At 39.3% G+C, this 56,211-nt stretch overlaps 2 protein-coding genes and 1 long non-coding RNA gene across 3 annotated transcripts; 1 reads left to right on the forward strand and 2 right to left on the reverse strand.

Moving 5' to 3' along the window:
• Positions 1–1,161: 1,161 nt before the first annotated feature.
• On the reverse strand, positions 1,162–16,231 carry LOC120312474 (dispanin subfamily A member 2b-like). Its single transcript, XM_039353240.1, has 2 exons — positions 16,037–16,231; positions 1,162–1,837 (listed from the first exon to the last, which is right to left on the reverse strand). Exons 1-2 carry the CDS (start codon positions 16,202–16,204, stop codon positions 1,628–1,630), a joined length of 378 nt encoding a protein of 125 aa, XP_039209174.1. The 5' UTR covers positions 16,205–16,231; the 3' UTR covers positions 1,162–1,627.
• Positions 16,232–16,404: 173 nt separating this feature from the next.
• Positions 16,405–21,889, forward strand: LOC120312476. The gene is made up of 5 exons (XR_005557906.1): positions 16,405–16,716; positions 19,476–19,538; positions 19,930–20,063; positions 20,700–20,822; positions 21,536–21,889. It is a non-coding gene; the product is annotated as an uncharacterized LOC120312476 (long non-coding RNA).
• Positions 21,890–22,461: 572 nt separating this feature from the next.
• LOC120312473 (interferon-induced transmembrane protein 1-like) lies at positions 22,462–26,336 on the reverse strand. The gene is made up of 2 exons (XM_039353239.1): positions 26,025–26,336; positions 22,462–23,150 (listed from the first exon to the last, which is right to left on the reverse strand). The coding sequence occupies exons 1-2, from the start codon at positions 26,262–26,264 to the stop codon at positions 22,992–22,994; spliced, it is 399 nt and encodes a 132-aa protein (XP_039209173.1). The 5' UTR covers positions 26,265–26,336; the 3' UTR covers positions 22,462–22,991.
• Positions 26,337–56,211: the final 29,875 nt, after the last annotated feature.

Below are 56,211 nucleotides of genomic sequence, written 5' to 3' on the forward strand. Positions count from 1 at the left end.
GTGGGCCTGGACCTGCACTAGGCTTCCCATGGCCTTCCTACCCAAAACATCTTGTGTTCTCCTTAATGACTTACACTTAATAATCACACTGAGGAGAATGGGGATGGTGTCTGGCACATGGAACCAGAAGATTTCTTTAGAAGATAGGCTTAAGATTCAGAAGGATATTGAAAGACTTGCAGACTGTTCAACATAAAAAAAAATGCAATTCAGTGGTGAGAAACACAAGATTTTACACTTAGGCAAGAAAAACCAAATACACACATATATAATACAGTAGGTGGTACTTGGCTCAACAGCAATAACTATAAGAGGGATCTAGGAGTCCTAGTAGACAATCACTCAAGTATGAGCCAGCACTGGGCCACAACTGCCAAAAAAAGCCAATGCAGTCCTAGGTTGCATCAAGAGGATAATATCAAGGTCATGTGAAATTCAGTTATTGGTTTATACTGCCCTGGTAAGACCACATTTGAAATATTGAGTCCATGTTTTGGTCACCACAATAAAAAAGAGATTTTGAGACTCTAGAAAAAGTGCTGAAGAATAAAGATAATTAGGGGACTGGAGGATAAACATACAATGAATAGTTGTAACAAAGAGAAGGACAAGGGATGACTTGATAGTCTTCCAATATTTGAGGGGCTGCCACAGAGAGGAAAGTGGTCGAACTATTCTCCAAAGCACGTGAGAGGCGAACAAGAATAGCTGGCAATTTATCAAAGAGAGAACCCAACCTAGAACTAAGGAGAATTTTCCTGACAGTGAGAACAATTAATCAGTGGAATTAATCTGTTGCTATTAGAACAATTCCATGAATAGGCTAAAGCATTTTCTTTATTGCTGATCACCTAATTTACAAGAATATCACCTTGGAAAGGATGGTTCCATAGATACCCAGGTTCTGAATTGTGAAAGATTTTAAAGGTGCCAACTAGCACATTCAATTACACCTGGCAGCCAGCTATTAATTGGTGCAGCTCTGTACAGATATGGAATAAATATCCTTGTAATATCTAGTTTCCTTCTAACAGAGGAATGAAACAAAAACAACAATGAACATTTAGGGAATGAATATTTTTATTAGCTGCCTTTTGCCAACAAAAACTCTACCTACATAGAATATAAAGATGTGTTTTTATTTGTTTTGAACTCACCTCAACTTCATATTGAAATACAGAAAACTCTGATATTGAAAACATACTGAAATACATAAAATGTTCCATGAGAAATTAAAATACAGTAACCCTTTTTATTTGTTAACTTCCCAGAGTCACTTAGGTTAAAACAGGCAATATAATAAATTGATAAATAAATAAATAAATAAATAAATAAATAAATAAATAACAAAAATGGATGACTCCTAGGAGCAACAAAGATTAGGAAGGCAGAAATCTAGACCTTGGGTTAAAGAAAACATCAACTCAGTTAAATAATCTACTTTTCAATAAATAACTTCAATAAGTTGTGGTATGGAAATAGGATATAGATATAGTGACAAAAATAATCTCTATATACCCAAAAATGTAATCAAGCTGTTAATTGATATGCTTAAGGTGTGCAGCAGAAAGCTAAAGCAATGCTAAAGTAGAATACATAGTTGAAAATAGTATCTTGAATGTATGGTTTAGTTCCCTCTGAATTCTTCTATTTCATCTGGAAGCCTCATTATTTCGAAGACTATGTTAACGATGAACAGTGCACTACTGATTAATATAATGATGATAATAATATAGATTATGATGGTTATTATCACTGCAGCAATATTCAGGTACTTGGCTGTTCTGCCATGATTAGCTGCACCTTCAGGGTCTCCAAGAACTTTACGATCTCTTGACTGAAGTGAAAAGGGAGAGAAACTGGTTTTAAAAAAATAAGAATTAGCAATGGAAACATCTTTGCAAATGTTTTAATCATTTAAATCTTAGGTAATCACATCAATATCAATAGTTTTCTCTTCAATGCTATCAAGAATGATCTAGGATTATTGTATCCCTCTCTACCTAGAAATTAGAGCAGTGTTTTCCAACTTGGCCATTTCCAGGTACAGTATATGAACTTCAACTGCTGGAATGCTTATAAATTGCCTGCTGGAAATCTGGGATATGAAGTCAACACACTTGGAAATTGCCTTAATTAAGAAATGTTGATTTAGAGAGTAGTAATCATTCTTTTCCTGAAAAATGGAATAAGGCATGTAACTTTTAATGAATTACTGATCTTTTTTGTTTTTCATATATTGGGAAGAAAGTAAGAGCACCAAAAAGCACCACTATAGGAAATACAACTATCCTTTTCGTGAAAGACTCTAGAGCAGGTATGAGCAATCTCTTTTGCAGCAACTAAGCCCCTGCTCAAAGCTAATAAAACAAATAAACAAACAAATATCTGTTTTCAGTCCTGTCAACTTTACATCAACATTATGTCTTTAATAGCCCTTATTATATATCAGATATAGTATTAATGCTCTTCTAGATTAGTACAACTTCAGTAAGCATAGTGAATGTTCAAGAAATTGTGAGTTTATTCTAACATCTGGATGTCCACAAATTTCTACTCTGTATATTGTTAAGACAAAATAGAAAATAGGCACAAAAATATTATAATTCTAAATAATTAGCTTAATTTATCACTAACATGCATACAAATTTAGTAAACAGACAAATCAAATATTCTACTATACAAAATTGAAAATTCTAGGTTCTCCTACCAATTCAGGCTCAGAAAAGAATTCAAGCCAAAATTGGATGGATTATGTGCCATAAGCTGACTCTTAACAACCACATAGACTTTCTCCATGATGATATGTCCCTAACCTGATCTTTCAGATCTTCCAGCAGTACACTCATTGTCACTGTAATTGAATTCATCCATCTTAGATTATGGGATTATATTATGATTATAATTTGCATGTGAGAAAGTTAGTTGTAAATGAGTTCAGTGACAGAGATTAATCTGGGCAAAACTAACAACTTGGTTAAACTTTATTCTAATTTGAATTTACCTCACTGAAAAAGTAGACATTTTCAAATCAAGCAATGATTTCCCTTTCCCCATGCATAATGAAGCTTTGCTCATTTGTACAAATTGTATTGTACGTTCATAAATCGATATGGTTGTAAGACACCCACGTGACCAGGCTTGTTTTTATTTTTATTTTTTGCAGCAGACAGTAAGCAAATCACTGTGATCGACTTCATGGTTATAATGAAAACCCTGTTCTTCCAAATGGGTGGATTTGTTGGAAAGCTGCCAAAAATGCTAAAAATCGGCAAAAAAGCCTGAAATTGGAAAGCAAAACCCACCAGAAATTGAAAAAAAAAATAGCAAATTCAATTGGTCATAAAGGTGAGCAGATTGCCAGGTGCCTGAAACATGATCATGTGATCACGGAGATTTTACAATGGCTGGAAGTGCGTTATGGCCTGTAAAACATCCATTCTGATTTGACTGTAATTTCAAATGATCATTAAACGATTGGTCATAAGTCGAGGATTACCCGTATATCTGTTCTATGAGCTACAGATATATGCAGGGGGAGTCTATAGATTGGGTTCAATAACACTGATTAGGCCCAGAAAATCTAGAACAACTCAGTCAGTTGAATGGGTTTTGAAATCTGGTTTCTCAGATCCCTGATCAATATTCTGTTCTCATCATCCATTCACTTTCATCAGAGATCAGGCAAGCAGACATCATCCCCCATACTTGCCACATCCACTGAGAAAAGTTATTTTCTCTATGTATCAAGGAAGCACAGAAAGCAGTATTCTGCTCTATTTGATACAGACACACCAAAGAAAGCCTGTCAGACACCTCTTCTTTTCCTAAGGGATACAGTATAGAATTGCTGAACCAGAAATGCAGAACCACATTTGTTGACAGTTGTGATAGCAGCAAGTACATTTCATGTTGCTAGAGGCCCCTTAGTATATATTTTATTATTTTATTTATATCCCACCATTTATTATTTTTACAAATAACTCAAGGCAGCAAACATATCTTATCATTTTCCTGCTCCTATTTTCTCACAACCACCCTGTGAGGTGAGTTGGGCTGAGAGAGAGTGACTGGCCCAAGGTCACCCAGCTGGCTTTCATGGCTAAGCAGGACTTGAACTCTTGGGACTTCTGGTTTTGGTAGCCGACGGGACAGGTGGAAGAAGCCAGGGCTCCAGCTACTCAGCCCGATTTCGCTTCATTTCCAAAATGGATCGGAAAGTTGACCTGGAGGGGCAACAAAGGAGGGACACTCCAGGAGCTTGGATCAGGCGGCGGCTGACCGGAACGGACTAAAGAAATCCTCTGAAAGGACGGAGGAAAGGCTGCTGGGTAAGCCGGCAGCCCCAGTCATCTCCAGCCAGAAGGAAAGCGAGGAGCCTCAATGCTCCGCCAAACAGCTGACTGTCAACAGCGTGCTGAAACTGGGTGAACCAGTGTTTTCTTTCCTTTTCCTTGTGGATTACAAGTCATTGACCCCCTGATGGGGAAGAGCTAAAAAACAAAGACCCCAGAAAGATTGCAATCTAAAAGAGGCGAGCAACTACAAAAGGGGAGAATTTTTAAAATAATGTTTAAAAATTGAATTCAGATTAATTCAAAGAAGGACTGACTATCTAATTTACAGAGTGCAAACTTTCTAGATATAATCTTAAGGATAAATAACCTATAAAGAATTTTAAAAGAAGAACCTCGTAAAAAAAAATTTAAATTCAGGCATTGATAAATGAGTGTATGAGGACATCTAGTGGCAAAAGAAGAAATTATAGCATGATTAAACATTAAAAAAATATCTAGAACTGTTTGACCTTGAACAACACCTGGCATAAAAAAGTGCCTTGGTGTGAGTCTACAATGGAAAAGATTTTTCAAGATTTTTTGTTGACTCTGGATATAACTAAACAGGAGTTATTTGGAGACAGTGAATGCTTCACAGTGAATGCTTTACATCTGCGACTTGACCAGAGGAGGTGGATTTGGCCTAAAATGGCTAGCTCCTTTTTACACTTTGGATTTTATATCAAGACTATTGGTTGAAAAATGAGTACATCAAACATTTCTAAACTTATGAAGAAGCCTTCCTCTGCACCCTCTGTTGGAACACCCAGCCCAACAACCCAGGGATCTATTGAAACAATGTTGCAACGTGAGAAAATAAGCACTGCCCAAAATAAAATACAGGCCACACTAAAATTGATGCAAGAGTCAATGCAAAGAAACCATGAACAGACACAAAGCAATTTTGAGAAATTAAGTGAAGAATTTTGGTTATAAAAGCATAATTTGAAGTTCATCATCAAATGATTGTTAAAAATGAACAAAGAATTCAGAAAATGGAAGATAAGTCAAATGATATGGATAAAAACATGGAAATATTATTCAAAAGAATGAAAAATTAGAAGGGGCGGTCGCGATTCTAGAAATGGACAAGGTGGAACATTACTTGAGATTTCAAAACATCCCTGAGGACAGAGAAGAAAATATAGCAGTTGTGATCATTGAGCTTCTGGAAGAAGCCTTGAAAGCAGATAGAGCAGAGATGCAAATGGAGATAGATGAAATATTTTGAATGAATTCAAGCTATGCAAGGAAAAATAGATTACCTAGGGAAGTACATGTGAGATTCATAAAGAAAACAACAAGAGATGAAGTACTAAGAAAAGTGAGAGATGAACCATTACAATACAATAATAAAGAAATTGTGGTGTTAAAGCAGATACCTAAGAGAGTGAGAGATACTCAAAAACATTATCACAAAGCTGATTGCAAAAGGTATAAATTTTAGATTGCTAATCCCAGAAGGCATTCTAATTAACTGGAATAATACAAGGTATTGGCTGGAAAGCAGAAGACTTCAAAGTATGACACTGAGCGGTTTTAGATGAAGTACAACAACGATAAGAGGAGACCATGGAACAGAGAAAAATGGAAGAGACAATTCAAGATGAAACTACACAAACAGGAGAACAGAAAGAGAAATCTGAACAAGAGAGCGAAGGAACTGCCAGAGAGTAGAGGACTATGAGAGCGACTAGACCTAAATATAACTAATGAAAATGGAGAAAGAAAATGGAATTTTTTCAGTGAATGTAAATGGACTAAACTCACCATCAAAAAGAAATAGTTTTTAGGAAACTACAGAAATTAAATATAGACATAATTTGCTTGCAAGAGACACACATAAAAAACAATACCATAAACTGTTGGAACACCCAAAAATTGGGAAACTTTACTATGCATCAGCACATCAGAAAAAAAGAGGCATTGCTGTATATATTAAAGAGACAATAGATTCTAAAATGATCTATTCAGATGAAGAAGGAAGAATTGTGATGGTAGACATATATTTACACTAAAAACAAACACTGTTAGTAGTAATTTATGCACCAAACAATAACCAGAAGAATTCTATCAGAGCCTCCATAGAAAAATAACAGAAATGGAATATCAAAATATTTGTTTAGTAGGAGACTTTAATGCGATAGTAGATGGGGCAATTGACTATAAAAGCAGTAAAATAGGGAAAACTGGAAGAGGAAGATTACCTAAGACATTCTTTAATATGACAGATGAAATTGGAATACCAGATATTTGGAGAGAAATCAATCCAGAAAAATTACAATATACCTTTTATTCAAATAGTCAAAAATCCTGGTCAAGAATTGATATGATTTGGATGACATCTGAATTGAGGCTGAATATACAGGAAATTGAGATTGAAATAGGCACATGGGCAGACAATAACCCTTTGAAATTGACATGGAGAGGAATTAAAAAAAAGATCAAGATGAACTTTAAATCAATCTATACTAAAAGAAAGAGAATTTGTAGAACTAGCGAAAAAGGTAATGGAATTCTTTAGAGAAAACAAAAAAGACAACACAACATTACAAAATGTATGGGATACAGCATATTTTAGAGGTATAGCTATAACATATATGGCAAAGAAAAATAAACAGAGAAGACAGCAATATGTACTATTAAAAGAAAATTTTGGAAAGTTAGAATCAGAATTTCAAAAAAATCCGCAGAAAAAGATTTTGGAAAAGAGAAATTGAACTAATAAAACACAAACTAAACTTGTTGGAGTCAGAAAAACTGGCACAGCGAAGAGCGAAACAATTTTTTTTCAAAAATGCAAATAAACCAGGAAGGTGGTTAGCTTACAAACTTTAAAAAACAGAAAAAGAAAATGATACATAACTTAGTAGATGAAAAAGATTGTCTACAATTTAAAAATGAAGAAATAAAAAATTAAAGAATATTACAAGAAACTGTATAACAAAGAAGAAACTCCAAGAGAGAGAATGATTCAATATCTAGAAGAAAACAATTTTCCAAAAATTCCAGAGACATTTAAGATTATGTTAGAGTGATAATGGACGTATTAGAATATTATGAATTACATCCAGGGAAACAATTGGCACTAATATTTCTAGATGCTCAAAAAGCATTTGATAATGTTTCCTGGCAATTTATGACTCAGCAACTACAAATAATGGACTTTGAACAGAACTTTATAAATATGATAAAAACAATATATAATAAACAGCGAAAGTGATCATGAATGGAGATTACACTGAGAACTTTGAGATAATAATAATAATAATAACAACAACAACAACAACAACTTTATTACGGTCATAGACCAACAATAGACATCACTTTTTACAATATATTAAAAAAATAAAAATAAAATAAAATAAAAATAGTACTAACATTAATAGTAAATAATAACATCCCTGTTAAGAAAATACATGTTCTCAAAATGTTAGGATCACTCCCTAGTTTACGTGAGTGGATAGCCGATTAGTGTGTGAGTAAATATAATGTTCCAACCATTATTAGAGATCTCTCCAAAAAATTGGCACGTTGATGGCTATAAATCTGTAACCAATTTTTTTCTTGTGGACATTGCCACAACACAGTATTTTGCCACTGCATGCGTGATAGAAGAGTTTGAGTCCTGGAGGAGAAAGGCTACATAAAAAAGGGAGAATATATGCTGTCCTATAAACTCAGTATAACTCACAGTACAATAAAATATGTGAGATGTCTTCGACTTCTCCTTTACCACATATACATACCCGTTCTGCTATTGGTGTTCTCTTATACCTGCCCTGGAGGAGTGCTGAGGGAAGAATGTTAAATCTGGTTCTGAAGAAAGCTATTCTTTGTTTTGGGAAGGTCAGATCATTCAGATATCTTCCCAATTCCCACACACCGTTTGATTCTATCCCTACTGTGACAAGGCAACCTATTTAGTTCTTCTTGGAACTCCATGTCCTTTATTCTATTGGATACTACTTGCTTTGCTTGGTCAAAGCCTAGGGACATTAAGAATACTGAGGAGAGCCCATAAGACCCCAGTTTATGATCTATTGCCTGCTTCCAGGGGGAAAGGAAGTTGTCAGTCAGCACTAACGGGGACAGTCCCTCTGGAAAGAAATGCATTTTAAGCCAGTGAATGATCATCTTCTTCCAGGCTCTTACCTGGATTTGGGACATGCCTGTCTCAATTCTTAATTGGGCATTTGGGGTTCCTTTGGGTGCAGTTAAGATGGCTCGCAGGAATTTGGTTTGTATGGTTTCAAGCAAGTTTTTCTTTGCAAGGATTCCTGTTTGTGCCCCATATAGAATTTGCGCCAATGTTTTGGCCTCGAAAAGTTTTAAGGCAGCAGGTACTAATTGACCTCCACCTGTGTAAAAGTAATGTTTGATTGCATTTATGGACCTATTGGCTGCTTGCAATGTATGATCCAGGTGTGCCTTCCATGTCCCTTGCGAGTGGAAAACCACCCCAAGGTATCTAAATGTTCTAACCTGTTCCAAACTATGTCCTTCTGTTTTCCAGGAGTATTGGCTGGGTCTTTTAGCAAAAACTAAAATTTTTGATTTATCGAAGTTAAGGACCAACTTGTTCTGTCTGCAATAGCCAAGTATTGCCCTAATTGCTCTCTTCAGTCTTACAGGAGTTTGCGAAATAATGACTGCATCGTCGGCATACAGAAGAATCGGGATTTTGTGATGTGCTAGATTGGGCAGACGCAGATCAGGGTTCTGTAAGAGATTGATCAGGGGGTTGATATAGAAGTTAAAAAAGGAGGGAGACAGGATGCAACCCTGCCGTACCCCTTTTTGTACCCTTACTGAGCCGGTTAAAGTCCCTTGAGGATTACACCTCACTTTCAAGGTGGAATTGGCATACAATTTTTGTATGAGGAAAAGGAGGCGTTTATCAATAGAAGCGCCTTCTAATTTCTCCCATAGGGTGTTCCTAGATATTGAGTTGAAGGCCTGCTTAAAATCAAGGAAGGCCACAGAGAGGATTTTTTTTTTAAATGTGTATTTTTGTACTAGATGGTGAAGTACCAAGATATGATCCACTGTTGATCTTCCTTCTCTAAAACCGGCTTGTTCATCTTTAATTATCCCCCCCGAAAATAGCCAATCCTGAAGTTTATAGTTTAGGTGTTTGGCATACGATTTACTAATAACACTCAGAAGACTAATGGGTCTATAATTTCCAGGGTCATTTCTACTACCTTTTTTATAGATTGGTATGATAATTGCTAAACCCCAATCTCTTGGCATATGGCCCGTTCTATCTATAAATGTAAACAGAGATGTTAAAAGTGGAGCCCACCAACTGGGATTATTTTTTATTATTTCTGGCAGGATATTGTCAGCACCGGGTGCCTTATTAGCCTTGAAGGCTCCAATCAATTGGGATATCTCGCCTGGTGTAACAGGGGGCCAATAAGAGGTTTGGTCCAAATTAATTTGGCTCTCATTAATTACATGGTCAGGGTCTGCATATAGCTCCCTAAAATATTCTTCCCAGGCTTGAATTGGTACCTGATTAGTTGGAGGTAGGGGGGATTTCCCCAATCCTCTGGTGATGTGCCAAAAAAGGGATGTATTTTTTGTCCTGACTGATGCAATTAGTCTATGCCAAGACTCCTTCAGAGCCACCCTTTTCTTTTCTTTTTGAAGAGTCTTATATTGTGCCTTCAACTGCTTTAAACAGTGAGTTTAAATCCTCAGAAGGGGCATTTTTACTTTTTCTGTATTCCTTGTTATATATATTTTTTTAGTTGCACGCAATCCCTGTCAAACCATCCTTTATTCTTTAAAACCGGTTTTTTGGGGTGAGCTAGTATTCTGTTAATGAGAACCAATTTAAAATTTAAAATTAAAGTTTCAAACTCTTCTAAGTATGATCCTTCAAACTTAGTCCTCAATAGAGATGTATGTAATTCTATGGTTTCTGGGGCTAACATCCATTCAGTAACTTCCTTTGCATTTTTCTCTGTCCATTTCATTTTTATCTGGGTATTTTGGTTCTCTAACCTGGGTAGATAGGTTGAGCCACCCTTAGCAGTTTCTGGTGTAATGTAAAAGTAAGGATTAGTGGATCATGATCACTTTCCAGTCGCGAGTCTACCTCCATCTTCTGCAGGAACTTAAGGAGGTCGTATATTATCCAATAATCAACTGTGGATGTTCTTCCTGCTCCCTGATACCTATAATCTGCTGGGTAGTCATCCCATATGGAGCCATTAAGGATACAAAGGTCCAAGCGTACAGTCATCTGTTTTACACACAGACCTGCCCGATTTGCCTTGGTGTCTTTAAAATGTCTGGCAAGCAGGAGTTTTCCTAGTACATTCTCATCATAATGGATCTTAAATTGATTAAATAATGCTTGATCGTTTGGGCCCATCCTAGAATTTAAGTTCCCCCCCCAATAATTATTGCTGCTGTGGGATATTTGTCTAAGCAGCCCAGGATAAAATCTTCTATACCCTCCCAGATCTTGTTGATCAGTTTATTCTTGTTAAATGGGGGAATATAGATATTAAAAATCAAGATCTTCACTGTTTAAATAAAAGTAGGGTAGTCACAACCCATGGCTGAAGAGGTGGCAACAGTACACATTTAAAATGCAAAGATGTATTCGCTAATGTCACAATACCCCCTTTAGCTTTCCCGCCCACCTTACTTGGAACTGCTGGGATAGAGTTACCCTAGTAACCATCTAACTGTATCTCTGTAGAGGCTCAGGTTTCCTGTAAAAAGAGAATGTCAAATTGTGATGTATAGTCCAAAAAATGTTATCTTTTGATGGCACAGACCAACCCGCTATATTCCAGGTTATAATGGAGAGGGGATCATCTTTTGCAGCTCATCAGGAGATTTGATTTATACAAAGGGAAGTTGTAGGGTTGTTGCAATGGCTTGAGGTGTCATCCCGCATGAAATTGGCCTTCTCTAAATGGAGGGGAGCCCCATCAAAATTCTGTGTAGACTCCTGGGAAATTTGTTTGAGGTACGAAGATTTAGCACCGGCTAACAAGGCTTGCCGTTCCGGAGCCTCTTCTCTAGGTGTAGAGCAGGGGGTTATTAAGTCATGCTCCATTCGGCTTTGAAATGATGGCACTGACGTGAGACCTCTCTCTCAAGAGAGAGATTGATATGTTGCAGAAGGTATCATCGGAAAGTCACATAAGGGTGCTAGCTTCTCCTTCCCTATTGGGGCCTCTACTGACCCCTGTGTATCTTGGTTTCCGCTTTCCATGAACTTATATTCTTGCAAACTCTTGCCCCCTGGGGGACAAGTAAGAGGCTCAATTATAGGGGAAACTAAATCAATAAGCAGTTCAGCCGCATTGTGACCAATAAGGATTTCTTTAGGTTTTCTAACTTGAATAGTATATTATCTTCTTCACTCCTTGGGAGAGCGCCAAAAGCATTAATAAGCCCAGTTTCTGTGCTATTAAATACATCTTCTCCAAATGGTGCTGGCTTACTCTCACTTTCTCCCTCTCCCTTTCCCGGGTTGAGAATGCAGAAGAGACAGCAACCTTGGGAGCTCACATGTTAACAATTAAGGGTTTAACCCTTTCCTCGCAGAAAACTCTGATGGGAGAGATTTGAAAGGAGGCTAGATAAGCCTTCATCTTAAATAGCATCAGTGGTATGGTGGGCTGTTTAAAGGATAGAAATACCTGCTTCCAATTTGGGGCCTCAGAGAGCCACTCCGCAGTATGTAGATCAATCTCCCCCCAGTAACAGTGCAGAAGCTGGCTTAGGGAATTTAGTATAGCACTCTTGGAATTCCAGCGACCATGATTAAGCTTGTTCATGTGGATTCTCAGCACAACCTGATGTGTTTATAGTGAGCGATGTGATTGGTGTAATTGTAAATGGGATGCCTTATTGTCTTCCCATGAAACTTCTCTATTAATATCTCTTCCTCTTGTTGCCTTAGCTGGAGAAGGACTGTTTTTCTGAGTGGGCTGCCACTTTTTAGCAGGCTCTTTATCTGTTTCCCTGGGTCTGTGCTCATTTTCCTCCTTTTTTTCTTCCTTCTCCTGATTATTGGATTTACCCATGTCTGCTGTAAAGACTTCAGTGGGAGTGCCTGTAGTCCAGGGGTTCTCAACCTTGGCAACTTTAAGACTTGTGGACTTCAACTCTCAGAATTCCTCAGCCAGCTTTGCTGAGGAATTCTGAGAGTTGAAGTCCACAAGTCTTAAAGTTGCCAAGGTTGAGAACCCCTGCTGTAGCCCAATACTGCGCTTGGAGCAGAACAGCTATATCTTTTATCAGTGTCTCTATATCATGTTGAATGGTTATTAGTTGTTCAAATATTGAAACTACAGTTTGTGCTGTGAGAAGACATTGCTTCTCCATAAACTCTGTTATATTCTCCCATGGTAAGCTCTCCCCACTCTGAGTTGGATTGTTGTTGTCAACCATCTTAGTCTTTATTTTAGTCTCCATGCCGCCTGTATGTTATTTGTGAAAATAGCTGGCTGTCATTTTGCTCCCCTCCTCCCAGATTGGGAAAGTCCAGTGTCTGCTGTTTTGTCAGATCTCTTTGCAGGTCCTGTTCTAGTCTCTCCGGCTTGTTGGAAATGAAGTGGGGGAGGGAATAGTTTTACTTACAAGTCTCTTGCCAACAAAGTGCTCCTCAATTTTTGGTTGTTTTGCATTCTTTGCTGGTAGGAGAGCTCCTGGGCTGGTGCCATGGCGTTTCCTTCTTTTACCCATGCCTCCGTCCTCCTCCAGTAGCTTCTGTTTCCAATATATACTGGCCTCTCCGGTATATATGCTTTATAAAAAGTCTTTGATTATTATAAAAAGGTCAAGCAAGGTTTAAAACAGGTTTAAAATAGGTTAAAAAGGGTTAAAAATAGGTAAGTTAAAATGCAATGTTAAAAGGGGTTAAAAAGTTAAAATAAAAGAAAATAATAAAAAAAAAGCTTTTGCTTTTACAGCCTTTGCTGCCTGTCCACCATCTTGGCTCCTCCCTGAACCCACCTGGCTCCTTTGAGATAAGAAAAGGTACAAGGCAAGGATGTCCACTGTCTCCATTGTTATTCATTTTCACTCTGAAAGTTTTAAATAGAAATATTAGACAAGATACAGAAATTAAAGGACTGGAAATAAAAGGCGAAACATATAAACTACAAGCATTTGCTGGTGATTTGGTATTTATCTTAGAAGAACCTTTAGAAATGATCCCTAAATTACTGAGAAAGATATGGAAAAATGGCGGGACTGAAAATAAATAGAGAAAAAACTAAAGTAATAGTTAAAAATCTTAACAGATAAACAAAAAACAATTGTCAGAAAAAACAGAATTACAGATAGTGAAAAAGATTAAATACCTGGGTATATATTTAACAGCAAGATGCTCAACAATAAAAGAAGATAATTACACAAAATTATTGAATCAAATAAAATTGGACTTGGAAAAATGGAAAAATCTGCAACTGTCAATATTAGGAAGAATTGCTACAATGAAAATGAACATATTGCCAAAAATTTTATTTCTATTCCAAACAATTCCCATAAAACTTGAGAATTTTTTTTCGAGATTTAAACTCATTAATTTTGAAATTTGTTTGGCAAGGAAAGAAGGCTAGAATTAAGATGAAAACACTACAAGATGCTAAGGAAAATGGAGGATTCGGACTACTGGAGTGGGCTTTGTATTATCAAGCATCTGTTTTAACATGGGTAAAAGAATGGATAACTCTTAGAAATAAAAGGTTGTTATATTTGGAGGGATTTACAGTTGGAGTGGCATGCTTTTTTATGGTATGGAAAAAATAAGATTCATAAGTATTTCCAAAACCATTATATAAGAAATGCATTGTTAATAGTATGGGAAAAAATAAAAAGTAAATATTTGAAAATTCCAGGGTGGTTGTCAACTATGGAAGCTTTTGTACACCCAAACTTGGTGGACTTTGAAAAAAACTGGACATATAGAGATATTCTAAATTCTGACGGGAATTTAAAAACCAAACAAGAAATGGAAAATCAAGGGATCAACTTGTCATGGTGGGCACATTTACAAATCCAAACTAGATATGAAAAAGACTAGATATGAAAAATTGTATGGATTTTACAAGGAATAGGTGATATTTGATAAGATTTTGTTAACTTCAGATGAGAAACTAATTAAGAAAATGTATAATCTTTTATTAATCTTGGAAATGGAAAGTGAACAAGTGAACAATCCTAGGGATTGGGTGGCATATAAATTTTATTAATAAATAAATAAATAAACAAATTAAAGAAACAATGATAAGATGGAAGAAAAAATTTGGATATAATATAGAATTTAAAAAATGGCAAAATTTATGAGAAAGAAATTATAAATTGACAATGTCAACTTCTTATAAAGAAAATTTATATAAAATGTTTCATAGATGGCACTTGTCACCAGCAAGATTAGCAAAAATGTTTAAAAATATGTCAGATAGATGTTGGAAATGTAAACACAACTCAGGCACGTATTACCATGTTTCGTGGACATGTGATAAAGTAAAGAATTATTGGAAAAAGATACATACTTGGTTAGAAAAGATGTTGGGAGAATATGTAGATTTTAAACCTGAACTTTTTTTATTAGGTATAATGCCAGAAAAGATTAACAAACAAAGCCTATATTTGATTTTACATGTCACAACAGCGGCAATAATAATATTTACGCAATATTGGAAGAATGAAGGAATACCACCAGATGAAGAAATAATCAAAAAAATATTGGAATGCACAGAGATGGATAGATTGATTATGAGACTGAAAGAAAAAGAAGAAACAGAATATTATCAAACTTGGGACTTACTTTACCGATGGTTAGAAGAAAGAATAAAGGATTAGGAATTTAATATGTATTAGTGTACTTAAACTCAGACAGCATGTTGATTGAAAAATTATTATTATATGTATGAAAAAAATGAATAAAATTTTACAAAAAAAAAAGGACTTGAACTCATGGTCTCCCTCTTTCTAGAGTCTAGACTCTAGACTAATGCCTTAAAACACTAGACCAAACTGGCTGCAGGTTTCCTATCTGCACACAAATAGTATCTCACTTCAAATTAACAAAGATCATTTTCCCAAATTTTGCTCTACTCCAGAAGATGGGATTGGGTGGGGATTTTTATTTTAATCAACAAAAGGCAGGTTTAAGTCACCAATGATTTTCCCAATATTTCCCCCTCAATTGGAGCTATTGTGTTGATTTAAGGCAACACAACAGGCAATTCTGTGAGATCCAGTTTGGTGCAATGATTGAAGTACCAGATTATAAACTGAGAAGCCATGAGTTCTAATTCCGAGAAGCCAGCTGGATGAGCACAGGGCTACTCTCTCTCAGTCCTAGGAAACAGGCAGTGCAGTTCTTCTGAAGACTGCAGGAGCTTCTCCAGGAGTCAAAAGCTGGCTCCAAGGCACATACACAGAAAAGGTGATTCTGTATAATAAAACCTAATTAGTTCAAGGTACCATGTAACTGGAGGTAGGTAGGTACTCTTCTATATATTGCGCTAATTTACTACTACATATAAATAGAGGACTATTTACAACAAAGACCATCCTCAATTTAGAGAGAAGCTAAAGTAGAGATCTTGAAGACTACAAAAAGAAATGGAGAGGGAGAGAAGCAGCCGAGTCTAAAGAGGACGGGAAAAGAAAATGAGAGGGCGCTTCCCATCTTTTCCAACTGCGTTCACCTTAATGGAGAAGAGGAGGGCGAACAAGCCAAGGCAGCAGCAATTGCAGCTGGTGAAACTGAAGAGCGACCAGACCACATAATCCTTGACCGCAGGATTAAGGATGGCCTTGGGGTATTGATAGGGACTGCTGGGGCGCGTGACGACCTCGGTCGGGCGAGGCTCCATGGCCAAACCAACCCTCCGCTCACTAACGGCGACCAACTCCGAAACGCGCCAAACGTCAGGGTGGTCGGGCTCACCCTCCGCTGATTGGCCGGGATATCCCTGCGGCTCGTGAACCTATGCGATGCGAAAGTGGGCAGGGCCAGGTTGTGTGCTTTCCTTGCGAGGGGCGCGGAGTTAGTTCTGTCCTTTGCAGAGCGAATTGTAGCGGTGGTTTCGCTCTTTGTACCGCTAATACGGCAGATGTCGGCGCCGCCTCGCTCTTCGAAACCATTTTAAAACTTCTTTAGAGCTACGTTTAGTAAACAAGGGAAAGGTCGGCCCTGATGGTCGTTAACTCCGCCCACTCTTGGGTTAATCTTTTTCTCTAAAAAGAAAAATGTGCTTCTGGAAATCTAGAAGAAAGGATAGTAGAGATAGAAATAAACTTGTCGTTTCATTTTCCCCCTTCTATTTTTATTTTGGTTTTTTAGTAAGAATTCTGCTTCCATAGAAGAGAGAAAATCGGGAATATGGTAAAGTTTATTAAACTTTGGTAACCAAGAGGAACCTTCATTGGATGTTTTTCATGCAGGCGATTATAGCTCAGATTTAAAGCTCCTAAAGCTGTCCTGATACATTTATAATGAAAACATTTCACAATATGATTTCATTGTGATTCAATGGAACTTTCCCCATTTATATTGTAAAATCCTAACTTGTCCCAAATACTGTATTTTCCATTGTCCAATACTTTAAACCTTTCCTTCCTGCATTGGAGGATTCAGCTTCAGTGTCTAACTAACTCCTCAAATGGAATCTATTATTTCAGAGAAAGTTGTTCCGGAAGTCGGGGTTTCTCCTACAGTTAGTAAATTTGGCTTGCAAGTTCCTAATTGATAATGTGGCAGTATTTACGTTGGCACTGGGATATGTACAGCATTTTTGCACTGCTTTTGATTGAAGAAGTCAGTATTCTAAAGTAAATTTTCTTTTTCCCATGGCCTGGAAGGGTATATGAGAGAGTTCTGAGAATTTACCATAGCTTTATTCTATTCTCAGCATAAAGTTTGTTAGAACTGCACCATGAGTTTAAAACATTAAATGAAAATGAATGGGATGTAGACTCTTGAAAGCTCAGTCCAGAGGCAGAGGTTTATAAATGGAGCTTTGGCTGCAGAAATAAATATAGTACATTCCCTCCAATCTTAAGAGTTCTCATTGTTCAAAGCTACACTTGTTCTTTGTATCTGAGAAGCAAATAGACTGTTGCTTTGCATATGTACTTATGACAATGGCCTGTAGTATGCTTCTGATTGAGGCTGTCAGTTTCAAGAGACAGAGAATACACTTCTTTGTTGTTTGGATTTTTTTTTTTTTATTAAACAGAAATTGCATTGGGAGCAGCTGTACAAGCTGATCTCAAACTTCCTGTCACTGCATTCCTTCAAGAGAGTTTCCATAACTCTAGCCTAGAAAATAAAAGGTGGCAACAATTGTCATTTGGTATGCCTTGAAAGCTGAAAACATTTTTAATATATTTTCTGTGCTGCTTTTATTATGGATATGTTCAGATACTTGCAAGGCTAATGAACCAGCTACATGTGGAGTTTTTATTTTGTTAAAAAGAAAGAGGATTGAATTATCTGCCACATTATTTTGCAGTGACAAGTTATTGCATCTGAGAACAGATAACAGTTTTGTTAGGCTGAACAAACCTGCTTTGTAGCTGATAAATGGGTATTTTTAAACACTTATTGATGATTACATGAAATCTGGGAATCACATTTTTTTCACATGTGATGGATTTGGATTAGGTCCATTTCAAGACATGGAATGGTTTTAAATATAGCAGTTAAGAATCTGGTACTGTATTTGGCTTCCTCTTCGCCCCAGGTTATCAGAGCTTTTACTATTCCTAATAGCAGGCCATAGCAAAAGATATTTCCCTGGACTGTAATTTCAGTTGCCCTTTAATACCGGTACTAAACCCATCATATTCCTTGAAATCAAAGCTTCCTCTGATAACAGCTGATTAGGGTTCTATATATGACCCGTGCAATCTGTTTTGCTAGAATTGATTCATATTTATACAATCACAAGTCATGTCTAGTCATACTGTTTATCTTTTAGTTTGAATTTATTCCATAAATTTTCTCTCTATCCAAGTATTACTGTTAACATTTAAGTTTAAAATGTTAAAAAGTTAAAAAGAGCCGAGGTGGCGCAGCAGTTAGAGTGCAGTACTGCAGGCCACTTTAGCTGACTATGTTCAGCAGGTCAGCGGTTCAAATCTCACCGGCTCAAGGTTGACTCAGCCTTCCATCCTTCCGAGGTAGGTAAAATGAGGACCCAGATTGTTGGGGGCAATGTAAATATATATATACATTGCTTACTGGTGTACACCGCTTAGAGAGTGCTTGCACTTAAAGCGGTATATAAGTCTCGTAAATAAATAAATAGATAAAATAAGTGCAATATATATAACTCTGATACCCTGGGGAGAAGAGAAAGCCAAATGCAATACCAGATTCTTAACTGGCAATAAACCTCGTTGAACTCAACAGAACAAAATTGAGAATTTAGAATTAGGCTGCAAAAAAATAAAATTAAGAGAATGCAGATTTGTTTCTCATATCCCATCCTTTAATAAATCTGTCCAAGTTGATGACCATAATTGTGATAGAAAAATTTCCTTTTATTATATGACTTTCTAGCTGAATAAGAAATTCTCTCCAATTAATGTTTTCATAATGTCGACAACATTACCATGTTTTACCACTCTTCCTTATTTAAAATACATATTTATCATAATAATGTAAATTATTTTTTCTCAAAATAACACATTGAAAGTTATGGTGGGCTGAGAGGGAATAACTAGCCCACAATTCAGCCTGGGGAGGGGGGAGTTTCCATAGCTCAGGTCTTTAAGAAACCCAAGGTCTCCTTTTAGCCATGGAAACTATTGAATTAGCAAAATCCAAATAATATAACCAGATGATATGTGGCTATGTGTTCCTATATCACACTACTCCATGACTGATTAAATCAGCCATGATTTATTGAATCAACCCAATTGGCTGGGTCCACATATATTGATGCATAAACTAATCATATAACTGGTTGGATCTGCATAAGATGCTGATCCATAAATATTCACAGTTTGGTTTAGGTTTCTGTCTGAACTCAGTCAATGGCATCAAATGCTCTTGTGGGATCCAGAAGAATTAACTCGTTCCTCCTCTAATGAAAATAAAAGTGAATTATTTTGATTTCTTGTTATCTCCTGATTTAGAAAGGACACATTGGAATGGATCTGCCGTCTCCCTTTTCGTCTTCTCACAGATTTGGTGGGCAGGTAAAAGATCATTTGATGTGAGGAAAGTTGCAGCAAAGTTGTCTGTACAAACTTTGGATATTCGTAAACTATGTATGTATAGCCTCAGAGAACATATGGAAGACTAAACACTTTTATAGTAAGCATGGGGTATTTTTATCATCAGGGCTCACAATAATCCCTGTTCAAATTTTCCAAAAGCTACATTTCAATGCACATTAACATTAGCTTTTCTCTGCCAATACAGATAAGTTGATTTCATGTGATGCATTTCCCTGATACATTAGGAGAAGAGATTGAAAGATCATAATTAAAAGAGAACTTAGAATCTTGTCCCCAGTTGTGAAGAAACAGTCTAAATTAGTAATCTGTCCTGTTTTGAGACAATAATTCAACTCTTTTTTTCCTACAGAAGAGAGGTCAACATACTTCTTCCTTGGCTGAAAATCTAATTAAAGTTTAACTTTTGTTAACTATGGCACACACTATCATATATATCAGCTGTCAACTGATGACTGTCAAATTCCAGGAAAAATAAGAAGACTGGTAAACAACTTTTAAATTTAGTACTACTTCTCTTCCAATGCGAATTGCTTAATATTGCCTTTTTCTTCATTAGTCAGCCATTTTGCTGTATATATTGCAAAAGCTTATTTACTGTAATTCAGGCTTGGGATAATCAAATGTTTTAAATTGAAGTACAATACGTGCTTGAGTTTCCTTTTAGTACATGATGAAGTCCAACATTTCTTTTAATAAGTAATTGTTCTACTACTATTAAGAGTGGTTTTTTACTTATGCTGATTGGAAATAGAAGATGGGGGTTGAGAAGATACCGAGAAAATCAAGACTGTCCAAATTATAGGTGAGGCTAAAATCTTTACGGTTATTGAGTTATGAACAACAAGCAAGCTCAGATTAATTCTTCTAGCCCTGTTTCTGAACGTATTTTTTAGCTCTTTCAGGGGTATGTTTGATGTTATTTGTTTTTAAAAAATCATTCTCTGCTCATACAATATATAAAGAACACAGTCTAATAATATTAGTGCACAATATAATTATGTTTTGTTGATAGCCAAATGGGGTTGATTCAACTCTGTAGGGCCTCTACCTTTCCTTTTTCTGCCCTTTCTTATAACTGAAACCAGCGTAAAGTAAGTACAATAACTTTTCCCCCCACAGCTTTATCTCTGAGCAAAGCAAATATACTATATCCATTAGTGATTCCCAAGAAAGAGAAACTGAAAGCCAGCATGATGGGTAGAAGTCTTAATAAAGGCAAATACTTACAGGAATAAACAACAGGTATGTGCACTGTGTTCTGATGTCTGTGCCAAGGGGCTGGTTCTGTAACCATCATGTTGAACCAATTGTGTCGTACATTTGTGGTTTCATTAAAAACTTCCCGCAGTTGTCGTTCATATTGTCTTTTCACCTAAAGTGAAACGGACACTCTGCTTTCCCCCAGCTTTCCCCCATACCCATCTCACTTTACACAAGAAGTTGTATAACACCTAATTTAGTAGTTATATCCTATTTAGTGTTTTCTGGGGAAATATATTGTACTGTTATTATACACATGGAATTGCAACCTACCTTATGTATTATTATCAATAAGATAGAACTGGATCTTTTCTTTTATGAAATTGGTTTCTGTTATTGAATACACAAATTTATTTAGCTCGTTATTGGAGATTGCATCATTTCTTGCCCCATCAGCCACTCGAACAAACAGTAAATAGATAGTAAAGGAGACTTCATATTTCCCCCCTAAATTTCTGGCTTTTACCTGGTCTTTGTTAGTAAATCGAGTCTCTATGTTTAAGAGTCTAGGGAACATCATTTTGACTTCTTGTCTTTTGAGATGCAATTTAGGTAAAACTGGGTTATTCTTTGTCCTGGGTATATTTTAATACAAATAGTACGTTTAGTGAATGCCTCATTTAGCAATCTTTCACTGTAATGATTGTGATAAAAAAATAATTTTTCAGCCAATCCTTGCATTTACACCTTCACAGGTTTGTAAAACAAAGAAAAGCTGATGTAAAATCGTAAGCAGTTTCACTTAGTGATCGCTTTGCTTAACTACCAAGTCGGAGGTCCCAATTGTGATCACCAAATGAAGACCACTATAAATCTATACACTGATGTTAATGTTATTTGTATAAGCACTAGAAAAATATTTACATTTAACTTTGTATGTGTTGAAAGTACTAAGAATTATATTTATTTAATGTTGGCAAAAGGAAAACACTATTGGAAGAAGAGAAGATCAAGAAAATGTATCACTAAGTAGTATGTTGATTATGGAATCAAAGAAACTAATTATTATTGATTGTTGTTAAATATATGAACCCAGACAACACATTGTTTACCAAGTACTAAAGATGATTTCCATGACATCAGCGCTGATACATCTGCCATGGCAAGGTATCTGAAAGATATTTGGTGTGGACCAATATCTAAAGTGTTAAATTGTGACCATTACCCCAGCAATCCCATCCAATCGCCTCCTGAGAAATATTTGTTTAGAAGAAGCCTTGTTGCCGGGAGGGGGAGGATGAGCATTTAATTATGGTTGTTGGGTCTTCTAAGGCAATGGTCTCCAACCTTTCTCGCTCGGTGAAGGCGACAGTGATGGGTTTGGGGGGGGGAGGAGTTAGTTTTGCACATGTGCACTTGCCCACCATTTCCATGGCCCAGTTTCGAACAGGCTGTGGCCTGGCCATGGACCAGGGGTTGGGGACCTCTATTGTAAGGTGTAGAGGAAATGGCCAACTATGAGCCATCTCCAGGATACTATGGAAATGCCATCAGATGGTAGCTGGAACATAATAATGTGCAGGTACTTCAGATTAACAGCAGTCTTATAACAGAAGTACATTTTATAAGCTCACGTTCACTGTAATGAGTTATAGCGCTTTAAAAAAAACCTACAAGCATGATCAAGCCCATACAATTTATTTGAAAAATGAATAATTATTTTATAATATACCATAAGTGGCTCTAAAGGCATTTTCTATTACAAAAGTCATAGAAAAATATAGAAACCCACAGAGAGAGTGATTCTTTCCCCCAGGTTATAACATGGTCCTTCCAGATCAGTAACATTACATAGAAGAAAAAACTGTCTGAGAATAACCAGTAGAAAAATAAGCCAGCAGTGCCAAATAGGCAGCAAAGCCATGTGTTATATTTAAGAAGCAACCTGACATCACACATAAGTGATGCAATTATACATTCTAACTCTTGAGGTGGACCTTGACCACTTCCGGCTTGGCAATGGCAAGAGAACTATTGTTGCAACTGCTGTACGATACTAGTTTCTCAAAATAAGGGCTGTTTTCAAGCCAACAACACATTAGGATTAGGGGTGGAGGCAGAAGGCCACTCACCAAGATATAGGAGCAGAAGCTCTTGTATCAATGACAGGAGGTGGACAGTTTTCAAAAGGGAATTACACTGGTGCATGGTTCAGTGAGGGTAATTATTAGACACCACTACTACAACGATGACGATGACAAGAACAACAGCCAGGATGTTCAGCAGGAGGGCAACAAGGTTCAGGCATCTGGCAGTAGAGCCGTAGCTGGCAGCAGTGTTGTAGTCCCCAATCACTTTGCGATCTCTAGCCTGTTAGGAGAGAAGAAAGAAAAGATCCATTACTAGAAGCAACCCATACAAGAACTACTGTCATCCTCCTGAGCTTCAATTATGGCACCAAAATATTCTCTGCAAAACAGCAGAAATGCATGCATGAATGCCATGTTGATGTCATCGGGGAAACAAGAACAGGCCAAAACATCTCACTTGCAAAGATGAGACATGCAGAACAAAACGTGGCTGAACCATGCAATATTGTTCTCTACGTGAACTATGTTTTCTAGGAGACAACACATTTTTGTCTTTACCTTACAGTGCTCCAGAAATGTAATTGGAGTTAAGTTGCACGGCCCCCATTACTATTCCCCACTTTCAGGAAACAGCCTGTTTAGGTTACATATAGGTATTCTTGATTTATAACCACAATTGAGCCCAAATTTTCCATTGCTAAGCAAGATAGTTGTTAGATCAGTTCTGCCCCATTTTATAATCTTTGTAGTCATAGTTGTTAAGTGAATCACTACAGCTGTTAAGTCAGTAACATGGTTAAGTGAATCTGGCTTCTCCATTGACTTTGCTTGTCAGAAGGTTGCAAAGAATCATCACATGACCCTGGGACACTGCAACCATCATAATATACATGCCAGTTGCCAAGCATCCGAATTTTGATCAGGTGATCACAGGGAAGCTGCAATAATCCTAAATGTAAAAAAAACAGTCATAAGTCACCTTTTTCAGTGTTGTAACTTTAAAGGGTTATTAAACAAATGGTTGTAATTTAAGGCTTACCCTTATTAGCTTAACACTAACAGTACAATTGTGTCCACAGTAGTCTACACTGAGGAGTAGCAAATTTAGAAATACAAAAATTCAAAGAAGCATCACACCCCTATCTTATGTTTTGGGAGACTATTCATACAAGATCTCTTTAAGAATATGAGTTTTTCACTCTATTCCTATGTAAGTTTCCTCAGATGTAGGGGAATTAGCTTAATTTTTATTTCAATTGAGCAGTGCACTCAGCTGCAGCTTTAAGAGGAAGGTTACTCCCTTTGAAGTGAAATTTCTTTTTCCATCCATTGCATTTTAAATCTGGTGCTTCAGAAAACATGAATTTTAGATGCAAAAGCAGTAACTGAAAATTAAGAAAGAATTTCAGTTGCCCAACTGGCTGTTCAATTATCATGCAGCACACTTTCATATGTGAATTAATCTAGCCTTTGGTTAGAAATCTCTGCACTGGATCAGACATCTCGTTTTCCTACCAGTGAGTTATTTATAAATATTTCTGTGTAATTATCTAAATTGGTTTGTTGATGTTGTGTTTTATGGGTTATGTCTTAAGTTACATTCGAAACAAAGTGCAGAAAATTATAACGAATTGAAAGATTAATTCACATCAGGAAATATGCAGCATAACTACTGGCAGTGTGGACAGCTTGAATTTTTCAGCAATATCCATGGACAAGCTCATGAGACAAAGCTTAACAGAATGCATGAATTCAACTGCACATATGGGCAAAATAACTGGGATGCTTGGTGATGATTCACAGAGCAGCTCCATCAGATGCCAAGCATAGTAACAGATACCATGTTCTCTGGCTGGGCACCCTACACACCCAACATAGAAAACTGAACTAAGGACAGAATGCACAAAAATGCAAATACTGTATTTACTCTTCAGTATTTGCAGAAAGGTTTGGCAGTCTTAGAAAGCAAAAGCAATGTTTACTCAACATCACGTCAGAATTTGTTTCATCATAGATTCCTGAATAAACCATAACTAGCCAGGTTCATATAACACTCAGCTCAACATTCAGTACAATATAGTTCTCTGTTGCCCTCAATCAAAGATGTACAGTTCTCTGAAAGCCAAGAGTCTGACTAAACTGTACAAGATGGCAGGATGTGTAATATGCTACTCAAGATTCTTTCATTCCTTAATTCTTTTAAGATTAAGGCTGCATCTTAACAAATGCAGCCTCAGGTGTTAACTTGCCTGCGTAAGTGCCACAGGGTGTTACAAACATGTAGCTTCATACCAGCACCCAGATCATTCTTTTTAAGGGCATCATCTGCCATCCCATGAAATATTGAATCATGAAATAATAAACATGCATGTTCAAGCACAGCACCAGGCTAGAAGCCAGGAGACTAAGTAGCAGTCCTGCCTTAGGCTTGAAAGCCAGCCGAGTGCGCAATCACTCTCTCTTTCAGCTCAATCCTCCTCACAAGAGGGTTGTAGAGAAAATAGGAGAAGGAAGGAGTATTAGGTATGTTCACTGCCTCAACTTATACAATTATTAAAGATGGAATAAAAATAAAGAAAAGTACCTTACAACATGTGACTATAACGATTTGTAAATCCAGCCCATGAGGAGAAGAAATTATAGAGTAGTAAAGTATCCTCTAATCTAAACGTCTCTTTAAACAATTAAAAAGCGGGGAGGGGGGGAAGAGAAAGCAGACCTTCCTTGCAGAATTTACGTTGCATAGGGCAATCCCGCTGATTTCCCTCTCTGGACTATCCGGCTTTAGTTCTCTAGTTCAAGGTTGCTTGAATAGAGATATTGGACTATCTTAAACCAAGTCACTCCCAGCCACAGCAAGCAATTTCCTTCTTCCAACGCTTTAGGCTCTAAAGGAGGAAAATCAAGTCACGAATCCGGGACGTGGAACGGCCTTAATGACAAGGTAATGAATGGCCTTAATGAACCTAGTGCTTATCACGAAATCCCACGAAAGTTCGGAGTACCGATAGTTAGGATCGAGTTCTTAGGCCTGTTAACTTTAAAACGCAAGCGTCCCATCGGAACCTCGTTTTCCCAAAATACGCCCCCTGGAACGAGCGAGAAGGGCGGAGAAGCGGAAAATACACAGAAAACACCCAGCGCATCTTCTCACCTTAACGGAAAAAAACAAGGCCAAAAACCCAAGGCAGAAAATGTTTAAGTATAAGGTGGTGCAGAGGGACCAAAGGATATGGTCGCGGGGCGGCTCCTGTGGTATACGGATCACGGTGGCCCCAGCCGGCACTCCGGGAGCCTCGAGTGTTTCCATATCATGCTGCTCCTTCAGCTGCTCGTAATTCGGCAAGCCTGCCTGGTCCTGCAGCGAGTAGGAGAACTGGACGGCGCTCGCCATTTTTTCGAGAGGGAGGAAGCGGACGACCACAAGGCTCTGATAGCCTACAGATGGGATTGAGCAATTTTCCCCTGCACAGAAGTTGGAGGCGGGAGTTTATGTGCTGTTGGCGCCAGGAAAGGCGGTCCTGTTGGAGAATCGAAAGTTGGTTCCTCGGGGTATTTGTCGGAAGAAATGATTTTAAGTTTCGGAATGTGTGCTTAAGGAGTATGGCCATTTTTTTGGGAAGATGAAATTCTATTTAGAGGAACAGCATAACTTTCGTAATACTGTGGACTCAACAAAGAATTTCATGTAACAGTTAATACGATCTGGCCCTAAAAATTGCTACTTTGCGCACAGATTTAACCGTGATCATGGGTCAGGCAATGTGCTCGAACACATAAACCACTATTTACCAATCAAAGTGGGATCTTGACATTTCTTTACATTGAATGTATGATTTCCTGGTCTGTGATTTTATCTGTCCAAAGCCACTCGTTATAACACGTGGCTTAGCAATGTGGAAAGGCAATTGTGCCTTAACCTGTTGTGGTTAATCAAAAGCCTCCTGTGGTTTACCCTTATGTTTAGATAAATTCACCTGATTACAGTCAAAAATATTAAAGATACTGGACACTTGACTTAAGGCAAAAGGAGTCCCCCAACAAAGGGGCTTATTTCATTTCCCAAAATGTGAAACTATAGTCAATATCTTATTTAAGGCTTTGCTATGTTCGTGTATAGGAGAAAGAGTAGTCAGGCTGTCTCTTGTCAATCTATGGTAGTTAATGATAACTGTATCTGATTTTTCTTCTAATAATCTAAACGGTTCCTTCCACAAACCCATCTATTTGTCACTTCCCTCCTCTTAGATTGCTCTCTTTTCTCTTTAGATGCTGGTTATTTCCATTCTTTTGCAGTTTTCCTATGAGCATTTATTAATAAGGTGACCAACCGTCCTCCTTTAGGGAGGACAGTCCTTCTTTTGTAAGTTCTATCCTCCCTCAAAAAGTGTCCTCCTACATGTCCTCCTTTTTGATATTTGAAGACTAATCTGCAGGGCTTTTTTTTCTCATAGAATGCTCAGAACTGCGTTCCGGCAACTTTTTTTGATGGTTTTTTTTTCAACTTTTGCATGAATTGCTGCTGAGCAGGCCAAAACACCAGGCTGGCAAACTTTGCATATGCAAGTTGTCTGCAGCGAAGGCAAATTGGTAGGAACTTTGCACCCCTCCCTGCTACCCAACTACACCATCTTCTAATTAGTTCCATAGATACCTGGAGGAGACTGAAGCGGTAAGTTTCTCTTGATCTTCAACTCTGCTAAGACAATAATGGCTGCGGGCACAAGAGGCAGGGGCAGCAGTGGTGCTGCGGACGGGGGTGTGAGGGGCGGAAGGGGCTGGCTGCCCCCCGTGTGTGGGGCCCTCTCTACACAGGGCTGCGCAGGGTGAGCGGTGGTGTTGGTGGGGCGGCTGCAGGCAGGGTGTGTTGACAATGGGCTGCCCCCCGGAGCTGGCGCGGCTGGTGCTTTGGGAGCCATGGGACCCGCTCTACACGGTGGGGCAGCAGTGCTGGCAGGGCGGCTGTGGGTGGGGGCATGGTGGGCGGTTGACCTTCCATGGGCCGGGCCAGCTTTTACGATATTTTTTCTTCAATTTATTTGTGTCCTCCTTTTCATTGTAAAAAAGTTGATCACATTAATTTATAACATGAGACAAGTATTGTATTGTGGCATAATATATGTTCAAAGGCTTTATATCATTTTTCAGCAATCAACAGTATAGCCTGATTAACCTTTTAAGGTTTTCTGTTACAATCAAGTATGGTCTAAGTCTCACAGAGTTCAAGCCGGCTTTCATAACAATCAGAGCAGACTTTAGCTTTGCAGTCACTATACACTATGCTTAAAAGGAGTAATAACTTATTACAAAAGGCTAACATAGAAAATACACTTTATAGTCCCATTTTTATGATTGGAAAGTGTAAGGGTGGTAAAGGGTGGTAAATAATCATTTCATCCATGTACCAGACAGCCTCAGTAGAGAGTCTTAATTGCTGCTACAAAAATAGCTGAATTTAAACAGAAGAAGCCTTTTTACATTTTTCTGTGTATGCAACTTCACAAAAAAAAAAAAAAAAAAAAACCCATCCTAGAAGAAGATTATGTCAAACCAATTTGGTATTCTGTCCACAAAAAAGCTACGCTGGTTTCCACAAAGTCACTAAAATTGACCTCAACTTGAAAACTTTCCTTCCTTATATATTATTAACTACATTCCATGCTCCACTGAAAGGAAATGTTAGGCAGGTTTCTACAGCAATAGAACAGCTATGGAAACATCAAGAAGCTAATTGGCAGAAGCTGAGGCAAATAAACATAAGTGAGGGATTAAGGCCACAGGACATAGAAGGAAAACCATGATTGCATGCTTGCATTAGTCCTTGGTTACCATTTCTGGTCTACCTCCCCGCCCTTTTCATTACTAATACTGATTTTATTTTCTATTAATGTGGAATAATTAACAATCACTAGAATAATGATGTGTCTGCATAATTACTGGAATAGTGCTGTGTTAGTAATATGTGACTAACCTAATTGGACTTGGATACAATGTATGTAGCAAACTCTCTCCATTGAGAAACAAATCTAATGTATTACAATGTGTATTATAATGTGTATTCCTTTGTTCCTGAGAAAGGGAAAGTATAAAATTGAAGTCTGAACCCGCCCTCAGGGTTCACAATTGCTTGTCGCTATAGTTTCTGAACCTGCGCAATAAATCTCTCTGTTAAAACCCTCGGGAATTCGTAAGAGTCCTTCCGTTTTCCACAAGATTTATGGCGACTCCGCCGGGACTCTTAGGAAGAGGCTGTTGACCTTCCAGACAGACTCCCTGGTGGGTAGCCCCTCTTCTAACGACGACTCCTCCAAGCCGGCTCCGTGGCCTTTGTCTACAGGGAGACCTCGATGGGATGGGAGGGGAACTCACCCACCAGCGAAGCACTCCAGTCAAGGATCCACTGAGGGTAGCAGATGGGTCTTTAGTCTGTGGAAGGGTCTGGAACACCTGCAGGCAAGTATTATAAAAGGGGATACCTGATCCTGTTTGGATCGGAAGAGGGGATTGATAACCCCCTAGAAGACAAGGTGGCGTCCTTAAGACTTCAATAGGTAGGATTGTGTGAGTGGTTAAACCATCACATTTCCTGAAGAGTGACTGTTGGAACATCCGGCACTTCAGGTCGGTGGTAGTGTGTTAGGGAGAAATGGGAGGAAACCAGACTAAGAAGGGCGTTGGTCAGATACTGCTTCAGTGTATATTAGGAAATTTCAAAAAGGATTTTTCTAGGGATTATGGGGACCCATGACCAAATCCAGCCATGTTAAAAAGATTCTGTGAATCTGAATGGACCATCTTTGGCATAGGGTGGCCCAAAGAGGGATCGGCGAATCCCAAACTCATGGCACAGGTTCATCAAATTGTGACTGGAAGTGGTCATTGGGACCAATTTTCCTATATAGACCAATGGCAGATCAATATTGAAGAAAAGCCTCGATGGTTAGCAAAGTGTCAGATAAAATGTGCTAAAATATATTTGGCAAACCAAAAAGCCAAACCTCAGACAAAAGCTAAGATTTTGAGTCAGGAAGAAAGGGAGGAAGTTGCCAGGCCCCCACCCTATATTCCTAGAAGAGAAGAAGAGAGGATATATCAGCAAATTCCACCCCCTCCGGTTGAAAGAAATGAGGTCCACCTTCAACCAGAAGCTGATGTGAAAAGAAAGATAAAAAAAGATAAAACTGTTCAGAAGAAAGATCAAGACTTGGATAGCGATGACAGCAAAACATCAGTTTCTAGTCAAACTAGAAGTAAAACGAGGGTAAAAACAGAAGAAATGATAGCCCCTCTAAGAGAAGTTTTGGTCCCTGGACCAAACAACACCAATATTCTGATACTCCAGTATGTTCCCTTTACAACCACTGATCTACTCAATTGGCGTTGGCAATATGGACCATTTTCAGAAAAACCTCAAGAAATAATAGACCTATTCTCCACCATTATTCAGACGCATAACCCCACATGGGATGATATGCAACAATTTATTTCTACTTTACTGGATATGGAGGGGGAGAGAGAAATATAGGTTAGGAAAATTAAAAGTACTTGCCCGCCGACACCCCGATGGGGGAGCGAATTATCAGGCAAACAGAGATACCGAAGCAGTAGAAGAAAGACCAGACTGGAATGCTAACGATGGACAACACCAAACTTTGTTGCAGAATTATCGGCTTTTGTGTTTAGAAGCCCTGAGAGAAGCAGCAATTCGTCCAGTTAATTGTGCTGCAGTAACTAGCATTTGGCAAGATAAAAATGAATCACCAACTGCTTTTCTAGCCGACTGATAGAAGCTTATAGAGTAAACACAGGTCTTGATATGGAGGTGGCACAAAATCGCCCACTCCTGATTGAAAGATTTATCACCCAAAGTGCCCCAGACATAAAGAAAAAGTTACAACGCACAGAAGGGGCATTAGGGAAGAATATAGCAGAAATCATGGAAATAGCTCAGAAAGTGTTCCGTAACCGTGAAAAGGAAGAAGAACGTAAGTCAGATCAGAAAGAAAAAAAGCTTGAAATGTTAGCAGTGGCCTTGGGGGGATGCATATTGGACCCAACCAATGTGCCATCTGTAAACAGGAAGGACACTGGCAAAAGAAATGCCCCCAGAGGAATGGCCAACCTAGGGGACAATCTTGCCAGTATAGAAGAGGACGAGGAAGAGGATTTAGAGGGACTTTCCAAGGAAGTTGTAGGAGAAGCTTCAGGGGAAGAGGGTATCCAGCCTATCCCAGTCAGACAGAAGAAAGAGAAGAAAACATGATCTGCTTAGCTGACATGGAATGGAGAGACTGAAGAGGACAGGGTTCTATGGTCCCAATCTGTCCTCCCACCCCCGGAGCCCATTGTTAAAATACGGGTGGGAGGACAGATTGTCCCAATGTTAGTTGACACAGGAGTCACCAGATCGGTCCTAAATAAATCTATTAGCAAGCAATCAAACCAGACCATCCAAATTCAGGGAGTATCTGGAGAAACTCAATTTCGACCACTCCTGACATGCCAAGTGGGACAAGGAATCATTAAACATCAATTTTTATATGTCCAGACTGTCCAGTCCCATTATTGGGAAGAGACTTGCTAAATAAGTTAAAAGCAACTATTTCCTTTGACAATGGGAAGCAATTAATTCAAGTGCGCCACCCAGTGGAAGAAATATGGCGTTTAATGATAGTGACAGAAGAAGAAGTAGGAGGTACTAAGTGGCAGCAATTTAATGTCCCACTCCTGTGGGCAGAGGATAGCCCCCCTGGATTTGCGAAATATGGCACGCCCATTATGGTGGAACTAAAACCACAAGCATATCCTGTTAGAGTGCCTCAAAGATATTGTACTTCAGAGGCTGCTATCGCCATTCAAGAATTAGTCCAAAAATACTTGATAACAAAAATCATTAGAAAAATTCAGTCACCCTGGAATACTGCAATTCTACCTGTTTGTAAGCCCGACGGACAGTAAAGACCAGTGCAGGATCTCCGCCCCGTTAATAAATTGACCTTAACCCTACACGCGACTGTTCCTAATCCATATATTCTTTTGAGTACAATACCTGCATCCGCTAAATGGTTTTCAGTTGTGGACTTGAAGGATGCGTTTTTCACCATACCTTTAGCTGAGAATTGTCAGCTGATCTTTGCATTTGAATGGGCTAATCCAAAGACACAAGTCAAGACTCAATATACCAGGACTAGACTACCACAAGGCTTTAAGAATTCACCTACGTGTTTTGGTCAAGCTTTAGCCCAAGATCTTGCATATTTGAAGTTAGTCAGAGAAGAGGACTGTTGCCTTCAATATGTGGATGATGTTCTGATAACTGGACAAAACAGGGAGGATTGCTTTGAAAACACATCCAGACTGCTCCGAATGTTACAAGACTGTGGCTACAGAGTGTCCAAAAGGAAAGCACAATTAGTTCAAATGACTGTAATGTATTTAGGCTATGAACTATCACAAGGACAAAGAACTCTGGGCCCCCAGAGAAAGCAAGCTGTGTTACAGATTCCCATCCCCCAAACAAAACAGGAAGTTAGAGCCTTTTGGGAATTACAGGCTTCTGTAGAATTTGGATTCCTAACTTCGCTCTCACAGCTAAACCATTGTACCAAGTTTTAAGGGGACCAGAAAAGGAACCTCTTTTGTGGCAACAAGAGCAGACCCAAGCAATGAAACACCTTCAACAATCCCTTACTACAGCACTGGCTCTAGGGCTACCTGATATATCTAGGTCGTTTTCACTTTATGTCGATGTGAGACAGAATGTGGCTTTAAGAGTCCTTACCCAAAAGCAGGGAAATTGGAATTGCCCAGTCGCTTATCTGTCAAAACAATTAGATATGGCGGTGCAAGGATGGCCACAATGTTTAAAAATTCTAGCAGCAGTTGTGCTGTTACTGCAGGAGGCAAATAAGTTAACCTTTTCTGCTCCAGTGGCTGTTTGTACTAGTCATGCCCTACAGACAATTATTGACAATAAGGGACTTTTATGGATTAGCAATCAAAGGATGCATAAGATACAGGCCCTTTTATTAGAAAATCCACAAGTTACACTGCAACAGTGCTCTACTCTCAATCCGGCCACTCTTATGCCAATACCAGATTCAACTATGCCCGTGCATAACTGCATGCAAACAATAGAACTACAGTGTTCTTGCAGACCTGACCTTACAGACCAACCATTGCATAATCCAGACTTTCAGTGGTTTACTGATGGATCCAGCTTTATGGATCAAGGAATTAGATACTCTGGTTACGCAATTGTCTCTCAAACTGCAACTGTAGAATCAGCACAATTACCTAGCCAAGCAAGTGCACAATTTGCAGAATTATATGCCCTAACCCAAGCATTAGAAATAGCTGCAGGAATGATTTTAAATGTATATACGGACAGTAAGTATGCATTTTTGACAATTCATGCATGTGCCGCAATCTACAAAGAAAGAGGATATTTGGATTCCACAGGCAAGATCATCCAATATGCAACTTTGATTAAAAGACTTATTAAGGCAGCTCAATTGCCTTCTAAAGTTGCAATCATCTATTGTCCTGGACATCAAAAAGACTCAAGCCTTATTACCCAGGGCAATAGGAAGGCAGACAAAGAAGCCAAAAGAGCTGTGTTAGAAGCCCCCCCTCTAGTTGGATGTCACCAGGTTCATGTATTTAGACACTTACTTAGAACAACTTGATCCTACATATATGAAAGAGGAAAGCCAAAAGTTGAAGCAGGATGTACAAGGCGAACTGTTTAAAGGCTGGTACACCCTTCCCGGTGGACGCATTGCTGTTCCTCTTGCGCTTGCCTGCCCCCTTATTTTTCAGGCCCATAAGCAACATCATTTGGGAAAAACTGCATTATTACAGCAGCTTGAACGATTTTTCTATCTTCCCTTTGCTTCTTCGCTAACGGCACAAGTATGTTCTCAATGTTCCATTTGTGCCCAAACCAATGCACACCAAGGACCGGTAGTACCGCCTGGTCGACAACCAATTGCTTATTTTCCAATGGACTATGTCGTTGATTTTACTGATATGCCTAGGGGTAAGAAATATGTAGCCCTGTTAGTCATAATCGATACCTATTCAGGGTGGATTGAGGCCTTTCCGACTGTAAATAAGGAAGCTATACAGGTTGCCAGAATCTTTCTTAAAGGAATTATTCCTAGATTTGGTTGCCCTTCTAGGATTTCATCAGATAATGGCCCTGAGTTCGTACACCAAATTAATAAGGCTTTAGCCCAGGAATTTGGAATTAAGTGGAGATTCCATTGTGCTTTCCACCCCCAATCGGCTGGCAGGGTGGAACATGCTTATCGCACGATTAAAACCCTTATTACCAAATTTTGTTTGGAAACTCATCTCCATTGGCCAGATGTTTTGCCTATGGTTTTGTATGCAATCAGATTGGCCCCCCACACTAAATTACAACTTAGCCCTTATGAGCTCATGTTTGGCCGTCCCCCTTGTCTATTTAAACCTGACAGTCAGGGCTGGCCGGACTTGGCTCATAAGGGGGGAATAGACCAACAGAAATTGTTACATCAGTTACAGCTTCATAATTTAGCTGTTTCAAATTTGCTCCATTATATGATAGAACAACAACTCCCTCCAGTGGTCACGGCAACACATGGGTTCAAACCAGGAGATAGAGTATGGGTAAAACACTGGAAATCAGATCCCTTGAGCCCAAGATGGAAAGGACCATATACTGCTGTCATGTGTTCCCCTTTGGCAGTGAAAACCTTGGAGGGAAAGTCCTGGGTCCACTGGAGTAGATTGAAAGCAGCTGCACCTGCCAATCCAGTAACTTACAAGGTGGATAAAACTGACAAACCTTTAGGTTAAAATTTACAAGAAATACACCATGTCGAACTCTACCGGCAACAGGTTCTCAACACACAGTGTAAACATCAGACCTTGCTGAGACACTCCGGAAGCTGTCTCTCTAAGCACAGTGGAAGACATGAGGATTCTACAGCTCATAATATCTGTTAGTTATTTAATATAGAGAATATACACACACATTCCTACACAAATCAGTGCAATGGCTACCCGAGAGGTCATATAGCAGAAACCCTCTAATAGAAAACTATTGAGTAGTACACACAAAGAAAGAACAAAAACACAGGGACTTGGGAAAATGGTAAATGATGGTCTGGAACCAACGAAACCACTACTATGGATCATTATGCCCTTACTAACGTATCTGGGATGCCATATCTAAAAGACCCCACAAATACCAGTCTCCTTTGGCTAGTCCCAGATGGAATGTACTGGATTTGCGGAAAAATGGCATACGGACAACTACCTAAGAACTGGTGTGGATCTTGTGTATTGGGAATAATTCGACCAGGATTTTTCCTGTTACCATTAAAAACTAAGCAAATTCTTGGAGTTCCCATCTATTATGAAGTTGGCAATATAAGACAAAAAGGGGAACTAAGTGCACACACCCAATGCACAGGAGTCACTTAGCAAGAACATGAATGGCCACCTTGCCACATTATCCTAGTTTATGGTCCGGCTACTTGGGCTGAGGATGGAATGTATGGATACCGTACCCCTATTTATATGCTCAACAGGCTCATTAGGTTACAAGCGGTGGTAGAGTTAATCACTAATGAGACTGTGAAGGGACTAACTGAATTGGCCAAAGAAAATGTGAAATCCAGGACATATATTACACAAAATAGGAGCCTTGGACTATCTGTTGGCCAAAGAAGGAGGGGTATGTGGAAAATTCAACCTAATAAACTGTTGTATCAAAATAGATGAAAGTGGAAAAGTGTTGAAGGATATAACAGACAAAATGGTCAAACCAGCTCACGTTCCGGTGCAAACCTGGAAAGGATTTAATTTGGAAGACATATTTTCAGGATGGTGGCCAAAGTTACCAGGCCTACAAACCATCATAGTTATAGCAATCTTGTTAATTCTAGGATGTATTTTGATTCTCTGCTTACTCCCCTGTGTTGTAGCAATGATTCGAAGGATCTCAGAAAGTACAGCCCAATTAACAGCAAAACATGAAACAATGTTAGCTTTATGGGAATATAAGATGTTGCCCTCTAAAGATCCTGAATTGGAGATAGAATAATGGAAGTTTAAGTAGGAAAACTTCCAAAGGGGGGAATAATGTGGAATAATTAACAATCACTAGAATAATGATGTGTCTGCATAATTACTGGAATAGTGCTGTGTTAGTAATATGTGACTAACCTAATGCGCATTGGACTTGGATACAATGTATGTAGCAAACTCTCTCCATTGTATACCCGTGAGAAACAAACCCAATGTATTACAATGTGTATTATAATGTATATTCCTTTGTTCCTGAGGAAGGGAAAGTATAAAACTGAAGTCTGAACCCGCCCTCGGGGTTCAGAATTGCTTGTTGCTATAGCTTCTGAACCTGCACAATAAATCTCTCTGCTAAAACCCTCTGGAATTCGTAAGAGTCCTTCTGTTTTCCACAAGACTATGACCATGAATATCATACAGTTAGCTTTTCCATCTCCCTTCAGATTTTCAAGTACATAATAATGCTCCAGTGAACCACTTCTGATCAAGTATTTTTCCTGATTGTATGAACATTTTAAAAAGAGATGAGTTATGGGGCTGATCACACGAGCTGGTCCACTTTCTATGACTTTCCTTGTATTTTATCCTTCCAGTTTGGCAGTAATAAGACACACAATAGGAAGAAATATTTAAATCACAGTCGTGTAAAAAGAACCAGAATTCCACATTTTGTTAAATGTATTAAATGTGAGCTACACCTTCCATTTATATAAAAACTGAATAGCAATAGCACTTAGACTTCCATATCACTTTACAGCCTTCTCTAAGTGGTTTACACAGGTAGCCCGAGGCTTCCAGGAGAGTAGTGTTGGATTGAAAATGACTCCTTAAAAACAGAGTCAAGAAACAAAGCAAAGGACAAAAACCTGGTGAATAGACCAGCTTTCTGGAAATGCCCTGGGTGAGGAGAGGATGGGAGATCACCCATGTGTTTCAGATGGCTGATTTTTGCTAGGATCAGCTTTATAAAAGACACTAAGTTCACTAATCTCACTTATGGAAATTGCTTATTAATTACTTTTAGTTATTAAAGTTCTTTAGAATGACAAGTTTGAAAATGCTAGGTGATTTTTTTTAAATTCTGAATGAAAAATTTTAATCATAACCTTAAAAAATCTAAACAATTTGAAATAAACAGTAAAATATTAAACAATATTTTAATATTTCAAAGTTATAAACAGGGTCCAGATAAATTTGGAATATTGAAACTTTTACAATAAAATATTTTGAAATTATAAAGAACAAAAAAGCTGCTCGTGGAAAACAATCTGCTAAGAGTTTTTCAAGAAATAACATAACAAGTAATTTTATGATTTTAAAAGGTAGACATTAGAGGGGACTAAAGATTCTAGGCAGATAATAATAACACAAGTATAACTTTGTGTTAATTTACTATATAAAATTATGCAAAACATAACATGGAAAATAATGAAGAAACTTGAAGAATAGAGCCATAAGTTAGACACGGTATCAACAATGTAAGTCATGGTGTCTGCCTCTATGGATAGACTATTTCCAAAGTATGTTATTGAAGAAATGACAGATATGGAACAAATTTTACCTGACAAGCTAGAAATGGTACTGAAAGTGAATTTAAAAATGACAGGCCAACAAAATAACTTGGAAACAGATTTCTCAGTAGCTATATAAAAGAAACCAAAAGAAAAATACAAATGATAAATTTATCTTATTGAATTTTATCATTGAATTTACAAAATAGGCTTGTTAAAAATCTGAAGAAGACTGTATGATGGGATAAATATGAAGTAGAGAAAAAATTAAGCTATGACAATATCTGAATCCACTAATATTAAGGTTGTTACCAGTAATAGAAAGAAAAATAAAGTTGTTTTATTTGATCAAGTTTAAAACAAAATATGCTGCTATTTCTGGCAAACCTTTTTAGACTTTCTGATGACATCAGGACAGAAAAGATAATGTTTTATGGATTTCCCTATAGATATGGGATGAAGAGATAAATTTAATCTTACAGAAGTGAACTATCACTAAATCTGTTTATGCTTGTTCTGATGAAGATTGGAAGTCACTTCTTTATATATTTCTTTTTATTATATTTTTACCTTTATCTCTTTTTTCCTTTTTCTGTAAACTTTTTACTCTTTCTATTCTCTTTAAATTCAATCTGTATTAGGTTTCACTGTTATAATAAAATTATTAATAAAAGTTTATATATATATACATATATTAATAAGAATAGTGAAAATAAAAATGTGATTCCTGGGTGAATCCATAGTCAATTACCAATAAAACGTGAACACCAGGAATACAGTCCATCAACGGAATTACCAATAAAATTAAATGTGATTCCTGGGTGAATCCATAGTCAATTACCAATAAAACGTGAACACCAGGAACGACAGTCCATCAACGGAAACAACAGAGTGCCAATTGGAATGCCCAAGAGAATATAGAGATCGAGAGCAGTGTGAATGGGGGGGAAATGCAAATAAGGGTAGAACGTGATAGAAACTGTAAAAACGATCACTGTGTTGATGGAGGGAGGGATACAAAGGAACCAGGCATACGTATTCAAAAAAAGAGGGCACACAAGGGCTTGTATGAGGAGGAAGGAGATATTCAAGGGATTCAGTCTGACATGGAGTCCAAGAACATTGATAATGGGGTGAAAGAGCAAGTAGATGTCAGACGGAATGGCAACGACAGAAATGGAGTTTATGCAGCCAAAGAGAGGGAAATGGAAAGCAAGGGATGGGGAGAAAGGCTGAGAGTGTGCCCCCATAGAATGAGGGATGACAATTGGGGAGCAAGTAAAGATCAGAAGAAGGAGGAAGGTAGGAGACACGGAGGTGTGAAGAGGGAACAACTTAGAGATACAAATGACCAAAAAAGGGGAGGAAAGAACCTCCCTAATTCAAGACAGTGGGAGGTAGAGGGGAATATTGACACACCCACAAGCAGTAAAAGTAAGAAAAGAGGAGTCATCAGTATGGAAGCCATAATTAAAAAGCAGTTAAATAAATTAGGACCTACGACAAGATCTAAGCCGTGTGCAAATGACGGCTCACCTATAAAGGCACTCTCCCACAGACCAGCATTAACCCTGACGATGTCAGAAGTATCTGACGAAAGCTTGGTGATCGGTGATGGTATTAAACTTTTATAGTTTATTATATTCCTGGTGTTCACGTTTTATTGGTAATTGACTATATACATATATATATATGCAAAATAGAAAATATATGTGTTACGCACACAATATATGCACAAAAGTAATATTTTATAAAATTTAAAATAAAAGTGGCATCGGTACAATTACAGGTACTTCTTGCTTGCAAATTGTTGCCCAATGCAGCAACTTTTTGAAGTTACCCGTACATTAGTGCTAAAACAAAATCTCCCAACAATTTTGCAACAAATCCTTGCATTCACATTCATTGCAGGGTCCCTCAATCACATGATTGCCATTCATACACTTTGCAACTGAGTTGTAACAAGCAAAGTTAATAGAGAAGATGGAAATAAAATCATAAGCTGCAATCATGTGATTGGTTTTTTGTTTTGCTTAGCAATTGAGTCCCAAATGACTTTTAAAGTCATTTTTAAAAATCAGTTAACAATTAAAAGCATAGCAACAGCAATATATAACCCTATTTCCTTTGAGGAATGTTATAAAAATGTAAAAATATTAAACTACAATAATTAAAGGAATGTTAAGATAAAAAAGACATTTAGTTTACCCAACATGATATATTATACCTTTCCACATCTTTCTATTTTGCAGGCTTTCTTTCTTCTACCACATCTATGCACTTTTTTTTTAACTCACAGTTTTCAGGATCTCATCAGTTCCAAGTTTCTCACAATTTCTCATGTTTTCCCTTCCTCTTGACTCATTCATTCTTTGTTCTTATCTTTGTTTTGCAATTCATTCCTCTTTCCTCCTTGTCTATGTGACCAAACAGCACATCTTTCAGGCTGATCCTTCACTTAGGTCTTCAGTACACATTCTTTCAGCATTCATTCATTCTTACCCCTATCTCCTCCCATACACACTGCTTCCAATTAACCCATTTCCACTTTATTCAACTTACTTTTATAGATTTTCTGACATATCCAATTTTTCACGTGACACAGTGGGTAAAAGCATGCTGCAATACACAGCCATATTCATTTCTGACAGACTTTTATTTCTTGCACTGGATCATACACTGCATAATAGTTTTCATTATTTGCATATGTTAAAATTTCTTCATTCACTTTAGGAAATATTATTCAGGTAAACACATTTACTCTACTTTTTTACCATTTATGTGTAACTTGCAATCACTAATACAGTCACCTGGGGTTTCAAAACATATCAACTCCATTCTACTATCAAACCAGCAATTTGCAGTTCCATATTTATTCAAAACATTCAAACTGTTGAATCCTTGGCGAAAAGCAGACACGAGAAACAGTTGTAGTTCTCAGTTTTCTTTATTCTGTGTTCAGCTCACAAGTAGATGGCTTCAGCAGCTCCCAAAAACCTCCCAGCTTCTTATATAGGCATTTCCCGGGTCAATGTGATACTTTTCCCGCGCCAGCACCCGCGCATGCGCACGGCGCTGGCGACAGCCTGTCTGGTCCCGGGCAGCTTTGCACCTGCCCGGGACCGCCTGCAAACACCCCGAGCCGTTTGGAAGGCTCGGGACATAACACCCCTTTCCCCCGGGCTAAAACTACTACCAACATATAATCATTATTTTATGCAGTGTTCTGCTTCTCAGTGCTCCTACCGTTACCTGGCTTTTGTTTAGCCAGCAATGTTATGTAATCCTCTAAGTATTTAGGAGACTTCCTTGCTCTCTGTGACCTTCTCAGCTCTGGGTTTCTGACAGGTGTTCCCTGACTGAGGGGTGACAAGAGCCTGTTCCCCTTATCATGCCTTGGTGCCTTCCAAGGACTTTGCCCCGATGCCTGGCCTGCTTGCTCGCCCACCGGGCTCGTCAGGCCAGGGCTTCTGTCACTTTGTGACCTGGTTGACCTGCCTAGCTGTAGGCCCTCGGGCCCCTTGAAGTGATAGCCACTGCTGGGCGTCTCTATAGAACCTCCTAGGTCCGTTCAAGACCTGTCAGGAGGCTGTCCAATCCCTAAGCCCCGTTCTGTGTCCGGGTTCGTGTGGGTCTCTGTACCTTCCCAAAACTCAGTTACTCCCTGATTTGGGCTAGAGGTGTTGCGGTCGGGACTTGATTCCTCGACCACCTCCCTGTAAGTTTGACCCCTTGTAGGATTAGCGGTGAGGTCAGGCCAACTCTGGGGATTGTGTGCCAGCTCTCTTGCGGGGAATGATTTGTTGGGATGCTCCCGGGTATCCTCCGTGACTGGAGTGTTGTGTGATGTGTGTGGAAAGTGAGTATGCCCCCGGGGTGACTCCCTGGCTGGAGTAGGCGTGAGTGCCTGTTGTGTGGGTGAGCTCCATGAATTCCTTTTCGGAGCACTTGCAGAATCTTGAAATGGGCCGTCAGTGGCTCCATCAGTGGAGATGGGCAGCAACTCGTGCCCTTCCCTTTGCTCCAAAGGGTCCCCCTCCCCCCCTGGAAAAGACCCAGGAGTCTCATCTGAAAGGTTCCGCCTAGGGCGGAGTTGGTCGATGTGCCGACGCAGGACACGACCGATGTCCAGGGCTACCTCGTAGGAGAGAGGACCTGTGACCCTGGAAATAGAAGCGGGGACCCATGTATGACCAGGCCCGTAATTGCGAGCCCAAACCGGGGCACCCACAAGTAGTTGTCTAGGTGCCCTAGGATGTGAGGTAGATGAAGGCAGTCTGTCCGGATGCAACCGGTCAAGTTTAGTAGTAAGTTGACGCCCCCAACGAAGTTCAGCTGGGCTTCTCCCTGTAGAAGTGGACGGTGTGGTGCGATAAGAAAGGAGAAAGTCAGCCAACCTGTGATGCCAGTCCCCGTAGGTGAGTCTTTCAAGGCGTCCTTTGTGATGCGCACCATACGTTCAGCCATACCGTTGGTGGACGGGTGGAAGGGTGCAGACGTGGCATGACGAATCATGTTAGCCTGTAAGAAAGCTTGGAATTCGGAGGAAGTGAATTGAGGGCCATTGTCAGACACAATGACATCTGGAAGCCCGTGTGCAGCAAAAATCCCCCTCAGTACCTGAATAGTCTTTGCAGTGGTGGTGGATGAGACAGATACAACCTCAAGCCATTTTGAATGGCTGTCAACAAGGACCAAGAAGAACTGGCCCTGAAAGGGCCCAGCGTAGTCAATGTGCACCCTAGACCATGGGGACTGTGTTTCCTCCCATCTATGCACGGGAGCTTGGGGCATCTCTGGGCGAGATCGTTGGCACAGGTGGCATGCATGCACCTTAGCCTCAATATCTTTATCTAAACCAGGCCACCACAAGTGGCTGCGCGCAAGAGCCTTCATACGAACAATGCCAGGATGACCCTCGTGGAGGGATTCTAAGACCCTAGTCCTCATTGAGGTGGGAATGACAACTCTGTTTCCCCAAAGCAGACAACCCTGAGAAAGGGACAGCTCGTTCCTTTTGGACCAGAAACTCTGAAACTCAGGACTAGGGCAGTGCTCAGGCCAACCAGACAAAACCCAGGAACGGACACGTGAAAGTGTGTGATCTGTACCTGTTTCAGCGGCAACATCCCTGGCACTAAGAGGGAGCTCGGGCAAGGCTTGGATTGATAGAATGTTGACAGCTGGCGCAGGGTCAGCTTCTACTACTGGCAGAGGCAATCTACTGAGGCCATCAGCATGGCCCATTTCTTTCCCAGGCTTGTGGAGTAAAGAAAAATCATATGCAGACAAAAAAATAGACCACCTAAGCATTCTGGGGGAAATGATCTGGGGAGTCTGCTTACGTGTGGTAAACAGTCCCAGCAGAGGCTTATGGTCAGTGAAGACCGTGAAATGCCTGCCATATAGAAAATCATGGAATTTTTTAATTCCAGCAACAACAGCCAGAGCCTCCCTGTCTATCTGAGCGTAGTTGCGCTCAGCAGAAGACAATGTTCTGGAGTAATATGCAACAGGAACCTGAGTTCCATCAGACCTGAGGTGGCTCAGGACAGCTCCTACCCCGTAAGGGGACGCATCACAAGCGATGCACACAGGAAGGGACTCGTTGAAATGTGCAAGTACACTGTTAGAAGTGAGCAAGGCCTTGACTTTGTTAAAACAAGCCTCATGTGTTTGTGACCAGTGCCACACTGCTTGCTTGTCTAGTAGCCTGTGAAGAGGCTCAGCCACACTGGCTTTATGTGGAAGAAGGAATTGTAGAAATTCAGGAGGCCCAGGAAGGCCTGAAGTTCGGCCTTAGACTTTGGCCTAGGTGCTTCTAAAATAGCAGTTAGTTTGGATTCAGCAGGGTGAATCCCAGCAGCATCAATTTTGAATCCCAGAAATTCAGTAGAAGGCACCCCAATTTGCATTTGTCTTTTTGAGCTTGAGGCCTGTTTTCCTGAATCTTAACAGAACAGCCCTTAGCCTTTCAGCTAGAATGTGTGTGGAGTCTCCTGCAATTAAGACATCATCAAAGTAGGGGCAAACCCCCGGTATGCCCCGTAGTGTGTTTTCCATTACGCTTTGGAAAATCCCAGGAGCGACATTCACTCCAAACTGTAGCCTTTTTACCTTAAAGGCTCCCCTGTGGGTCACAATAGTCTGAGCTATAGCAGCAGCATCATCAACAGGCAGCTGTTGATACGCTTGAGCTAGGTCAAGCTTTGCAAAAACGCGCCCCCCCTTGAGGGAGGCCAGAATATGACTGACCACAGGAACAGGATAGGCATGTTGCTGCAATGCCTTATTAAGAGTGCATTTGTAGTCAGCACAAATGCGAATGTCCCCATTTGCCTTTAGAGGCGTGACAATGGGGGTCTCCCAAGGACTGGAATCAACAGGTTCTAGAATTCCCTGTTGGATCAGTTTGTCTAACTCAGTGTCAATTTTACTCTTTAAAGCAAAAGGGACCCTTCTTGCTTTAATTCTAATGGGAGTGACAGTGGGGTCTAGCTTTAAGGACACAGGGGGTCCTTTGAATGTGCCCAGCTGGGGGCTGAAAACATCTGCAAATTCTTTGCAGACTTCCTGTAGGTCGAGTGTTTGTAAACTGTTGAGTCCTGTGACGTGTATCCCCAGGGCCTCAAACCAATCGAGTCCTATGAGACTCGTTCATTCACCCCCTACTACTAATAAGTCTAGTGGACCTTCAAAATTCTTGTATTGCACGTTAAGGGTGGCCTCCCCCTTAACACACACTCTTGAATTTTGAAAATCTGTTAACACAATGTCAGAAGGCCTTAACTTGGCCTGAGTTCCACTACCGGAACAAATCTTCCTAAATGTATGCAAGGAGATGATTGAAAGGGCAGACCCTGTGTCTAGTTCCATAGTTAATGGAACCCCTTGTAGCTTCACCTTGAGTGACAGCTTTTTCTTAATGGGCTTGTGTGTGCCTGTCCTGAAGATGCTTCTTCGCGAAGCGCAAAAACCTACCCTATTCTGGCTGGGAACCCCGGTACCTTTCAGGCGCAGTTCTTCCTGAGGTTGTACCTTTCGTCGGCCCAGACACACAGCTGCAATGTGTCCTTGTTTGCCGCATGCCCGGCAGGTAGCGGAGCGGAACTTGCAGTCGGTTCTCCTGTGGCGACCTCCACAGCCGATGCACTTGAGTGGAGCTGAAGAGCTTCCCTTCTGCTTTCCTTCCTTCGTGGGGTGGAGACGGTCGACTTCCTCGTCCGGATCCTCCTCGGAGTTTCCTTGGACGTCTTCCTGGTGCACGGATGCAACTTCTGGACTGTTTCTGATCAGCCGCATGTTCTTGACGGCGCCGCCTGCTGCTTCTTCTGCGGTGACCTCTCTTAAGGCATCTTGGAAGGACAGTTCTTCTTTGGCGAAAAGCCTCTGTTGTAGGTCTCGATGCCTTAAGCCGCACACGAATCGGTCCCTCAGTCGTTCTTCGAGGTCCTTGAACTCGCAGTGCTTGGCGGCCTTCCTCAATGCGGCGATGTATTCTTTGGCCGACTCTCCAGATCGTTGATCCCTCTGCTCGAAGGTATGGCGCCATGCGATGACGGACATCTTAGGCTGGAAGTGCTCCTTCAGTAGCTTCTTTAGATCTGCGTAGCTAACAGACTCTACTGGAACAGGTGCTGCAAGGTTTTCTGCGATTTCGAAGGCGTCTTGACCGCAAACACAAAGCAGGGTGGCAGCCTTCAAGCTCTCTTCCCTCACTTGGTTTGCCTTGAAGTAGTTCTCCACCCTGGCTACGTAGGACTCCCACCGCTCTGGATGTGAGACGTCGAACTCCGAAAGCCTTCCAACCTTTGCCATCTTCAGGAGACGGGTCTATCAGCCAGCCTACCCCCGAATGCGCACTGGATTGGCGAGTAGCTGCCGAGTCAACGCCGTTCCGCCGCTCAGGACTCACTTGGGTAAGCTTACACTTCTTCCTTTCCAGGTGATGTAAGGCATCCCATCCTCGTCGCCAGTGTTGAGTCCTTGGCGAAAAGCAGACACGAGAAACAGTTGTAGTTCTCAGTTTTCTTTATTCTGTGTTCAGCTCACAAGTAGATGGCTTCAGCAGCTCCCAAAAACCTCCCAGCTTCTTATATAGGCATTTCCCGGGTCAATGCGATACTTTTCCCGCGCCAGCACCCGCGCATGCGCACGGCGCTGGCGACAGCCTGTCTGGTCCCGGGCAGCTTTGCACCTGCCCGGGACCGCCTGCAAACGCCCCGAGCCATTTGCAAGGCTCGGGACATAACACAAACCTATTCATGTGTTTTATTTAAGTCAACAAATATGTGATAAACTTCCTCACATTATGTTTCTTAATGATTTGTCAAAGAGCAAAAATCTCTGCTGGCACAAAAACCACAGTGCACTTCCCAAATTTTGCTCATAGTTGCATCTACTATCCAATTCTGTGAAATATCTTCCCTGATATGCTTAACAAGCTAAAACCTGTAGTTTTATACACAGTCTTGCTCCCTTTGTCTAGACTAGTCTAGTCAGTAACAGTATTGTTCCAATAGTTAAAGAAGCCATCTTCATATCCACATTTAAAAAATTGTTTTATTCCATAAACCAGAGGCTCCCAACCTTGGCAAATCAGCACAAAAGAACATTTGAATTTGTGGTGGGATATAGATTTGCTATTAATGAGTATTTCCAAAGTTGGGGAAGCAACAATTTTTCTTCTGATTTGATAGAAGGCCTACTTTTTGTAACATGTTGTCTTATGGAGAGATCTGGAAAACAAAAAAGCTTGCATGTCCTTTTGTGCTTCTTTGGCTGGTTCTATAAAAGATGTTGCCTAGTTACATACAGCAACTATTCAATCTTGAAAAATTAAGGTTAGGCCTGGTTACTAATTGGGAGACTGCTCAGAATGCCACTTTGTATGCTAGATTAGGAAGTAAAAACATCTTTGAAAAGGTGATGGCACACCATTTCCAAATTTCCAAGAATAAAAGGGATACATTCCTTTGTATAGTCTATTGATTAATGTTCATAATTTCAAGTACTTCCACAAACTCAATTTAGACTTCTGTGTCTTGGTTGTAAGATCCTTATTTTCTACATGGCAGCAATAGGATGCTGTACTGAAAACTCTTTATTGTCATCTAGCAGTTATGTGGAGTTTTCTAGTCTCAATTCTATATATCCGACGGAACTAGTGGCAACTAAAAAAAGTGTTTACTGTGATTTGTGTTGCTTTGACCATTTGAGCACCCTGCTGCTTGTGCTATCAGTCACCTCTTAGAAAGTGGGACATCATCATCTATTAAACCTGTATTCTGCCCAACACTCAACATCTCTTTTCCTGTTCGTGGGGCTGTATGACTGATGCCCAGAATGCTTCCCCCTAAACCAGAATATCTGGTCAATCTATCACAAAGGAGAATTTTAATTACATTTACATGAATGGGAGCAGAATTCTCTTCAGAGTTTGCACTCTAAATTCCAGCATTGAGCATACACAAAGAGAAGATAGGTGGAGGACAAATACACATACCTCCCTATTGTCTATGGAGATTCTCAGTCATCCAGGTCATAATTGTTCCAAAGGTGCTTTTTCAAAAGGCAAGTGGACTTCCTTTGTTACCATTTGCCAAACCTGTGTCACTCTAAGGCAGACATCTCAAACTTGGGACATTACGTGACATCGCGCAATGTATCGGAGCTTTTTCGCCACTGCCAGCAATGGGGTGGGCATGGTTTTCCAATGATGCAACCGGATTGCGGGCCGGCAGTTTGACACCCCTGCTCTAAGGTGTGTGAGGTAAGACTGGAAAAATGCTTCAGTTGGGCATTAAGGCAGGCAGCTGTCTCTGCAGAAGCTAAAGTTCAGTAGCTAATAGTTAATGTTCATCAGCCCAGCAATGCCCACCTGTTAGAGGGCAGGGGCTGTGCCTGCCACAACTTAAGAGTGGCAAGTATTGTCCAGACAGAATTAAACTCTTTACTTTCTCAACAACATCATCATCAATAAAATGTGCCAGATAGCATTAATGTTAAAAATTTGGATCTGGAGAATAGGGAAAACACTATTTTAAAAATGAAATAAAGATAACATTAAACTGTGTAGTACAAATTTGGATCGGAGTGTATTTGGACCAGAGACTAGAAACAGATTACATTGAATCATAAATTGGTTTATTGACAGCGCTGAAGGCAAAGACAGGCTTAAAGAGAGGTGGAGTTAAAAGTCCCTCTATACATTTTGCATAGTAGAATATACATAAGATTGGATACGACATATTATGTGCCTAGTGAGGTCAGTGAGACCATTAAAATGTAATTATGAGATAATGGGGCAGGAGGACAAATAGTGTTTTGTAAGAACAAAGAGGCAGTGTTCTATGAAGAAACGTTTTTTCTTAGCTTTCTTCAGCTTGTTCCTCACTGTCCTTTTCCCAGCTTATCAGCATTCCTTGGCGTTTGAAATGTTTTAGGGCTGAGCTGATAAGTTTCATTTTTAGAAAGCATTTTTAGCAATAGGGGTAGTGGCCCACCATGTCTCTCCACCAGTGCTTTGTTTTTCCTGGGCAGATGTTTCTGAACTGGGGGCTTTTATTTTGGGCCCCAGAATTCTCTTTCGACTGCTTTAAGCTAGGTGTTGGAGATCAAACAATGGCAGTATCTTGAGGATGTGGCTAAAAACAGATATTGGGGCATGTTCAAGCAAAGATTGGAAAATATGAGAATCAGAAGTTAAAGTTTTTCATTGCATAAAAACCTTCTATAGTTATATGCTCCTAGCAGTGATTTTGAGTTTCTGTTTAAGACAAAAGAGGAGGAAGCTGTAAGTCTTGGCAAGTCTAGGAGTTTCCAGGAAGGAGCCTGGCAGCTTATTTTATCTCCTCCTCTGGGAAAAGGCAAGAAAATACAAGTTGAAGACAACGCCCTAAAATTCAATAGTCATTGTCCCAGATTTTAAAAACACAAAAATTAGGGACACATTAACCAACTTTTCACTTGAGCTATCCATCACAGAAGAAACACAAATAATATACTATCTTAATAATTCTGCTTTCCAAAATTGCTTTGAACCAGATAGGGCAGTTGCAGGATAAAAGGAACATCTGGATTTACTTCTGATCAGGGCAGGAAGATAAAAGATTTTGGTCTGTGAGAAATGATAGTTCCTTGATCTCTTAAAAACCCTTAAAAAACAAACATATTTTCAAGAATATTTGTTCAGATTCACGCTAAACTAAACATTCTCACAGTCTTCAGTTTAACTTTCCTTGCAAACTTTTCTTTAATGAAAACTAGGTGAACAATTGGCTGTCTGGAATTCAAGAAAAATAAGTGAAGAGGAGAGGCTTTTTTAAGGCTGCAAAAATGCTTCCCTCCCCAGCCAATTTTTACAGTAGTGGCTTCATAGCAGTTTTCTGTTGACTGAGTGGATTATACTTTTCATACATATTCTGATCATTGCTGCGGAGTGAATGGCTCTCAAAGATGCAGCCAAAAAGGGTATGTTATGTTATTTAAATAACATTAAATGCTTCTGTTGATAAATAAAAATGAACATTCCTCTCTTTAAAAGTAAACTGGACAAACATGGCAATTAAAAAAATAATTTCAAAAAAGCTAGGGGCAACACAACATACCTAGCCACACCAGATGTTTTATTTTTAGCTTGGCAATGGTATATCCACATAGGGAAAAAACTCAACATGCATCTGTTCTTGCTTTTTTATTGCCCTGAGAATCATCCACCCTCTGTCACTTCTTGACTTTCCTCCACTCCCCTTAATGGCTGCTTTCCTTCCTGTAACAGAAAAGCTAGGGACTGTCCCATCCGGGTCCATTTCTCTGACCAGGAAGCTGCTTGTGAGAGGAAAACAATGAGAGAAGCACCCCTTCCTGCTCTTTTTGAAGCTGTGAGCACACCTACTGCTCCTAGTCTCTGAGCTCCACTTAATCTGGATTCAGTTGATAATCTCTGCAAGAGCCTTCACACACCACTTGTAGGCTGGATCCTAGAGGGTTGTAAAAGCAGGTGGCTGGGGGCATTAGCTAAGCAAACTTATTGCTGTAGCATGGTTTCTGCTGCTTTGACTTTGATTCCTCTGCTTTTAACTCTAGCAGGAATGGATTCAGAAAAGCAAAAGGGCAGAGGATTGCTTTTTTAAAAGGGAGGGGGAAAAAAAGAAAATCCTGGTGTGTGATGGAAAAATAATAAAGCTGCAAATTTCCCCTCCCTTTCCTTGCCTCTCCTTTCTCACTTCCTCAAAATTTACTTGTGAATCAGATTCTTTGGATTTCTGGTTTAAAACCCCAGATATAAGTATTTTAAGAATATCTGTTTTTCTATTGTTCAGGGTCCCTCTTACTTGGAAAGCTATCACCCAATGATCACTGAATAGAGTTGGCAATTTCTCCTCAGTGTGGTGTTTCTTTGTTCAGCAGGAATTCCAGGACATCTGGCAATTCAAATTTCTTGAGAAGAGATGAGAAGGTGGCAAATACGGCCAACAAATGTATGCAGGATAAATATCTTGTCTGCTGATTGAAGCTTTTCTGACATGCTTCTCAGGATCTTTCTCAGAATCATAGTATCAAAAGGTTGGGAGGGATCCCAGAGATTAACTAATCCAACCCCTGCCGAAACCAGGAAACCATTACTAACAGATTTCTTGATTCATAGCTATTCACCTCCTGAAACATCCAGGTCCTTTGTTGAAGAGCTTTACCACTAGAATTTTTCTTCCTGGTGTCCAAACAGAATCTATATCCTTTTAATTTATATCAATTGTTTTCTGTCCTGTCTTCCGGAACAGCTCTGAACAATTCTGCCTCACCTTGTTCACAACAGCCACTTCAGAAAACAGCTCTCACATCTTCCCTGAAGTATCGTCTTTTCCAGGTTACACTTCCAACCATTCTTCCTGCATTTTTTCTTTCTTTCAGAGCTCCTCTATTCTGGTTGTTCTCTGGGCAAGAGCCATGTTTGTCAATTCCCTTCCAAAAATAAGATGTCTAGAACTGCTTGACACAGACAAGGTTTGATCACAGAAACAGTGGGGAGCTGGGGAGACAAAGGCTGGAAGAAATGGCCTAGGAAAGAGAAAAAGAAGTGATTAGCTTAAATAAACCTGAACAAATTAAAAAAAGAGACAGAGACTTAAAGACAAACGTAGTTAAGGGTATAGAGGAAAAGGCAACTTACTGAGAACTTAATGAACAAGACAAAGGGTTGATGCGGGAGGCTTTCTTCATGCTTTGTGCCCCACTGGCTGGCATGCCCGCCTGCAGCTTGGGTTCAGGAGAGGTGGATAGGATCGGTAGGCAAGTACAGCACTACTTGCCAGGGAAACCAACCTAGTGTGGAAGCTGGAGTGGAATGCTTTCTAAGGAAAGAAAACATTAGCATTCTTTTTTTCCAAGTTTCTCCTGCTGCTTGGAATAGTCTGAGCACAGGAAGAGCTTCAGTCTCTGAAAATGCAATGCAATGAGAGAGAAAATGTTGCCAAACTGCAGCTCCCAGGAGCATGACCGCCACTAAGGAGAAGTATTAGAAACTCTAGGTGTACTGCCTTGTACTGCCAAAGCCCTGAGATAAAGATTGCAGTTTGCAGCACCTGGAGATTCACAATTTCTTCATTATTACTTTAGTCCCCAGGCAGAGCTGTATTCCCTCTGAAAATTATTCAGAAGGGCTGGTGTGAACATAGTGCTTTTCTCTGATTTTTAAGAAATACAAATCTGAAAAGCATTTACTTTCAGAGTCACATTAAAGTTGCATTTCTTTAATGATCTGTTTCAATAAACCAGAAGTATTTTTTTCTGGCTTAAGCAAAAGTTTGAGAAAAGCTGTGCATCCTTTCATGAAGATCTGAGGGCACAAAGTAGTTCTTCCAAATCAGATTCAAAGTAGGCTTATCATTAGTAAACCATGCCTTGTCAGTAGTTTAGTTCTTCTTTCCATTTAATGTTTGTTCAATATTGTAATATATTGTTTTATTTATATGTGGTACACAATCCTTGGAATTTCTCAAAATTGAATAATAGATCTTTCCAGGTCTGATAGGTGCTGCAATCCCATCACATTGGGAAGATGCTAAGTTTGGGAAGCTGTCTTAAATGTTTATGAAGCTTCTCAGTCATCCAGGACATAGTTATCCCAAAGGTGCTTTTTCATGAGGAAAGTGGACTTTTTTTGTTTTTCTTTGAAGATGCTGAAGAACCTTCTTGGATTAGAAGTGAAACGTCTTCAAAGAAAAACAAAATCCACTTGCCTGGTGAGAAAGCACTTTTGGGATTCCTATCTTAAACTCTTTTCCTGTGTTATGGCACCCTCTTGTGTTTCCTGTTTTCTATTACATATACACATGCACATAGAGCAGTGGTTCTCAACCTGTGGGTCGGGACCCCATTTGGGGTCAAATGACCATTTCACGGGGGTCGCCAAACCATGCTGTCTGCCATTTTTTTCCCTTTTCCCTAGCTGTCCTCCCTCTTATTGGTGGCCACACCCACTTGGGGGTCACCACAACATGGGGAACTGTATTATGGGGTCACGGCATTAGAAAGGTTGAGAATCACTGACATAGAGGTTGTCATTCTTGGTTACTTTTCCAAGGACATGATTCATTGTAGGTATTTGTTTATGGTGGAGGTGGTGGTGGTTTAACAAGTTCACATACAAATCACAGCTAATGTGGCCAAAACATGAAAAGCAAATTAAAGAAAAAGGAAAGATATAGAAATATGAGTTCATAGTCAGGTAACTAATCCCAGAAGCAACATTTAAGGAGCTGTTTATTAGAACTAAAATTCTGTTCACTAATTTACACTACTGTTTACATTAGAAGTTCTGAAGTTGCTATGCTCTTCCTTTGAACCAAATGGTGGAAACTGGATGGTTCAGCTGATTTAAATTGTGGAGTTCTTAATGCTTTCTGAACTTGCAGGTGTTGTTGCTATCTAGTTGGGTGATAAAACAGCTGCAAGCAAACATCCAAGTTCAGATAACACCAAGAATTCAGCAGCTAAACCTTGATATTTTTTCTATTGCTCCAAATTAATATGCTATGATTCCAGTGAGAAAAACTGAATAAAATTTATTTACACTCTTCTGTAAATATAAAACAACATTCTCTGCATGCATATGTTATGAAGTTGTAAAATAGGAAGACAGCATTCTGGGGGTGAAAACTTCTGTTATGAGCCATGTGAGTGCAGCTAAGTAAATTGTAGACTAGGATTACCATTTCCTTGGGACTTGCAGAGACACATTAAATTAACTTGGGAACTATATATTACACTAAGATGGTAGATTATTTGATGCCTACAATTTTGCCGGGAGGCTTCTGAATATCTTCCCTCTTAGGAATGATGAAAATAACATCTGCATTAAGGAAACTTTAAGACATATGGATTGTGAAAATCATTCAGAAAACAAAGATATAGCAGTATTTTGGTAGTATAATTGGTAGTGGATTGAACTACTAGAATATGATGGGAAATCTAGAAATCTGAGATGCTTATAGATAGCTACAAAGGGATGGTGAATCACATTCTGTTAATGTTTGTATTTCAGTTGTGGAGGAATAGCAAATAGTAGCTCACCAATATTGCCTTGTCCTTCCAAATGCATTTGTGCTCTTTGATTAGCCTGCAGTGTAACCGGAGTCAATGCCAGTGAAGGTTCAAAAGCCTTGAATTCATTTTTCACCTGAAGCTTGGAATTGTACCTTTATAATGGGATGTCCTCCTTGTAAGTGAACAGAGAGGTGGACTGAGTTTTTTAAATCTTGCACTCACAATCTCTCAATATCTTCCTGCACTTCTGGGAAAAGCCTGTTTGATACTCCTGCCACCAATTACAAAGGCTGCTCTATCAAAAGGGCATGTGAAAGTGGAAACATCAGATATCAGAGGAGGACCACTACAAAGAAAAGCTTGCAGACAAAATGTCTGCTGCAATTACCCTTATCAAGACCTGTATAAACAGACTCCCTATTCTTCTGCTGCCTGCCTGGGATTTGGCTCTTTGTCAGGCACATAACAGAACTGACTTCTCACATAGGAAAGCCTTACTTCGAACAAAAGCAGGGCCAGAGACCTAAGTAGGGAATAGCCTTTATGCTAAGGCTAGAACACCCATTGAGTTTGTTGGTTACAGTGATCATATTTTTTTGGGGGGGGAGGACAAACCTGAAAGGGGAGTGCAATCTGAAGGAAATCCATAAGGATAAAAAAATGTTTATGTTTATAATTTTATTTTATAAAGAAAAATTCAGGAGCAAAACCCAGAAAATAAATTAAAGAATAGCTTTCTGTAAAAAAAAAAAGACTGTCCTTTATAATAAAGAATGTATGGTGACTGTACTGTTGGTGCAAACTGCTGCACCCTGACCCATTTTCTTCCTTGATTTGATATTTTATTTTAAGAAATTACTTTTTAGTTATTGGTTTGGACTGCTGACACTCCAAAGAGTTTGCTTTTATTTTCATCTCTAGCACTGAATGCTGGAGAAAAATGAACTATAGCAGGTTTTTTTTACATGTTTGGGAGAATCCAGTGTTTGTTTTCTGTTACAAGTCACCTCCCACTTCTGTTACAAGGGACCTTGCCCCATAGAGAAAAGATTTAACATTTCCATAATGCTGCTAGGAGGGATTGGTATTATCAATATGCTGAAGATGCCCAGCTGTACATCTCAGAAGTGCTGGTCCAGTATCTGGAACCTATCAGTCTGAATTGAGAAGAGAAAACTCCAATATCTCATGAGATATGGTCTGTGCATTTTCCAGATCGAATGTACCACTTAGACCAGTGGTTCTTAACCTGGGCGATATTGCCCCCCAGGGGGGCGATTTCATTTTTCAGGGGGGCAATGGAATGAAAAGGGCGATGCAGAGGTGAAGGAACGAAAAGGGGGCGATATGGGGCGATGGAGCGAGAAGTTTTGGGGACACTTTTTTTTTTTTATTGAAAATTTTTAACATTTTACAAAATAAATCCCCTCCCCAAACCCGCCCACCCACCCATACCCTCCCCCAGCCCCAAACCTCCCTAACCCTCCCCTGAACCTCCCAGAGTTGATTACAGGCTTATCCAAAATATTTCAAAAGAAAAAAAAAAAGAAAAAAAACTTAAAACACATATAAAACTTAAAACACCTATAAATCCTAAACAATCCTAAATACCTTAAATTAAATGAATTATTTCTAGAAAATAATAATAGACACATTATAATATACTCTAAAAATCTTCTAATCTTACTTATAATATTATCCATCCTTCTACATAAATTTCTTCCAAGACCAATTTTAAACACTACTTTCTTTAAACATCTATAACTACAATATAAAGTCTAGCATAAATCATAAACAAATCTAAATACATTTAGTTAAACAAGTTATAGTCCCTCCAAAACACAAATTTAAACAATCAGAACTTGAAACATTAGAACAAACAAATTATAATCAATCAAAAACACAAATCTGAACATTACTTAAAACTTTAAACATTAAAACCCCCACCCAAACACTAAACACATTGTAATATACTCCAATCCTTCTAATATCATAAATATTATTATCATTTTCATAAACTCCCCCAAAACACAAATTTATACATTACTTAAAACTTAAAGAAGGAAAAAAGGAAACAAGACACCTTTATACTCATTTAAATCTTATCAGATTCCATCCAAAGTAGACAGTTTATAACAAATTCCACCCACAAAAAACACTATAACAAATTCCATCCACCATAAACACAATAGATATTCAAATCTTCATCAATAACAAGTTGCAACCACAAAAAACCCAGTCCTTATCAATCTCAATTGTCCATTTTCATTCTCCATTCATTATCATACTGATATTATTATCGTCAGCCTCGATTGTCCATTTTCGTTATAAAGCTTAAAACAAATGCTTTAGGATCTGTCCTCAAAAGCTGCTCCAAATTTTCTGAGTCTCCCAATGACTCAGAAGCCAGTACATGTGGGGATTCCTTAAGCTCCTTATTCTGTTGGTCTTTTTCTTTACAATTATATGTTGCACAGATTTTCCTCTGCCCCTTCTTCTCAACTTGTTGACGCCCCTCAGGCTGAAATTTCCCCTTTTTCATCTCAAGTGACCCTTCCATCCTTGAAGATTGCTCCAAAGGATTTATGGGTCTTGCTTCTCCCACAGAATCAGCAATCACTAGGTGTGAAATTTCATTACTCTTCTTCAGTTGCTGCTTTTCTTTACAGTTTTGTGCTACACAGGTTGTCTCCTGCTCCTCAATCTGAACATGTTGAGATCTCTTAAACAGGGGTTGCCCAATTTTAGAATCTTCAAACTGTAATTCTACATCCATTTCTTCCAAAGTCTTGAACTTAATAGATGGAGATGAACATACCCCCAATACTGAAGTATAAAAATCTTTTGCTTGAGAAACAGTATTAAGTCTATAACATATTCCCAGGTAGTTCACCACCATTCCAATCGGAACATCCCATCTAAACGAAATTCGTCTCATTTTAAGTTCATTTGCTAAAAAGGCAAACTCCTTTCTTCTTCTTAAAATTTTAGATGGGATCTCCTTTAAAATTATAACATCTTGTGAAGCAATTTGAAATCTCTTCTTATAAAAAGCTTGTATAATTTCATTGCGTAAAGATTTCTTCCCAAAGTAAATTACCACATCTCTTGGCAAATTCTTTTGTACTGCCACCGCAGAATTAACTCTAAATAGTTTTTCAATTTCACTAAGTATTCCTTCTTTTTCTTTATTCAAAATTACGG

This window comes from Crotalus tigris, unplaced genomic scaffold (assembly GCF_016545835.1).
Source record: "Crotalus tigris isolate CLP2741 ecotype Arizona unplaced genomic scaffold, ASM1654583v1 scf7180000018504.2861643, whole genome shotgun sequence".
NCBI classification, from domain to species: Eukaryota; Metazoa; Chordata; class Lepidosauria; order Squamata; family Viperidae; genus Crotalus; species Crotalus tigris.

Bases quoted from the DNA above. Each gene is read 5' to 3' on its own strand.
- LOC120312474 (XM_039353240.1), bottom strand. From the start codon at position 16,204: ATGGAGCCTCGCCCGACCGAGGTCGTCACGCGCCCCAGCAGTCCCTAT. The intron at 1,838-16,036 runs GTGAACGCAGTT...TTTTCACTTCAG, and splicing joins CCCTCCTCTTCTCCATTAAG to TCAAGAGATCGTAAAGTTCT.
- LOC120312473 (XM_039353239.1), bottom strand. From the start codon at position 26,264: ATGGCGAGCGCCGTCCAGTTCTCCTACTCGCTGCAGGACCAGGCAGGC. The intron at 23,151-26,024 runs GTGAGAAGATGC...CTCTCCTAACAG, and splicing joins CCTTGTTTTTTTCCGTTAAG to GCTAGAGATCGCAAAGTGAT.